Genomic DNA, 70,235 nt, shown 5'->3' on the forward strand with positions numbered 1-70,235 from the left:
CACTGACCTTTATCAGCTCTGACCTTATTGAGGAGGAAAGAGGTTCTTGTCTCCCAGAAAGAAGTTAAGTTCCCTCCCTTTGAGGGGTGAGTTGGAGAGGCAGTGCTTCGTCTTTCAGGCTTCCCTCTCTGGTCCTCTGCACTAGGAGGGCGAGGAGGAAGTGGGAGGTGAGTGCTGCTCAGGTTTCATTAATAAAGGGAGCATGTGTAGGGCAAGGGAGGTGAATGATCCACCTTCCCTGGGTCATCTTTGGGGTGGTGTCCAGGCCTGGCACCCCCCCACGATGGAGAGGGATGCTGAGCGGCCAGAGGAATCCAATAGGAGATGCCTCAGCTCCATGAGGGCAGAAGAGGGACCCAGGGCTGTGTGGCCCCATGGAGAGGAGGAGTGAGATACTGCCCTCCCACTGTGGGGGGCTCCCAGGAGGTAAAGGAGCCTGTGCTGCTCACGGCTGGCCTGGAAGGGTGCAGTGGAGAGACCTCAAAGCTTCCCCGAGGGCCCTGGACTAGCTGCTGGAGAGGGGTGAGCGCCCCAGCCCAGGAGCTGGACCACTCTCAGCTGGGGGGCTGCAGAAAGGGTCCTGCAGGGTGTGGGGCAGTGTGGGGGGTGGCTGCAGGGTCTCCTAGTCCCCTCCCACTGCACGCGGAAAGTCAGAGCCCGGTGAGTCACCGCTGGCTGCGGTGTGCTGACTGATGACGCCGTCCTCCTGCGTGCCTGGCGCAGTGGCTCGCCGGAGGACACAGCTGTTCTTTCTGTTCCCGCCCCAGGCCTGTCGCTGGGCTTATGGGGCCTGAGGAGGGCAGGTCCTCCCAAGTCTGTAAGGGGTGCACGTGTGTTCCCCCCAGGCAGGGCTCCAGGACTCTCTCCTGTGTGACCTTGGGAAGTGTCTCCCCCGCCTCTAGCCTCAGTTTCCCCACAGGAAACTCAGTACTGTGGGGGAGGTGACCTTTAAAATCCATTTCAGGTCTGAAATGCTGTGTCTGTAATTCACTCTTCTTAAGGAGGGTGCTTCAGATACAGAAGTGTGGGCAGAGGGGTAGCAGAGGGCCTGGCCAGTCCCCAAGGATGCGAGAGGGTACTAATAGGGTACCAATGGACTCTGAGCTGGTCTTCCTTTTACCAGTAACAGAGAGTGGCAGGAGCATAGGGATGGAGTGCACAAGCTTTGGAGCCAGGCTGCTTTGGTTCACTTCCCAGCTCTACCGCATGCTTGCTGTGTGTCCTTGGGGAAGTTGCTCAGCCTTTCTGTGCCTCAGTCGCCTCAGCTATAGAATGAGGATAAGGCTTGGAACGACTGCATGGGTTTGGGGCAGGTGACATGAGTTAATGCATATTGATTGTTTGGAAGAGTGCCTGGCATGTACCGAGTGGTTAATAAATGTTAGCCATTAGCAACTAAAAGTGCAGCAGGCCTGATGTTCCTATTTTGAATATGACAGAGGGCTTATGGTGGTGGAGTTGGCAGCAGGAAGGTGAAAAAACCTCAACACAAAGTGGTAAGATCATAATAATAGTTAACACACGTATAGCCCTTATTGGGAGCCAGGCTCTACGCCGCTCTCCATAGTTTACTTATATCAATTGGTTGATGCCTCCCAGCAACATCTATGAAGTAGGTATTACTGTTAGTCCATTTTCACATACAATTGAATTGAGGCACAGAAAAGGTAAGTGGCTTCCCTGAGGTCTTTAAGCTTAAAACCCTAGCAAAATGGTTCACGAGTCTCCACCACACTAAATGCCAGGAGGTAGTTTAATTGTCCTCCGATTAGTTGCAAAAGCCAGTTTATCCCAGCAGAGCCTGGACCCAAGAGAGAGCACCTGGGAATATCAGTGGCCAGGTCATCCAGAGCCACATGCGTGGCTGGGCTGAAAGAGCCCAGCATCCATCCTCAGGGAGGGGAGAGTCCAACCCCAGGCTGCAGTGGCCAGGCCTGGCCCTTAGGAGGGTCACTGGCAGCTTGGAGGAGTCCAGAGGAGAGAGGCAGCTGGGACAGGGCGCAGGGGACAGGGCTGGGAGTGGCTGACCCAGGGGACACATCTCAAGGTGCTTTCCGGGGACAGAGGGGCCAGGCATGTGGACCAGAGGAGGATGAGGTTTGGGACAGGTGGCCTCAGACCGTAAACTCTGAGCAGTGTCCCACAGGGGCTGTGCCCAGTGGCCTCGGGGTGGGGGTCAGGGGAGAAGAGGTGGGGGCTGAGATCACCATCCTGGAGAGGCTGCAGGAGGTCGTCCCTGAGGTTTCCAGCTGAGGTCGGGAGTGGGAAGGTCGAGGCCTGGGAGCTCCCAGCTTCCCTCTTTCCACCTCTTGGCTAGTGAGTGTCTGTGTCCTGTTGGGCAGAGGGTGGACTGTAGTTGGGGAAGGTGAACAAGAGGGGGCAAAAGTGGGAATCAGGAACCCGGGTCTAGTGCCAGAGGAGGCCTCGTGTTGAGAGTATCCCAGCCCCCCCACCCTGCAGCACTGGGCTGGGGGCACGCCGCTCTTCTGGTCACCGCGTTGTCTGAGCAGCCTGGTGACAAAGCAGAGAGCGGGGGGATGGTTAGGCGGGGGCCTCTGCTTGCTCCAGCTTGTTTTTAATCCACTGCAGGGATAAGCATCCCGCAAGTCTGGGCATCGCGCGCGCGCGCGCGTGTGTGTGTGCGCGTGTGCGTGTGCGTGTGTGTGTGTGTGTGTGTGTGTGTGTGTGTGTGTGTGTCCCCGCGCATGCGCATATGTGTGTACCTGCAGCCACATCTGAATCCAACTAAATCTAACTGCCGCTGAATATCTGAATGCCTTTGCAGAACGAGTGTGTGTATGATTATATGCATCAATAATCTGATAAACATATGTGAAGATCTAAATCGCTGTGTGATGCATCTGCACATACCTTTGTGCTGTGCTCTGAGTGTGCCCCTGCATTTCTGTGAAGGTGTGTGGAGTTGTCTCTCCGTCCCTGAAGGAATCTCCACCTTTGTGTATTCCACACGTGGGTGTTTGTATTGATGCCTTCAGGTGCGTGTCCTGGGGATAAATGTCTCCCTCTGTGGAGTTGACGTGTCTTTATGCTCTTCTCTGTAGACCTGTTTCTGTGTGTGTGTGTGTGTGTGTGTGTGTGTGTGTGTGTGTGTGTGTCAGAGAGAGAGAGAGAGAGAGAGACCGCCAGTCCTCAAAACACAAACTCCTACTCTGCTTGCCCGCTGCCACCCGCTTGCCCTCCAGAGCACCCCCAGCTGGGCAAGCCACTAGCTCTCCCAGGCCAGCTCTCTTGGTTCTAATAAGTTAAGGTTAAAATGGAGGCTTTATAATCCTATCTATCCATGAGAATCACCTGAAGAGCTTAAACAACACTGATACCCAGCCCAAGGCATTCCGACTTAGTTGGGCAGGGGTATTTTTTTTTTTTTTTTTTTTTTTTGTGGTACGCGGGCCTCTCACTGTTGTGGCCTCTCCCGTTGCAGAGCACAGGCTCCGGACACGCAGGCCCAGCGGCCATGGCTCACGGGCCCAGCTGCTCCGCGGCATGTGGGATCTTCCCGGACTGGGGCACGAACCCGTGTCCCCTGCATTGGCAGGCGGACTCTCAACCACTGCGCCACCAGGGAAGCCCCATGGGCAGGGATATTTTTAACACACTCCTCAGTGGTTGTGCTGAGCAGCCCATGTTGAGGACTGTGTTAAGAGGTCAGAGCTCGTCTTGCGTCCCGGGTCAGGGCTCAGGGGAGGAGGCCGTGAGTCTCCATTTGTGGGCACCCAGTCCTGAAGGAAGGGGGTAGTGCTGTTGCCATCTCAGGGGGCCCTGAGCACTCTTCCCTCTTCCCAGGCCTCTTCCTCCAGGAAGCTTGCTTTGTGTCCCAGGGCAGAGGTCTCTCCCAAGAGATGTGTTTCTGGTGGCACGTTGCTGGGAGTACAAGGGCGACGGCTTCCAGGAAGGAGCACCGTGTGTCCACTTAGAGACACAGGCCATGCACCCATTTCCCTCCTCTGGCTTTGTCTGGGCCCGGCTGGCTGTGAGGCAGGCCAAGGAGGAAGCTGAGGTGGTGAGTCACCTTCCTCTCGGCTAAAAAGGCTGAGACCCGCAGAAGCAAAGGTCTTGACTGTGGCCAAGTGCTGAGGCCAGAACCCAGGCCCAGGCCACAGGCTGTGGCTGCTTTTGCCCCTGCCAGGAGGGTCGAGGGAGGTGCTGGGGGCACCCAGGATTGTCCTGGGTGGAAGCCTCCCTGACCCCAGACCCCACCAGGCCTTGGCTTGACATTGTCCTATGTGCAGGAGAGTCAATCCAGGTCTCGGAGGCCTTCTGCCTTAGTAGCTTCACTAGGCCCTCAGTCTTTAGCATCTGCTGAGAAGCTGTGGGCCCGGCCTTCCTCTCTTCCAGCCGGGTGGGTAGGGAGCACCAGCTCTCTGCAGACAGGGCCTTGGCCTCCCCAGGGGTAGTGGAGATGACTGAACCCCCGGCGGACCACTGGTGTCACATGATGCCAGAGGCAGCCTGTGGCCACCAGGTGTATGGAGGGTCCTGGGAGTGGGTACAGAGGCTGAAGCCTGTGCTTGGGGTGCCCAGGGGTGCTGAGGCCAGTGCCTCCCCAGCCTGCCCAGTCCTTCCTGACCCCTGGGGGAGAGGCTGGGCCAGCATCCCCGTGGCCCCCCTGGGCTTCTCAGAGCATCCCTTGGGGATACCAAAGCCTCCCTCAGTATTTCCAAGTGGGCGCCAAAAAGGCAGAACAGTGGGTAGATAAAACAGACCCCCTTTTCCTTGAACCTTCCTGCGGCTGGTTTTCTTTCGCCTTTTCGGGTGCTCGTTTGTCACCAGATTGAGCTTGGAGAGGCCAAGGGGAGCTTGCTGAGGCAAGGAGAGAGGGAGGGAGGTGTGGGAGGCAGCCACTGGGGGCACAAAGGGCCCCAGGGTACTGGCTGCTCTGCCCGTTGATGGGGGGTGTGTAAGGACTCATGGTTGGGATGCAGCCCCCATGGGCCTCTTAAACCAGGCACCTGTGGGTTAGTGGTGGCCCTGACATGGGCCTACTCAATCTTTTTAATAGTAATTGTAACAAAATATTTTAATTACTGTATAGTATTTCATTGTATGGCTATGCAGGGGCCTATTAACAGTGCCTGCCTGATGGATGGTTGGCTGCCGCGTTTTTTGCTGTTGATGCTATTTTAAATGATGTTGCAGTGAATATCCTTGCCTATGCTTCTTTCTGTATAAGCACAAATATCTCTCTAGGATAGATACCCAGATGCAGAATTGCTGGCTTGCAGGGAATATGTGTTAATGATCAGTTTTAGAAGCCGACCGGACTCTTCCTCTGGGCGTGTGCTGGGGTGCCCTCAGGCTCCCCACTCGACTGCTTGTGCCCTTTCTGGTCCTTAGTAACGACTCGGGCCTCAGAGCCACAGGAGCTCTGGGGGGAAGGTCCTCGAGGTCCGGGCACCTCCTCCTCAGTAGTTACCCTTTTTGTCTGTTGCATTGGTAAAGGCTTCATCCTGGAGGCCAAGTGGGCTGAGGCAGGGTGAAAGGAGGCTATGTTTGTTGGGCACCGGGCTTGGCTGCTGGAACAAAGCGGCCCTGTATGAGTGAGTGAGCTAGAGAGGAGGGCACGTAGCAGCCTGAAGCTAGGTAGGCCGTCAGGCTGGCAGGGTGGCTCAGCGCCGCGGGTACACTCAGTCATCCCGGCTCCTCTCGGTGTGTCGCTCCCCGCCTCTCGGTGTTGTCCTGGCCGCTCTGTCCAGCAGGGGTCTGGCATCGGGGAGGGGGAAAAAGCGGCAGGGGTGAGCACGTGATGCCTTAGGGACAGGTGGTGCATGGGTGGCACGTGTCACTGTCACCCACCTTCCATAGGTGGGAAATTCATCACATGCCCGCACCTGAGAGCAAGAGGGACCTGGAAATGTCCTCTCCAGGTGGGCACGCATGTGCCAGCTAAAACTCTATTCCTGTGGAGGGAGATTTGGGGACACGGTCACCTGCTGCAGAGGAGAAAGCCGTTCAGACCATTCTTGTAGTCCGACGGCGCCCGAGCCAACGTGTTCCCTGCTGTATCACCAGTGCCTGGTAGTGAGTAGGCACTCGGCAGATGCTTGTGGGATAGAAGAATAAAGAACAGCACAAAGGCATGGAGGGGGGTTACCCGTGGAGGCTTTGCTGTAGGTAGGGGTGGGGGGCTGTCGCCGCCCCTCTTATGCCGCTGGACCTGCAGGATTCATGCCTTTCCTTTCTTTCTAGCCTGTAGATACCTGGGGCTGAACAGCAGCTGCTGTGAGTGAGAGGCGGGCAGCACTGGCCTGAGCCTCCTTCTGGGCTGAGAAGCATCATGGCCAGCGTCATACAGGCCTCCCTGGCTGCCCTCCTTCTGCTGCCTATGGTAAGGGCCCAGGACCCTCCCCTCCCTCACCAGCTGGAGTCCCAGGCTCACCTGAGCTCCCACCCCAGATAACCTGTGTCTTTTGTGTGCTATCAGCCAAGCTCAATTCACATGGCTGGTATCTCTGCCAGCACCCCCCTGGACCATCTGGCACTTTTGTGTGAACTAAAAAGGGTGCCCCTTCCTCAAGACCCTGTACCGATTTGACCAGAAATTGTTACATAATTTACAAATCTATTATGATAGTAACATATGCAGCAGCCTTTAGAGTTGTGCAGTACACAACCTGCTCAACTGTATGCAGGGGCCCTCGTCAAGGCTGCAGAAGGCACTTGTGATCCTGGTCCCCAGCTCACTAGTCTCTGGCAGGTTAGAGCTCAGAAGGCTGCTCTCTGCTCATGTCTCTGAGCAAGAGGGATGGGGCGCAGGGTTCCCAGGCATTGGCCCTTGCCCCTCAACCTGGGAATTCTGACCAGCGTGGATGCAGCTGTCTTCAGAGCCCTGGATGCCAGTCCTGCCTCTGCCCTGCCTTACTGTGTGACCACAGACAAGCTCATCCCTTTCCGTGCACATCTGTGAACAGTCTGAGCTAGACTGGATCCCTGAGCACTGCTCTTGGCAGCTTGGGATGCCTTGTGCCTGCCTCCACACTTGCCAGCGTCCCCGTATGGAACCATCCCTGCCCTGGAGTTCTGAGCTGAAGTGACAACTTTAGGATGCAGCCCTCGTGATAGCATCCGTGGCCTTTGAAGTTACTTGGTCCTACACTTAAATCCAGTATCTGCCACTAACCAGCCGTGTGACCTTGGGCAGGAGTTTCTAAACTTCTCTGAGCCTCGGTTCCCTCCTTTGTCACATGGGGCAGTAGATGAGAGTGGCTACTAAGCCCCACGGAATGCTACCACTGTCCTTCGCCTGCAGCTCCCAGGCCCCCAGAGGAGAGAGAGGATGAGCTCTCTCACCCCCTGCTTGCTCCCCTAAAGTGCACTTGTAGCCTCGTGGTCTCTGGAGCTGGACTGCATGGGTTTGAATCCTGGCTGTACAGTCGACTACACTGTGTGACCCTGAGCAAGTTTCGTAACGTCTCTGTGCTTAAGTTTCACGTCTGTAGCATGGGAAATGGTAAAAATAGTGCCTGCTTTGCAGTACTCTTGATATATATACGCGTGCATATGACAGAGTAACGCACTCAGTTAGTACAGTGCCCTGTGTGTGCTTGCTAATGATATTATAAGACATGGACACTGAGACCCAGGAAGCGGGTGGGATCTGCCCAGGTCCCACACTGAGTTGGTGGAGGGGAAGAGTCCTCATGGCATCTGTGACGAAGTGGAGGCAGGGCCCCCGCTGGCTCTGAAATCTCTCTGTCACTGTCGTCTTCCTGCTTCTGTCGCTCCCCTTCCCCCACTGCCCCGGAGGCTTAGGTAGCAGGGCTTGTCGGTGAACCTCGCTGTCCCTTCTTACCATCTATCCCCTGTGCCTCCTGCAGGCCAGCGCCATGCACTCTGACTGCATCTTCAAGAAGGAGCAAGCCATGTGCCTGGAGAAGATCCAGAGGGCCAACGAGCTGATGGGCTTGAATGACTCCTCCCCAGGTGAGGAGGGTGGCGGGGAGGGCCACCATCCCTGGCACATCCAGGCCGGCCTTAGAAGTGATGTCCCAGCCTCTGGCCAACTTATAGAAAGCAGTGGAGGGTACAGGTCCCTGGGTCCTTCAGAAAACCCTTTGGGGTGATGGAGCCCTGGATCTGCTCTAGGCAGTGACACTGGGGTTGCCCTCCTTGGGGATGGCCTGCCCCGGATGCCTCCCTCTGGAAGGGGCTATTCCGGGTGACTGGACGTGGCCACCTTCACTCCCATGGGAGCTGGGTTAGAGCTGGTGTCTGGGCTGAGCAGTGGCTGTCAGAGAGCTCGTTAGCAGGCCGCCTGGGCCTGGTGGTGGAAGGGACACAGCTGTTGCTGGTGGCCGAGCTAGAGAGCACCTGGTCTCCCCAGAGCGTGAGGTGTGGGATCATTCCCATCTCCTCGGCTCACTCCATCAGAAGGCAGAGAACAAGCCAGCAGGAACCCCAGTCCTGGGCGTGTCTGGTGCTGCTATTCTCCTGGGGCTGCTCCCAGCATGGGGGGCCGGATGCCGCTTCCTTGTGCTGGATGGTACCACGCACTGCAGGACATGTAGTGGCCTTGGCTCTCCCATTAGATACCCCTAACAGCCCCTGATCGCAATGACAGTCCCAAAAGCCTCACTTTTCTAGATGTCCCAAGGGAGTGGCATGGCCCCGGCTGAGAACCAGTGGTCCTGTGTAACCCCTTTCCTCCTAACTCCCCTGCTGTGCAGGTGGGATGCCGAGGCCCATAGAACAAGGGCACCCTCAGCTTCCTGACTCCAGCAGGGTCAGGGAGAGGGTCTGTGTGGGAAGTTGGGGATTTGGGGGTAGGGGGCATCACTGGAGGACTCGCCAGACTCTCTCATGGCTCAGTCACTGGAGAGTGGGGTTCTCCGCCCACCCTAGAGGGATCCACTTTCCCCCCCCGATCCTCCCCATTTACAGGGAGCTCTTCTGAGCACCATCTGTTTAAATGCTTGATTAGTCTGCAGCCCAGTTAAATGTAATGGCCCCGCTGGGCTGGGCTCCCTAGCCAGTCAGCTCAGCAGGCATTAACTGTTCATGGAGTCACTCCCAGCCATGCTGGCCTTTCCCTCCAGGTGAGCTCTTGCTCAGCTCTAACTGAGGCCAAAAGTGGATTTGAGGCCTCACCAGCCAGGGAAACTGAGACAGGGGACCTAGATGGGCGCACAGTTGCAGGAGACTGAAAGAATATCTTGTCCAGGCCTCTTGTCTAGGGGATGGGAATGTGGAGCCTGGAGGGCAGTGACTCTTTAGAACCATGGGAAGGGGGAGTGTCAGGCTCGGGTGGGCCTGGAACCCAGGTGCCCTCCCTCCCAACCCAGGCCCATTGTTCCTGCTTCGCAGGTCTCAGATACACTTGGGATCAAGTAGTAGTAGGAAGCGTCTTTACAGGTGGGTCGAGGTGGGATGTGGGGCTGGGACTGGGTCAGCAGGCATGCAGGTGAATAGCACCCGCGGAGTCCCGGGCAGGGAGAGGACAAGACCCCCCCCCCCCGCCTTCCCCCCATGGGCATCTAGGCAGAGGTGTGAGCATGAGTGAGGCAGATGGAAGGATGGATACCAGCCCAGGAGGGGCAGACCAGTGCTGCCCGGAGGGGCTCTGACCCCCAGGCATGCTCAGGAGAGGACGATGAAAGGAATTCTCTGTGGGGAAGCATTCATGGAGAAGGTGGTGTTTACATCAGGTCCTCGATCCTTAGACCTGGCTGTACGTCGGAGTCACCAGGGAGCTTTGAGGAAAATGTACCCAGGACACAATCCAAAGCAGTTAGACCAGAACCTCACTCCACTGGAGTCACTGTGATTTTTTAGAGGCTCCCCAGGCGATTCTTACGAGAAACTAGGCTAAGAACCCCTGAGTTAGGCCCTAGGGAGGAGTAGGCACTTGATGGCAGGTGAGAACTGAGGGATGGATGACTGGGGAGAACATTCTGGGCTGAGGGAACCACGGCAGCAAGAGGCAGGTGGGGGAGGGGAGTGAGTCCGCCCCTCGGTCTGGAACCCTGAATTGGAGTCGGTGAGGCTGGGCTAGAGGGACGTGTGGCTGAGGGCCCGGGAGCAGGTGTCTGTGTGTTGCACGTCTGCCACCACTGGAGTCGGAGGTCGGAGGGGACGGCAGTGGTGGCTTCCCCTGAGCTGCCATGCCTCCCGCTTTCCCCAGGACCACCCCCCCCGGACCTCCCTCTTCTAGCCCTTCCTCGGGGCCCCTGTGAGTCAGGTCACCCCCAAACCTGAACCTGGTCAAAGGACCCCAAGCCTGTGGAAGAATTTCACTGACTCATCCACCTGCTCATTCATTCGCTCACTTATCCCCTCACGCTCTCGTGCACTCATTCAGCTCACATGACGAGCTGGGATCTTAGGTGTCCAGCCCGGGCAGAGTGAGGGCACAGCCAGGGGTGGGGCCTGCTGAGCTTCTGGGAGAATGTAAAGATGCTGATGGCCACGCCCTCCCCACACCAGCGTGATTGGCATTTGGACAGGGGGACTTGTTGAGAGTACGTGTTAAAAGCCGCCCGACGATTCTAAAGTGTATCCAAGTTTGAGAGCCACTGGGTTGGCCAGAGAATAGCCTCTACCAGGGTGCTTATGTCAACTTGGGCCAGAGAGCAGCCCCCAGCGTCCAGGCAAACCCGGCTGGGAGCCAAGAGTCCAATCTGACTATAAGCAAGAATCAGCATTATGGTATTAATACCTGTGCTTGGGGTGAAATGAGAGAGTCCAGCCCTCCTGCTGTACCCCTTCTCTGCACCTCCCCTGCCCCTTCTGTCCCGAGCACATGCACCATGCACAGAACGCTGGCCAGGGGTCAGCCGATGTCCCGGAAACACACTTGAAAAAGAAAATCTGTCAGCGTGTCCCAGTGACTGTGAGTGTGTATTCACAGCAATGCTTGTATATATATTTTTATGTATGTGTGTGTATATATATATATATATATATATATATATATATATATATATATTACTTGTATGTCCCCATGATCTTTTAAATCCCATAAAGTGAGTGCATTGGAATGAAGACACTGATCTGTTAGAGGGGAGGTGTGTCTGTGGCATGTACATGTGGTTGAGGGGATGGTGAGGGGTTCCCAGGACGGCACCTGCATCCCCTCAAATCCATATCCCTCACTGATCCTGGGACCTCCACCACAAAGAGAACGTGGGACCGTAATGCATATAGGGGCCTTCAGAATGGAAGCCGAGGGACAGAGATATGCTAGGGAGGGGCACCGGGGCTCAGCAGGCAGCTGAAGGGGGTAGAAAATATAGATAAGATAGCGGAGAGTGAAAGCAAGCTTTCTGACTGGGTGGTTTTGTCCACAGCGTCCCTGGCGGGTTTTAAAGATGTTTATTGGGACCGTTGTTGAGGTGATATATTTAGTGGTTTTGTCCCTCGTTCCAAACTCCTGAATGCTAAACAGAACTTGAGACAACACCAAGTCCGGCTGTATCATGGGATGCACGGAGAGGCTGAGGCCAGAGTTGGGCATCGCTGGCCAAGTCACACCGAGGGCCAGAGCCAGCTCTGGGACAGGACCCAGGTCTGCTCTCCCAGCCAGGGAGGGCCCTCTGTGCTGCAGTGCTCTTGTGCCTAGAGAGAAGCAGAAAGGACTCCTGTGCGTGGGAACCAGCGCCTCCTCTCTGGAGCATCCCCAGACCCACACAGGGCACAGGCACTGCCTGCTGGGCTGGCCGCTTTTGTTCTCCCAGCTCAGCCCGGCCAGCCTGCCTGTCCAGGGTGAGTCCTGCCAGCACGTCCTCTTTGTGGGACTGCGGGCTTGCATCAGTCTGGAGGCCTTCCCTGCGTCTAAGTGGGCTGGTCAGGTGTGGTCCTCCTTGGGGGTCCCACACCCCATACTCTGGAGAAGATGGAAGAGGGAGGCCTGAAGCGGCCTTGGCAGGGGCAGGACGGAAGTGGCTTGGAGGAGAGACAAGAAAGCCTGCTCATTGCTATTCTGACCCAGCGTCTGAGGCCTGTCCAGGGTGCAGAGTGTGTACCCTAGCCCCCAGCTCCACCCTCACCAGAAGAGAGGCCTGAAGGAGGGCGGGGGAACCACTGCAAGGCTGGGCCCAGGCTCCCCATCCTCGGAGCAAGATCAGCTTCTTGTCTGTGCCTCCCAGCTGCTCTGAGAACGAACAGGCCCCCAGCGTGGGGAGGGGGCGGGGTCTGTAGGGACCCTTCCTCTGTGGAACTCGCTCCCCAAATCTGACAAAGGGTTCTGTTTCTGTCCAAACCTGTTTTTTTTTTTTTTTTACATCTTTATTGGAGTATAATAGCTTTACAATGGTGTGTTAGTTTCTGCTTTATAACAAAGTGAATCAGTTATACATATACATATGTTACCATATCTCTTCCCTCTTGCATCTCCCTCCCTCCCACCCTCCCTATCCCACCCCTCTAGGTGGTCACAAAGCACGGAGCTGATCTCCCTGTGCTATGCGGCTGCTTCCCACTAGCTAGCTATTTTACGCCAAACCTGTTTTTCTTTGGTCCGTAGTTCTCAGACTTAAGCCTGTATCAGAACCTCCTGGAAGGCTTGTTAAAACCCAGATTACTGGGCCCAGCCCCAGCTTCTGACTCAGTGGATTTGATGGAGCCTGAGTGTCTGTATCTCTGGCAAGCTCCCAGTGGCGCTCCTGCTCTGGGTTCTGCACTTTGAGAACCACTGACTTCCAGAGGGGAGGGCTGCATCTTTAGTCCTTCCTCCACTCCCCCAGCACGGAATTCACAGCTGGTCCTCAGTTTATGGATCAGTAACATTGGCTGTGAAGTAAATTTCAGTAAATTGAATCATTTTTTACCCGTGAATCGCATGCCGAAATGAGGGGCTTGTTCTAACAATACGCAGGCATCCTCAGGCAGCTTCTCAAAGAGAGGACTGCGCCTTTGTTTGAGTCCCCTTGGCGCCCCTGGTCTCACGAGTTTTGAACACTGTGTGGAACTGGGCAGAATCATCACCATGACAACCCGAGATTAGCTCCTTATTTTGTTCCAGTCGGGGCTAATGGCTCTTGCGTTCTCTCTCCATTCAACCTGCCCAAGTGGTCTTTTCCCCTCCTGCTGTCACAAGGCACTGCCTCTCCTTGGCTGCTTCGTGTGTCAGCATTTTAGTGGGAGCAGCCCCGGAAAGTGTGCCCAGCATTCTCCCTCCGAGCGGGAATCCCCTGGTGCCTGAATTCCTCCCATCGAGTCCCATAGAGGCTTTCGGCGGGACAGACTGAGCCAGGAGGGCACAGGCAGGCTTCGTGTAGAATTGGGGCACAAGGCGGGTAGATCGGAAGGCTTGGGGTGTCAGAGTGGAGAGTTCTCCCCGGGAAGAGGACTGGTTCTGATTTCCTCTGCACGGGGAAGAAGAGGACAGGAACTTTCTCGACCCCGCAGCGGTGTCTGATGCACTTGACCACCTCCTCCTTGAAGCAGGCTTTCCTGCTGCTGTGTCACCAACGTCTTCTGGTTTTCCTTGTATTTCTGGCCACCCCTCCTGAGTCGTCTTTGCCGGCTCCTCTTCTGAGTGGTGGCATCTCTTCTGTTGGGGCCAGGCCCTAGTCTCTTCTCTTTTTTAATTCTCAAATCTACGCCTTCTCACTGGACATATCATCTGGGTCCACGGCCCTACAGAGCATCCCTGTGCCGACCGCTTCCCGTTCTCTTCCTCCAGTTCCAACTTCCCCACTGAACGCCAGAGATTTGTCTAACTGCCTATTTGAAATCTGGCTTCACTTGGCTCTTCGCATCATCTCAAACGAAACATACCCCAGATGACGCTCTTTGAGTTCCAGCTTGCCGATTCCCTCCACCACTTGCTTCTCTTCCAGCCCTCCCTGCTGTGGCGAGTGGCTCAGCTAGCCAGCCATCTGGACACTCAAACCCAGGTGCCATCCTTGGCCCCTCTCTCCCGTTTAGTGCATCAGTCACGGTAGCCTAGACCATGCTGCGGTAACAAATGAACCTTAACATCTCAGAGACTTAGCACCATAACATTTCCTGCTTGCACACGTCACCAGCCAGCGTGGTCAGCAGAGGTGGGAGGTGGACTTCGACTCTGCCTGGTCCTTCAGAGATCCAGGCTCCTTTCATCTCGCAACACTGCCACCCTCGATATGCGGCCTCCAGGGGTGCTGCAGAGAGGGGAGAGAGAGAGAAAGGGTATGGAGTCTTTTAGGGATGTTTTTGAGACCTGTTCATCACGTCCCCCCTCTTCCCATGGGTGAGCACTCAGTCACGTGAGATGGATGAGCACCAGTGCTCCCTGGCACACTCACCGGCTTTGTCCAGCCAGCGTGTCACCAAGTCCTGTCAGTCCTGCCTACAGACTCTCCTACGCAGAACTCCTTTCTATCTTGGCTGCCATGGCTCCTAAGCGAGCCCCGCCACCCTCCTCTGGACTGCTGCCTTATCCTGACAGACATGTCTCCATGTTTGCTTTCCTGCTCTTGAAATATATTACCTTCCCACACAGCTGAATCAGATCATGTGATTCTGTGTCTTCAAACCCATCTGTGGGAGGCAGAATAATGCCCCCACCAAAGATGCCCACGTCCATGGGCTTCCCTGGTGGCGCAGTGGTTGAGAGTCTGCCTGCCGATGCAGGGGACACGGGTTCGTGCCCCGGTCCGGGAGGATCCCACATGCCGCGGAGCGGCTGGTCCCGTGAGCCATGGCCGCTGGGCCTGCGCGTCCGGAGCCTGTGCTCCGCAACGGGAGAGGCCACAGCAGTGAGAGGCCCGTGTACCGCGAAAAAAAAAAAGATGCCCACGTCCTAATCCCCAAAGCCTGTCAATGTGTTGCCTTACATGACAAAAGGTATAATTAAGTTAAGATGGAGCACATAGCCTGGATTATTCAGGTGGATCCAGTGTAGTCACAAGCGTCCTTATAGATGACAGGAGACAGCAGGAGGGTCAGAGGAGAGAGCTTTGAGGATGCTCTGCTACTGGCTTGGAAGATGGAGAGAGTGGCCGCAGGTCAAGGGATGTGGGTGGCCTCCTGAATCTGGAAAAGACAAGGAAACATTCTCCTCTAGAGCCTCCAGAAGGAATGCTGACAACTTGACTTTGGCCCAGTGAGACTTCTGACCTCCAGAACTGTAAGATAAGAAATTGTGTCATTTTAAGCCACCAAGTTTGCTTTGTTATAGCAGCAACAGGAAAGTAATACACCATCCAAGGTCTTCTCAGCATTTGGTATTAAATCCAAACTCACTCCCATGACCACAGGCTATAAGCCCCGTGTGGGCACAGACCAGGGGGGTTTATTCACCCCAGTTTTGCTCTCCGGTGTCTGACTTTTAATAGGCACTTAATATTTCTTGAATAAATGAGTGAAAAAGAAGGAAGGGAAGGGGAAAGAGAAGACACAAAAAAGGTAAAAGGAGAAGGGGGGTGGGGGAGAAATGGCATCTTGAAATCTTCTAGCCTCCACAGAACTAAGCTTTGTTGGGACTGGAGTCTGGAACAGATGGGGAAAGAGAAACTGGTTGTGTTTTGTGGGCGTGGAAGGAAAATGAGTTGCTGTCCTTAGTTAGAAAAACCCAAGGCACCCTCCAGGCTTCATACCTGCCCTGGTGCTACAGGAATTGCCCCTAGGATCCTTAGTCTATGGAGGGGACTCAGGCTAGGAACCAGGAGGGCTTCCAGAGTGTGGCAGGCCACAGGGCAGGGTGAGGGGACCTTGGCAGATGCCCCTTTGAGGATGTCTGTCCTGGCAGTGGGGCCGGGGAAGGCAGCCCCAGCCTCCCAGCCATCCTCCTGGGCCCTAGCATATCCTGAGTCAGTCTCTTCCCGCTTTGAGTTCTAATGACTCAGAGTTGGGGGTCCCCTCAGAGACACCCAGCCCTTGCTGTGCACAGAGGGAAACTGAATCAGAACAGAGGGGATGGAGACTTACTAGAGTCATGCAGTAAGCCCTTGGCAGAAGATCTGGGACTTCCCTGGTGGTCCAGTAGTTGGGACTCTGCGCTTCCAATGCAGAGGGCACGGGTTTGATCCCCATGCGTGCCACGTGGCACGGCCAAAAATAAATAAATAAATAAACTTAAAAAAAAAGAAAACAACTCAAGTCTGTGGCTGCCCTGCAGGTGTGGAGGAGACACCCTGCCGTTTCCCTCCCCCTGCCCTCAAATGCAAACTTCTCAAATTTGTTTTTTTTGTCCTCTGTAGCCCTGGGCCTGATGGGTCCTGGCACATTGTAGGTGCTCAGTGAATAGTTGTTAAGAGGATGGATCCCTGCCTTGACTCCACACCTCTGACCTCCAACCTGGGAGCCCCTCCCCATTGTGCCATCCCCACCTGAGCCCTGTGTCCCTCCCTGCCCCTCGGCCCTTGTGACTGTGTTCGCTCGCTCTATAACGAGTCCTAGGCCTTAGGAACGTCGGCTGGCAGAAGCAGCTGGCCGTGCCAGGGCCTAATGTTCCACATTTAGGGAACATCTGTTGACTGGGGCTCCCAGGGCATGGGCCAGACACGGCCACGCTCCATGGCCATTCCACGGTCAACACGGGCCGTGGGGGCCAAAGATGTACTGTTAGGTCTCTTTCAAGGATATGTTGTCATAACCAGCCATGTGCAGGTTGGAGTCCTGCTGTGATGGGTGGACAGGAATCATCAGTAACAGACCTGGGACCCATCTCCCTTCATGTGGCCCCAGCATCCTCATCATCTTGGTTTGTTGTCCTCAGAGCTTTCTATGATGCTTCTGTCTCCCAAACTCAGTCATTCTGGGAGCAGGATACTATAGGCTAATGTGATTGGGTGTGAATTCTAAAGTAACCAGGTCTGAGTTCTGAGAGATTGGGCGACTTCTGGCCCAAACAGGACCTGAAAGTCAGTCGTGGACCCCAGCAGAGAGGCTGTGAGCTCACGAGGCCCGTCCCGGGCCCCCATCCCCGCCCAGTGCCTAACCAGCACCTGCCCGGGCTTCCTCTGTGTCTGTCAGTGGCCCTCCACTGGCCTTTCTTCTCACCTGGTAGGGCTGTGTTTCATCTCTCTTTCTTAGGGGAATGATCCCCAGGGACACCTAATTGAAATAATGAAATTAATGGTAATAACAATGGCGATCGTGCATTGAGTGAGCCCGCCGTTCTTCTGCGAGCTTTACATGTATGAACTCCTTAGTCCTCCTAGCAGTCCTGTCGGGTGGGACAAGCGCTGGCTGTCCCATACGTGGCAGAGAAGCCCTCCAAAGCCCTTATTGTAGACCGCTCAGCAGGATGTGGTCCCTTTTCTGAAAGTCTGTACTCTGCCGTCAGACACGCCACACTGTTGCCTCCCTTCTCTGCCTTTGCGCCCCTGTCATGATTACATCTCTGCCCACCTGGAAAACGTGGGGTTCCATGCTCCTCTCACATCGCGTCCTTTTCCTGGGTGAGCTCTCATCCCAGGGCCTCACCCACGCCCCACGTGCCAGAGTGAGAAGCAGGGGCCAGGCCTTAGGAACCACGTTAAAGCTGAGGTGATAGGACCGCTGGACGGTGCTCACTGGGGGTGGCGGCTGTGTGACCCAGCCAGATCTTCCTTTGGAAGAGCTCACAGTCACAGCTCTGTGCAGTTGAGTGAGGAGACCACTGGGGAGGCTGTCACCATGGTCCCAGTGAAAGGTGGTCAGCCCTTAGCTAGGTGGGAGTGCAAGGATGGAGAGTAGGGCATGGATTCCACAAACATTCAGAGGTCACACCAGCAGGACTTGGTGACCAGTCGGCTGTGGAGCACGAAGGAGAAGGAGACAAAGCAAGAGTGACTCCAGGGCTCTAGCTGGGGCTGAGACAGGAAATCGGAGTCTGTAGGAGATGCTGAGTTGAGTCTTGGACACGCTGTGTGTGGATTGCCTTGGGCCTTTCAAGGTGGGGATATCCAGCAGGCCCCTGGCCATGGAAGGCAGCCCCCATGTTGTGCAGGAGTCAGGGTTGGCAGTTGTCTGTGTAAATTCTATCCTGAAGTCCTTGGGGCTGGTGGTCTCGTTTAAGGGCAGTGGGGCAAGGGGCTGAGGGCAGGGCAGACACAAGCCCCTGCATGCAGTCGGGGTGGGCAGGGTGGGGCCCACTCAGTAAGGGCGGAGAGGTCAGTAAGGGCAAGAGGCCTCTCTGGAGAGGAGGGGCGGAGTCAGACGAGGGGTGGAGTCAGACGAGGGGTGAAGCGTGAGGTGGGGGTGAGGAGGTGACGATGGGAATACAGAGGACTCCACAGAGAGGCTGGCAAGGGCTGGAAGGAGAGCCGGCACAGGGGCCGGAGGGTCCACTGAACCCCCAAATCTGAAAATCTGGTCGTCAAGCTCAACCTCTTCCTCCTCCTCACAAGCTCATAACCAGTGAGTCGCACGTCTCGGCGATTCCTAAATAGCTCTCAGTTCGTCCCTGCTCTTCTCCAGCCCTCGGTGCTCACCTGATCCGGGCGTGCCTCGCCACCACAGTGGCCTCCGAGGTGCTCCCTGCTTCCTGGCTGTTTGTGCTCCAAGCCCTTTCCTAGTTCGGGGCCTTGGCTTTGCAGGCCTCTGCCCTCCTCCCCAGCCCCCATCTGGCCAATTTGTGCTCCTCTTCAGGTCCCAGCTCCGTGTCATCTTCCTGCTGCAGGCCTGCCCTGAAAGGCGGTGGGCGACTGGGGGCGGAGGGCATGGAGCGCCATCCTCGGGCCAGACGGTTCCTGCCCCTCCCCTGAGGGGGAGGGAGGGCCCACCGAGGAGGTCGATCTGAAGTGGGACCCCACCGCGATGTGGAGCCTGGGGACGTGGAAGAGCTCATGCAGGGGGATGTGTGCGTGTGATGTGTGTGTGTGTATGTGGGCGTCTGGATGCCCTCTCACCATGGTTCCCTTCCTCACAGGCTGCCCTGGCATGTGGGACAACATCACATGTTGGAAGCCTGCCCACGTGGGTGAGATGGTCCTCGTCAGTTGCCCCGAGCTCTTCCGAATCTTCAACCCAGACCAAGGTGGGTCCCCCCCCGGGGGCCTCTTCAGGCCACTCTGGGTCCAGCCTGCTCCCCTTATTCGGACCTCAGGCTTTTCTGAGAGACAAGCACCAGAGACATAGGGCACCCTGCAGGCAGATATTTCCCATTCCAGAGCTCATGTGCTGGTGGGGAGAGGAAATCACGGACCCTCGTGCACACAGGGACACAGAAGCACCCCTCAGACGTGGCAGGTCCACGTGGAGGTGCATCGTTGTGGCTGGGCTCTTGAACTTGGACTCTATCACTTAACCCGGCTGGGGACCTTGAGCAGGGCATTCACCCCTCTGTCCCCCATTTCCTAGTCTGTAGTCTGTCAAATGGGAATGTGGCATGGTGACTGTGGGGAACCAGGTGGAAGCTGCAGATGGAAGTCCCTTAGCGAGACTGGGCATGTCTTAATGGTCAGTGGGAAGTGTTAGCTGATGTTATCGCCATCATCACTCGCACAGAGAGGCCCGGGTGACCGCCTCTCCATGGGGAGGGGTCTGAGGGGAAGGGGTTCTGGGGAGTCTGTCCTTTGAATGTGAGTCTGGTGGTCTCTCCAGGCCTGTTCCTGTCTTTGGTGGAGGCTTCGTGGACTCCTAAAGAAGGTTGGTGGCTGATGAGTCCACACGGACCCTGGGAGGGGCCTGGAGCCAGACTGACCCTCTACCCCAACCCTGGGGGTGTCACGGGAAGCAGGGTGGCAGGCTGAGGGGCGCTGAGTTGGGCTGGGCAGGGAGAGATGGCGGGGCTGGGCTCCAGGCCGGTGATGTACTGAGAACCACCCGTGGACCGCTGAGCCCTGGGTTGGGGCCTTGGTTTGAGGAGGAGGGTGGGGCTCCTGAGGAGATTAGAGAGTCTGAGACACGTGTGGGCGGCCATGCTCGGGCCCCTTGAGACCTGGGTCTCAGCTTCGTCCTTCACCTGCCTAAGGCTCCAGCCAGTGTCCTTCCAGAAGCGGAGAGTCTCCAAGCTCCACTTCACTACAGAATCCTGCCTGCCGCTCTCCCTAATGTGTGTGTGAGAGGCAGCGGCCAAGTCTTTCACACCTGGAAGTCCAGCAACCTGGGCTGTGCCTGGAGGGGAAGGAGCTTTTGCAAGAGGCGGCGGAGGGAGGTAGTGGCATTGTATCGGGGTGCCAGGGCCCCATCTCTGCCTCCCCGCCCAGGACCAGAGGAGGCAGGGTCTGGCTGCACTGGCACCCCTGCCTCGCCTCCCCCCAACTTCCCCTCCGGGGCGGGGCCTGTTAGCCACACCTCCCACCTCCAGAATCTCCAGCCAGCCCAGCAGGAGGGTGGCAGTTGAACTCTTCGATCCTGACAGCGTGGGGACTGGGTGTGACCCAGGGCAGGATGGGAAGTGCTGAAAGCAAGAGGCACAGTATGAATGGTGGGACGTCAGGCGAGGTGGCAGCCTGCTGATTCAGCCCAGTTTCTAATTCATTCCTATAGAAACCAACTTAATCACTTCCTCCACTCACATACTCCTTTCATTCAGTCGTTTATTTAAAGTTGACGGAACAGCTACTCTGGGTCAGGTACCATGGCAGGATTACTTCTTTTCAACCACAAAAAAAGGTAAAATGAATCAGCAGTAAAATAAAATTTTCTTAAGATAAACTTTCCTTCAGACTCTATGCCTCTCTCTGGCAATTGCACAATGAATGTGTTATTTACCCCTGCTTCTTAATGGTTCATTAAGGCAGGCCTTTTTAGCATCTCCATTCACAAAGCTGGATTAGTGAGGCTTGCCTTAAATACTTAGAAAGCTGAAGGTGGCGTTTTTTCATTTTATTTCTTGGTTCTCAGGGCTGAATCTCATGCTCATTGTAATAATTGTTGCTCTGCAGGCTATTGGAGAGACAGGAACGTTGATCGCTCTCCTCCTTACACACGCCTCTGATATTTCTCTTTAACTGTGTCCTGTTCTCGAGGGAATCATAGACGTCTCCAGTGTCTGGTCCAGCCCCAGCTTGTAGTTCTCATGCCTCTGGCGCCCCCAGCAGAGCCTCTCTCCAGAGTCTGGGAGTGGGAAAGAGGAGGAAATCATCCTCAGGGCCCAGAGAGAGCAGACCTGACTTTAGCCCCCTTGCTCACCTCTGTGTTCTCTCTCTCTCTCTCTCTGTCTTTCTGTCTGTCTGTCTGTCTCTCTCTGTTTCAGTCTGGGAGACGGAAACCATCGGTAAGAGGAACCTTGGAGAGGACAGACTGCTGATCATCTGTCCATCTGTCCATCCGGCAGGAGCCTGGCTCTGACTGCTGGGAGTGGGTTGGGGGGTGGAATGAGAGGCTCATCAGGGGCTGGGTTCATCCCACCTCCCCCCCACCCCCTCCCTCCTTGGCCATCTGGAGGTGGGGGAGACACAGGAAGATGGAAGATGGAGCTCCCGGTCTCAGGGTGCTCATGAGCTTGTTCGGGAAGTTGACACTCATTCACCTGTGGAGGGGTTAGCAAACAAGGCCACCCGTGTGCATAGGCATGTGCATATGTACACATACAGGCCTGATTGTGTGAGTGAGCCCACATGTGGAGTTGGAATGTATGGCCACTCCAGAGTAGAAGAGACCTAACCAGGTGGCATTCAGGCAGAATGACAATGATGTCAGGGGAGACTTCCTGGAGGAGGTGGCATGTCAGCTGAACCCTGAAAACAGAATTTTGAGAAGTAGAGGGGAAATTGGGGTTCACTGCTAACAGGAGATTCAGCCTAAAGAAAGGGTGGAGGTGGGAATAAAGAGTCAGGAGAGAAAGAGAAAAAATGTCTGAGGAGGAAGTCTTTGGAGTTCTGGGTTCCCCTTGATGGGAGTGGTTTGTGGGCTGAGATCGAGGGTTGAGCACCAAAGAAAAAAATGCAAGCCCAGGACCCATATTGCTATTCTTTGCCCTTTTCTTAAAAAGACCTGGTTAATTAACTTATTTACAAAACAGAAATAGACTCACAGACATAGAAAACAAACTTATGGTTACCAAAGGGGATAGCGGAGGTGGGGGCGGAGATAAATTAAGAGTTTGGCATTAACATATACACACTACTTTATATAAAATAGATAAACAACAAGCGCCTACAAAAAAGAGGAAAGGCCCAGTTACCCTCTTCCAGTCCTCTCCCACTCCAGAGGCCCTCCCATCCTCCCGACAATGTCCCATTTCCACTCCCTGTGGTCCAGTGCGGAGAACTGAGTCATGGGCCACCATTAGCATCATAGAAATACAAAGCAAATGAGATGGCATTGGAAGGTGCAGTGTGTCAGACAGGTGTGTGTGGCTTCTCTGTGTGATGCAGCCTCTTGGCCAAGATCCCACCTTCCCCCAGCCCCCATCCTTCAGGCCAGGGGCAGCCTTGGCCTTCCACGGTGCAGAGTAAGCAGTGGATAGCTCTGGCAAGCTGATGGCCAGGTATCCCGACTCATGCTCACGCCTGTTTTGCAGGAGAGTTTGGTTTTGCTGACAGTAACTCCTTGGATCTCTCAGGTAAGGGATGAGCTGGGGTTTACTGTGGGCTGGCTGGAGGGAGGGCATCTGCTAACCCGTGAACTTGGGGAACCCCTCCTTCCAGGCCAGTCTATGCCTCTCTCTGGCTGTGTGATCTTTGGCAGCTCGCTTTCCTTCTCTGATAAAGCTGTGGATTTTCCCCATGGAAATTTGCATGCAAGTGCTCAGACAGACCACTGTGCATACAATTTCAGGGAAGCACACATCTCAGTAAAGAGCTCCTTGTTTAAGTGGTCTCCGATAGCGTTGAACTCCCATATGTAGAACAGTGGTTCTCATACTTTAAAAGTCACCTAGTGGGCTTGTTAAAGCAGATTCCTGGACCTCACTCCCAGAGTCTGATTTAGCAGGCCTGGGTGGGGCCTGAGAATGTGCATTTCTAGCCAGTCTCCCAGGTGATGCTGATGTCCTGGTCTGGGGAGGGCACCCACTTTGAGAACCCCTGCCCTAAGATTCTGTGCTCCTACAAAGTTGCTGGGGCAAAACAGCCTAGTGAAGTAGGTGCAGCCACTGCAGGGTGTTGACAATCTGGAAAGTACTACATCTTCCGGAGATTTCTATCAGAACAGTAGAGTGGCAGATTCATGGAATAGTTCTGAACAAAAAGGTTTATACTTTTCTGAGCCCACACTGTATTATAAAAAGAGAAAGAAGGAAAATAAAAGAAAGGAAATGGCTTGTATCTCCAGGATACTTTTTTAAAAAAATGTTTTTCAAAGCGACTTCCCTTTCCTCTTCCCACCACCCTGATGTGGGCAAAGCAGAGGGGAGACCCAGGGAAGGGGAGGGCTTGGCCAAGGCCGTAGTCCCCTAGGACGTGTAGACTTTCTGAAAGAAACGTTCAGAGAGACTTGGAAAGAGGTTGCCAGTAGCAGCCTGAAACAGATTTGCTGGAAGAAGGAACAATTTGGCATCAAACTGTGGGACAGAAGTGAGCCCTTCTCTCCCTGGGCCTGCCAGATGTCCTTTTTGTCCTGGGTCATAAGACTCAGAATCTGAGCAGCAATGGAGACCAGTCTCCCCGCTCTGGGCAGAGCTCTCTATGGCAGGAGAGCCCACCCTCCGCTGCTTCCCAGAGTCCCAGGAAGTGCGTTTCTGACTCCTGGCTAAAAATAACTGGCCTTCGATCTTCCAACTCAACCAGCAGGACACGAGGTTGGAAAAGTGTAGGGGTCCCCTTTCTTAGCCTCTAACCTTGCCTCCTTCCTGAGTGCCCCAGAGGTGGCCTTGGCCACAGAGGGGGGATTCTTCCAACAACATGGGTGTTGGAGCCTCTTCTATGCAGATGTCTCTTGTATACGGTTTTCTGGCCCCTGAATCCTGAAAGGAAGAGCCAACCCCAGGTGTCCTAACACACCAGGTAAACTCCCAGGAAGCCAGTCTTGGAAGGGGGGTCAGCCTGGGGCCACACTCAGGGGCTGGGCTGGAGGCAGGGGATGGCTGTTGCCTTCTCCCCTACCCCAGACATCCGTGGTTCACCTTTAGACAATCAGGAGCGGGGAAGGTGAAATGAGCAATCATTAAAGGCCAGAAGGCACCCAGGCGGGGTGAAAACCAGACTGGACTCCACTCTGCAGCCAGCAGATGACTCCTGCCCGCTCTGGTGTCCTGCAAAATTGCCTTTAAAGTTGAGCAAAAGAAAATTAAAGTATATTAGTGACAGGAAACAGACCTCTAAACCTGAAAAGGCAAAGTCTCTTTTTTTCTAAACCTAAATATGTATCTTAATAAGATCTGATGCTAGGTTAATGGAGGTCTGGTCCTTGTTAATTAAGCAAGCCACGTGTCCCCTTGACATGGGATATTGCAGCTGCTGGACGAGAACTCCTGCTGCACCGCCACCTGAGGTGATTTCTGGGCCAGAATCTTTGGGCCTAGAATCTGCATTTGTGATCCCAGGTCATTCTTCTGCTCACTGAAGTTTGGCAAGTGCCAACCCAGGGCCTAGGGCAGGGGCTCAGGCATTTCCCTAGGGGCAAGGAGGCTGGATTCGTTCTGGCTCAGTCCCCTCACCCTTGTTTAGAGATCAGCTTGCACCTTGTCCTCCTAACCCTCCTCATCCTTTGTATAAGGGTAAAAGCAATTACTGCTTTCCCTTGGACAGTGGAGGATCTCACGAACCTTCAGCTGCCACGCTTCTCAGATGGGCATGTGGATTTCCAGGAATTCCCGCTTAAGAAGTAATTTCGATTAAGAATTTTGGAGCCCTTTTAAATCATTTCTGTGGCTCGCTGAGTTTTTGTTCTGCTGCAGACATGAGGGTGGTGAGCCGGAACTGCACAGAGGATGGATGGTCGGAGCCGTTCCCTCATTATTTCGATGCTTGTGGGTTTGATGAGTACGAGTCTGAGACCGGGGACCAGGTGAGTGTCTGCTCCTCCCCTGGAGGTGGAGGGATGAGGCTGAGGAGGTGGGTGGAAGGGTGTGTCTGCCAGAGGCCTTGGCTTCTGATGGACGTACAGAAGCTCCGGTCCCCAGGCAGCATTCATGAGCACCTGCTGCGTATAGCCTTCTGCATGAGAGGGCAGGACTTTCATTTGCTCATTCTGGGCTGAGAAACAACTGGTTTGCTGTTTGAGCTCCTCCGGCCCCCAGCCCGCGTCCTCCACCTCTGTAGCTACTCTTTTAGGATACACAGCCTTTCTGTGGCCCGGCCATTGAAGGGTTAATGTGGGCCCAGCAGGGGGGCCTCCCGGCTCCTCCCCCAGGATGAGGCTGGGCCCGCTTCTGGCTGGTCTGTGCTCCTGCACTCTGCCAGCACTCAGCTTTTGCACAGTGTGGACCCTGCAGAGGGAGGAGGTGGCTGGGGGGGGGGCGGTCCTGGGGGCTGGGGGTGCCGGGGGTGGGTGGAGGAACTGAGGGGGGCGTGGAGGAGAGGTCATCGACAAGAGAAGAGAGGAGGGAGGAGCTGGGCAGCAGGCCCTGGCCTGGGAGATCGGATGCAGTTCCGGGGGCCGGGGGCAGGCCCCATGTGGAGCCCTGCGTGTCCTGTTCTCTGCTCCAGGATTATTACTACCTGTCGGTGAAGGCCCTGTACACAGTTGGCTACAGCACGTCCCTCGTCACCCTCACCACTGCCATGGTCATCCTGTGTCGTTTCCGGTGAGACCCTGGGCAGCATTCGAGCGAGCGCATTCCACCCCAGCTCAGAGCCCTTGCTCCATCCCTCCCACCTCCCACTCCTTCCCTGGATGTCAGCTCTGGAAGTCCCTTGGAAGGCATTTCCCCCACCTCTAGGATAAGAGATGGGAAACTGGATCCCAGAGAGGGCAACTGACTTGTCCAGGGTCACACAGCAAGGAAGACCCTGGACAGGAGGCCTGCGTTCCTCACTTTATCTTCCTGGTCTAGATAAAGAGAGGTCACAGGAGGGAGTAGGTCACGGAGTAGTGGGGCCAGGGGGCAGGGGCCTGGGAGTGAGCGAGGGTTTAGAGTCTAGGTGGGAAGAAGGGGCTGGTCTAGGTGGGGGACCGCCTTGAGACAAAGCCGTGGAGTGGGCCCAAAGCAGACCCCGAGATGGAGGGTGGAAGGCTGTGGAATTCCTTACTTCAAAGCCTTTTGCTTCCCTGGCCGCTGGTGTAGGAAGCTGCACTGCACCCGAAACTTCATCCATATGAACCTCTTTGTGTCGTTCATGCTGAGGGCCATCTCCGTCTTCATCAAAGACTGGATCCTCTACGCTGAGCAGGACGGCAACCACTGCTTCATCTCCACTGTGAGTGCGCGGAGCCCTGCCAGGACTGGCCCTCCCTGCGATGCCCTGCCATCCAGGTGTTTTCCTGCAGGTTAAGGCATCGACCCCAGTGAGCACGGAAACCCAGGAATGACCATGCGGTTACTAGCAGCCAGTGAGACCCCAGCGTGACTTCACTTCCTGTCCCTTGGCCTCTGTGTGTCCTCGGCAGAGCAGTTGAGGAGGGTCGGGTGGAATTGTCAAGTCCCACGAGACTAGGCTCAGAGAGAGGGCTGGCTTGGCCGCGGGTCGCGGGTTGTTTAACCCAAGATGGAGCCAAGGGGCTGATTGGCTGGGGTTCCCTCCAGACCACCTCCCCGGTTCTGATACATTTGGAGATAAGCAGAAAAGATAGGCTTTGTTGGGGCAGGATGGAAAGAACAGCCCAGAGCACAAGACCTTGACCTGAAAGGGCTCACTTGGAGGGGGATCTATGAGATTTCCGGGGGGCCACGGGTGTTCCCCTAACCTATGTGATGCCTGAAACCTTTATTTTACCAAGGAGGCTCCTGCAGGGTCCTCCTTATTCGCCTCTCCTGTGGGGACTGGGGACAGGACGGGAAAGTCAGGGAGAATGAGCCTGGGGAGAAAAGGGGGTTCCATGTTTCCTGACCTGTGCAGAGCTGCCTCCATGGTGACTTCGACTCAGACTCATAGGATGCTGCAGTTTTAAACTCTGAATCCAGGAATGTTGAGTCTTTCAGACCCACGGGGTGTTTAAGCCCGAGCATGCTTCAGCTGAAGGGCCCTCAGGATCCTCTCTGGTCCTGCTGGGCTGGATTTTCAGGGTTCGGTGGGGACTCGTGCCACCCTCCCCCTCCTCACTGTCCCTGCAGGTGGAATGCAAGGCTGTGATGGTTTTCTTCCACTACTGTGTCGTATCCAACTACTTCTGGCTGTTCATTGAGGGCCTGTACCTCTTCACCCTGCTGGTGGAGACCTTCTTCCCCGAGAGGAGATACTTCTACTGGTACATCATCATTGGCTGGGGTAGGTCACTGGCTGTCACCCAGACAGGTTCAGGCCTCATGGCCAGGGATATCCTTGGTCCTGCCATCCGGGAATGTCAGGTCAGAGGAGAGAGGCACTGCCCTGCCTCGCAGCTGACGGCACACTCCCGGTTCTTGGATCCTTTCTTGCTCTTCTCATAGAAAGCCCACTGTCTGATGGAGGGGATATGCTCAAGAGTCCTCCTGAGAGGCGCGGTCGCCCAGGGTTTGGGAGAGACATGGACCCCCAGGAGGCCTGGGTGTGAGGGACAGTTAGGGTCCCCAGGACTCCAGGTCTGAGACGGAGACATGCCCCATGGGTTGGGACCCCACCTCTGAGGGGTTCATTGGCCCCCAGAAGCCCCAAGTCTGAGGGGGACACCGGGCCTATTGGTTTTCCAGTTATCACGGGGCTCCTTTTCTTGCACTCCAGGGACCCCAACTGTGTGTGTGTCCGTGTGGGCTGTGCTGAGGCTCTACTTCGATGACACAGGGTGAGTACATGCCCGAGAGCCAGGGCCGGAGCCCCAAGGGGGCTCTTACAGATGATTGTCAGCGGCTGTCCTGATTTCCCATTAACTGTCTCAGGCAAACCATCCAATGCCGGGCATGGCTTCACCCCCAGCCCTGGGCAGTGACTGCCCTGACCCCACTGCGGGTGGACCCACCCAGCCACATCTCAGCCAGGACTCAGTGAGGGAATGTGCAAGGTTTCAAGAGTCCTGCTCTGCTTCTGGGCCCAACACTGAGTGGCTGGTCTCCTTTTAGGGAGGGGAGGAGGAATATCGAGGGTGAGGTCGCATCCTCCAGAGCCCGAGGTCTGAAGGGGGAACATGGCCCTTGCCCAGGAGCCCATTGGTGCCCTCACTCCTGGGCTCCAGTCCCTGCCGTGACAGGGGAGCAGAGGGAAGGACCAAGGCACTTGAACCAGGGCTGGGCTTGGGTGTACAGCCCGCCTGAGAGCTCTCCTTCCAGCCAGCCCCTCCTCAGAGCTGCAGGAGGGGCTTGGCTGGAAGGAGATGATGATGCCCTTCCATCCCTTCCAGCCAGCCAGGAGAGATGATGCCCCCAAGCATCATCTCTCTTCTTTCTGTCTGTCTTGCAGCTGCTGGGATATGAATGACAACACGGCTCTGTGGTGGGTGATCAAAGCCCCTGTGATTGGCTCCATAATGGTGAGTGTCCTTGGGACCAGAAGCAGGGAAGAAACAGAGGCCTGGGCTGAAAGGCAGGGGAGGAGGAGAAATAAAGAGGTCACCACACAAACCAACCTCCCGTGGCTGTGTTATATTCTGCAAAAAGGACGCACAAGTTATTTAGCTTTTCCGCTAGTGTGGGACATCTATCTTTATCCCATTTTCCCTCATTATGAAAGATGCTACTAGGAACGGTTGTGTGCATAGTTTTGAAAACGTGTGAATATTTCTTTAGAATTAACCCCTAGAAGTAGAATTGCTGGGTCACAAAGGGTATTCCCATATCATTGTCTGCACTTGGAATTTCAGTCATTTAAATTTTTGCACAGCCTTGTGGAAGATAATGGTAACTTATTGTTTTAATGTGCATTTCTCCATATTGCTAGCGCAGTAGAGCATTTTTTCAAACATTTATTGACAATTTGTTTTTATTCTGACAATTTGTTTTTATTCTGGTTATTATCTATTCTTTGCTCATTTTTCTAGTCCAGTTGTTACCCTTCTTACTGTTCGATAGATAGTAATGCTTCATCTGTTATACATGTTGTAAGTATACTGCTAAGATTGCATAATTTTATGTAGTCAAGCCGTCAGGCTTTCTCATCATGAATTCTGAGCCTTATTTCTTGTTTATGGAAGTCTTTCCCAACCTTAAGATATAAAAGTATTCTTAATTGTTTTATAACAGTTTTGTAGATTGCATCATTACAAGTATGTCTTTACTCCATCTGAAATGTTATTTCTCTGTCTGATCTGAAATGATATCTAACCTTATTTTTTTTCCAGTGGGTGGACATCCACCCTCTCAGTTCTTTTTATTGAATAGGTCCTTCTTTCTCCATTATGTAGAAATGCCACTTTATCGTTAACAATCAGTGTACTCTACTTGTATTTAGTTCCAGACTTCCTACTCCATGTTACTAATCTATTGGGCTGTTCCTGTGGCAAGTTACTGGAAACTGGCAGCATGTTTTGATATCTGGTGTGCTCATATCCCCTTCCTTACTTTTTTCCCCTTCCAAATTTTCTCGCACATTTACTTTTTCAGATGGACTTTCAAGTTTGTCAAGTTGCAAAAAAAAGGCTGGTTGAGATTTTTATAGGAACACCATTGAATTTATAAACAAATTTGGAGAAGTGGTTTTCTTAAAATATTGAGTCTTCCTTTCCAAGAATATGGCATGATTCTCCATTTATTCAGTCTTTCTCATAGAGTCATTTTTGATAGTTTTTTTTAGTTGTCTTGTTAGGTTTCCCTTTATGGTGTCTTTCCGTTTGTGCTTGTCTTGTGTCTAGGAATCATTCTTTCGTTATATTTGCTAGTGGGTGTATTGGTGCTGGGACTTAGGGAAGCTATTAGTTTTTGTGTTTTTTTTTCTTTTCTTGGTTACCTTTTGAAGCTCTTTTATTGGTTCTTATCCATTTTCAGTTGGTTCTCATGGAAAATTACTTGATCTATAAATGGAAATACTTTTTACTTTTCATTTCCAACATTTATACTGTTTATTCCTTGGTTTCTTTGAGGATGGTGTTTGCTATAGTTTTGGGCAGTTACCTTCACTGAATTAGGAAAGTTTCTATTCCTGGCTTGTTTTAGTGTTTATTTTTTATTTTATTTATTTATTTTTTTGCGGTATGCGGGCCTCTCACTGTTGTGGCCTCTCCCGTTGCGGAGCACAGGCTGCGGACGCGCAGGCTCAACGGCCATGGCTCACGGGCCCAGCCGCTCCGCGGCATGTGGGATCCTCCCGGACCGGGGCACGAACCCGTGTCCCCTGCATCGGCAGGCGGACTCTCAACCACTGCACCACCAGGGAAGCCCTAGTGTTTATTTTTTAAAAGTCAGGAATAGGTGTTGAATTTTATCACATGTGTTTTGGAGACATTAATTGATCATTCCCTTAGTGATGGACATTTATAATATTCCAGTTTATCTTCATGATGAGCAACGTTGTGGTGGATATATTTGTGCATACTCTTGAGTTATGTGTGAATATGCTTTAGAGTAAATCCCAGGAGTGGAATTTCTGGGACAAAGGATGTATACATTTAACATTTTCATGGATATCAAATTGCCCTCCACAGGCAGAGTACGAAAGTGCTCATTTCTTACGTTTTTGTTGATGTTTCCATTACTGAACTATTCACCAGTCTTATGTGGGATAAAGGTAGTTCGTTGTTTTAATCTGTTAATGTAACAAATATAAATATTAGTAGATCTTTTTTGCATTCCTGACATAAAACCTTTATGGCCGTGATCTGTTTGTTCTTTTAATGCACTGCTAAATTCTGTTTGTTAATATTTTGTTTATAGTTTTTACGTTGTTCTTTGTAAGTTCTCTGGTTTTAGGTGTGTGTGTGCGTGTGCATCTGTGCATGCGCACACACTTTCTATCCTTGTCTAGGTTTTGTACTAGGGTTTTGTTAGCCTCATAGGTAATTTGGGAGGTTTTCTTTTTATTTGCTTTTAAATAATGAAGTAGTATGTAAATTACATCTTCCCTAAAGGTATTATGAAACTGGCCAGTAAAATTATCTGGGCTGGTGCCTTTTAATGCATATGTCTTTGAGTACTTTTAAAATTTCTCCTGAGGTCATTGCTCTGTTCTGATTTTCTACATCTTGATTTGATTTTATTAATTTATATTTTCCCATTTTGTTTGATTATTTTTCCTCGTGATGATTTAAAATATTCTATACATCTGTTGTCCTCTTTCTCATCCCTAAATGTGTTTAATTGCATTTTCTCCTTTTGGACTAACACGTGCAGTTAACAGTATTTACTGTGCTAAATTCTGGGTACTGATTAGACATTGAGCATGCATTAGAAAGCAGGACTGACAGAACCCTGCCCTCTGGAGGATGCTTTACCATTCTACTTGATCTGTGAAAACAAGCAGAGCAAAACCAAAAAATTTTATTTTTATCGATCAAGTCTACGTTTTTTTTTGTATTTCTTTAACGAATTTTTATCTTTAACTTCTTTCTTGTATAACTTAAACTTGTGATACTCTTTCCCTAGATTTTGATTTGAATGGTTAATTATTTTATTTTCAATATTTATTATTTTGTATTAAGTTAGTGTTAGGCTCTACATTTTCTCCTTGAGCGCTGCTTTGCTACAGCCAGATGTTGCTGTGTAGTCGCCTTGTTTCTTTTTATTTGCTCCCCTCCCTCTTCCTTTCTCACCATACACACAGCTTCCCACTTTGTTTAGAGAGCTTTTGTCTGAAGGTAAACACTATTGCTATTCCCAGGCAGTCCTTTAATTAATAGTGCTTATGGTTGTCCGTTCTGGTTTTCCATATTCAGTGACTCTGGACTTGGAGTTTCTCCAGAGGACAGCTCTCACCTCTGCGATAGCCTCTTCTCTGGTTGGCATTGTAGTTTTTCCATCACCCTGGCACTGTTTGCTCTTTCTTTTCCGGAAATTGCTCCCTTTCCTGGCTCACTCATGATAATCTTTGCTATTTTTCAGTACTCTTATGGAATTCTTCTTCATCTCTCTCTTCTGTCATTTCAGTGATATGGAGGGAGGCTGGGGGGTGAATGAGTGTTCTCATGCTGCCATCTTAAGATTATAAGCCTAGATGGGATCTTGACTGGATGGGAGGGAGGGCCCTGTTGGGGGAATAACAGACAGTGCAGAGTCAGGGGTGTGGAAAGTCTTTGCTCAGAATCATTTTCATCTGGTTTTTCTTTGCTTCTCAGGTTAACTTTGTGCTCTTCATCGGCATCATTGTCATCCTCGTGCAGAAACTTCAGTCTCCAGACATGGGAGGCAATGAGTCCAGCATCTACTTGTAAGTACCATTAGGTGAATGCCATGGTCAAGTCCAACAGCTTTATGGGCCCTGCACACAGGATACAGGAGGAGAAGGCCTGGGTGTCGCTGACGGGGTATCCTAGCATGGGCATTGGCAAGAATTCTTTTGGGTTAAAGTACCTTTAAAATATAGTTGCCCACCTCTCCTTCAGCCATCTTCCATCTCACCCTTCTTGCTTTGTGGTCAGGAGCATGACCAGCTGGGTGTGTGTGCTGTGGAGGCACTTCCGGCCCCGGGGAGGCAGCTTGGTCCCCTGTGATCGGCTGGAGGGGCCAGATAGGCACAGGGAATCTGGGGACAGTCTCTGGCGTGGAAGCCGTATGCGTTGCGTCTTCAGTTTAAGAAGAGAGCAGGTTAGAAGGAACTGAAGTGCTCTCATGGCACCAGAGGGGGCTGGTCCAGCCTCCATCAGAGGCTGCAACCTGGGGCTCAGAACCTTGATGGCTGCCCAGTGGACAAGTGGGACAGCAGAGAGACTCCAGCAGAGGGCTCCTCCACACTGCCATTCTCCCGGAGAGAGGGGGAGGCAGGAACTGCTCAGGGGCCAGTGCCAGGTCCTTCCCTCAGGCTCCTTGAGGCTTCCCCAGGTCAGTGGATGTTGCCCTTGGTCTCTGTTCAGCCTGGGTACCTCTCCTGTGATAGCCCTTCCGCTGGGGGCAGGGATTAGCCTAGGGCCTGACTCCATCAGGCTTGTTTCTTCCTGCGTGTAGGATGATTACATTGACCGCCCCTCCCCTCCTTCTTTTGGCTCTCCATTTATTGCCCTTTATTTTTTCATGTTTTGGCAAATGTTTACCAACCTTTGCTTATATGTGTATGTTATGTAGCTGAAAATTGTTCATCCACATAAGTCATAAACTCTTGGAGGCCCTGCCCTGATGGGCTGGTAGGGCCAGCTCTCTGCAAGTAACTGCCCTGGAGAGATCATTCCTGCCTTCGTCTCCAGGAGCCACAAAACAGGGCCCCGCCGCTCCCCTCACCTTTTCTGGTCCAGGGTCAGAAACCACGTCCTTACGTCTGGCCTGCTTATCCTGCTTGAGGGTGGCTTGGTTCCCACGCTAGCAGTCATCTCGGACCTCTGAAGCTGGTGGGCAGCAAAGTCGGCCTTGTCTCTCCTTTGAGCTCTAAGCAACCATGGCTCCCCCAGCTCCCGCCCCACCTTGCTTCCTGGTAGGATCTGTTTCTTCTTCTGAGGTCCCTGGGACCTCTCCTCTGGGGCCTCTCCTAGCTTCCCCTCGCTCTGCCTGTGCAGGGACACACATGGTGGCTCAGCTGCAGCCTGAGTAAGGACACTCTACTGACCCCTGGACATACTTTACCAGCTTGGACATCCCTCCCCAGGCAGCAAGAACCCCAGGGTCTGGAGGGAGGCAAGTGTGGAGCCAGGGTTTTCAAGATAAATTGTAGACTGGGAGCTGTAGAGTCTTGTCAGGCCTTCCTAATGCATATAGATAAGAACCATCTGTAATTAGTACAGGGTTTATACATTTAAGTACAAACGTTTAAAGAACCAGCTGCAGGCATGCCTCGTTTTATCAGGCTTCACTTTACTGTGCTTCGCAGATATTGCTTTTATTACAGATTAAAGGTTTGTGACAACCCTGTGTTGAACAAGTCTGTCAGCCCCATTTTTCCAATAGCATTTGCTCACTTCGTGTCTCTGCATCACATTTTGGTAATTCTCGCAATGTTTCAAACTTTTTCATTATTATAGTTGTGGCGATCTGTGATCAGTGATCTTTGTTACTACTATGACTCACTGAAGGCTCAGATGATTAACATTTTTTAGCAATTAAGTGTTTTCAGATTAAGGTGTGTACATTTTTTTTTAGACATTATGCTATTGCACACTTCACAGACTACAGGATAGTGTAAACATAACCCTTATATGCACTGGGAAACCACAAAATTGATGTGAGTTGCTTTATTGCGATATTCGCTTTATTATGATACTCGCTTTATTGCTGTGGTCTGGAACTGAACCCACGGTATCTCAGGGGTGTGGCTGTAGTTGGTTTATTTTTTATTTTTTTGGTTTACTTTTATCATGTAAAAAATCCCCCTCAAATCTCAGCAAATTTTTTTTTAGAGAAATCTAAACTTGTGCTCGTCTCAAGCTCCAAAGATTAAACCTCAGGTGGATGTGGTCCGCAAGCCAGGTGGGAGGGCTGACACAGGACAAGGGATCAGCTTGATCCCATTAAATGCAGCAACACGTTTGAGTATTTCCAGGGTCAAGGAGACCCTACTGGTGAAAGTGAGGGACATTCAAAGTGGCCGTGCCGCTAAGAACTGCAGAGCGTTTAAAAACACTTGCCATTCAGTACATGCACGTTTAATGCCCACACAGCAAATCTGGATTAAATATAATCCCCATTTTACAGCCAAAGGAACTATTTATCAGTGAAGTTAGATGAATCCAGCAGGAAAGAGTGAAGCCATAGCCACAATGCAGGCAGACCCTTGACTTCAAACTTGACTGCACCATCATTTCTACCCTCAAAGACTTAACAGACAAGAAGATAGTGTTAAACAAGGCTTCCTGGAAGAAGAGTCCCCAGTGGGGTCCAGCCTTGTAAAAAAACTGCCCCACCTGGAGTGCTTTGAGCTGGGAGGTGTCTGCTGCAGGTGGGGAGGGGGTTAGACAATGGGGGGGATTAAAAAAGGGGCATGACATGGTAGGAGAGGGAGATTTCGGGGCTGCGTCCGAGTCCCCTTGGGTCAACAGTTACGTGTTGGGCTGATATCCCTTCATATCTGCCCACAACAGCTTTCCGGTTTTTTCCTTTGTTTCCAGAACAAATTTAAGCCTGGGCATCCCTAAGAAAGCCCGAGAGGACCCCCTGCTTGTGCCCTCAGACCAGCATTCACTCCCCTTCCTGTAGGCTGGTTCCAGCGGCTCAGATGATAAGGGCTTGTCCTCCTCCATAGACCAAGATGGTGCTCCCGACCCAGCTGCAGAGGGACCTGTTGGGGGCTGGGGCTCCTGCAGCGGGACAGTGGCCCTGAGCCACCTCCATTCTCTCACTGGCTGGTAGAAGGAGTGGCTGGGCTCAGGACTTGGGCAGTGGCCAGGCATGGAGTGTGGGCCTGGGTCAGGGCTAAGCCTGCGCTTAGGCTTGACTTGGTTTGGAGCAGAGGGTTTGGGCTCAGCCCCATTCTGGGGTCAGGGTTAGCCTGCCTTGTCTTGGGGACCAGAGTTTACCTCTGTGAGAAGCCAACTGGTTGAGAAAAAGGAGGGTGAAGTTTCAGGGCAGACACTGATTGTGCTGAGAGCATCTCGGGCCTGACCCTGTAGGGAGCTGGCTTTATTCCCAGTGCTCTCCCTGCTGCAAGACGAGCATTGGGAGCTGCCTCTTGGGTCTGGGAGGGAAACCCCATCTGTATTTCCCTCAGACATCTCACAGAGCGGGTCCCCACGGCACCTTGGGGTAAAGGAAGGAGAACAGACACTGTGATGTATTGGGTTGGCCAAAAAGTTTGCTCAGGTTTTTCCGTAAGATGTTACCCGAACGAACCTTTTGGCCAACCCAATAGCATATAGCTCAGCAGGGCTGTGACCTACCCAGCGTCGGAGGGATGACATTCGCCTCTGAAGACACTCTTCCATGTCTAGGCAGAAGTGCAGCCGGGAAGCTCTCAGTCCAGGAACTCAGCCCACAGCCTAAGGCTCCCAGTTCACATGCGGCTCTATCTTCTCCTTCCAAAGCACTCTCTCCCTTGTCTGGAAGCACCCTATCCTGACAGCTCCTGTTAGGGATTGGCAGTAGGGAATGTTTGCCCCCATTTTGCAGATGGAGAAACTGAAGTCCAGAGAAGGAAAGTGGCAACACCTAAAATCAGCAAGTCAGTGGCCAAACAAAGCTTTGAGCTCAGGTGCCCCGACCCCCCAGGTTAGGCAAGGGGCACTGAGGGCTGGCTGGTCCTCAGTGGTGGGGGAGAAGGAGGGTGGGCAGGGAAACTCCAAGATCTGCTGAACTGGGCTGCTGGCTGGAGTACCAGTGTGGTGGGGAGTGCCTCCCTGGGGACTGGGCCGGGGCTCTGGGGGTACACCAGGAGGGACCCTATGGAGAATGTTTAGCTCAGGTCACAACATTCTGTGGGCCTGCCAAGTGTCCAGTGCTATGCCGACCACTAGGATCAGGGTGAAATAGACAGGGGTGCTGCCCACAAAGGGTTCCCCTGCAGGGGTCTCTGTCTAGCATCCTGGGGCTATAGCCCAGGCAGCCTTGCACGCAAAAGACATTGCAGCATTTGTGGAGTTTAGCTTGAGACCAAAGCAGGGTCAGAAGAAACCATGTGCTGCATCCCTGGGTTATAGATGGCAGTGTCGAGGCCTGGAAATGGCTTTGACCTTCCTGCAGACACACAGCAAAGCCTTGGCAGAGTCAGGTCTGGGAGCCAGGGCTCCCTGACTTCCAGATGTGGGTGTGAGCCGTGCATCTGCTGTGGGGTTCTCCAAGCAGCCTCCATCCGCTACCCTTGTCTGAGTTTCTTATCCTCCCTTGGATCCAAATGAGAACTGAGCTGATCAGCCAGCCTAGGTTTATCTCTTCCTCTTGATTGAATTTCTTTTCTATTTTTCACTAACAAGTGACTTTTCAGAGATTCTGACGTCATTCTTTCTCATGCCTGTCTCTGGCTTTTCTGCCATCCATTTTCCTTTTTGTTTCTTTTCATTGGATCCTTTTGAACAGTCATTAGAGGTTTGGGGAAAGGGAGTCTCAGAGGAGAACAGCCGAAGCTTTAGAGTTTGGGGGTGTAGGAAGTGACATTTGAGGTTTGGGCTCTCGGGCTCCTGGACCCTGATTTCTGTGGCCCACCCAGGCCAAGGGTGAGGGGTCAGGCCACTGGCTGTAGGAGAGAGTAGTCAACCTTTCAATCTGGGCAAGGTAGAGAAAAAATTTGAAGACTAGAATGGATGGCTTCCATTCCTGAATGCCCAATTAAGCTCTTCTAATTATTGAAGAAAACATACTTATATGTGTCCATCTGTCTCTTTGTACGTGTACAAAACAGACCTTTGACATTCATTGAGGCACATGAAAAACTTCTCAAATACATGACTTCCTCACAACAGTGTTCCTGGAATTTTGATTTGCAGGTGGAGCACCTAGGGATTTTGTTAAAAATGCAGATTCTAAGGCAGCAGGTCTGAGCCAGCCACTGAAATTCTGCATTTCTGAGAAGCTCTCAGGTGGTACCGATACTGCTGGTCTGGGTAGCAGAGCATCATAGCATCCCTCATCTGTATAATGGTTCACTAGTGCCCATCTCACAGTCTGGTGTGCATTGAAACATGTTGTTAATTAAACGAGAGAACCACAGACGTAACTGAGGCAAGGATGCTGGGTGGACCTCGGCTTGCCCCATCTTTGAAGGGTGTGATTCACATGTTCGCCTCAGCAAAATGACGTGTCACTACATGTCAGGGACCTTCAGACTGACTCTTAAAAGAGTGGGAGTCACAAATTACGAATCCACGAAGGCCAAAGGTCCGGCCTCTTTGTGCGTACCTGTTCTCATTTGCACCCGACCCCCTCAGGTTGATCCGTTCGCCAGCAGCTACTAGGAGCTCGGCCACACGGTGCCTGAGGAGGGGGTGTGAAATGGGCACCTCTTCTGCAGTCTGACGAGGTGACACAGCTCTTACTCCACTTCTTCCATGTGTGTCAGAGATGGAAACAAATGAGTTGTGCCAACCCAAGCACAAGCAGGACCGAGAGGGGCTAGAAGAGGTGGAAACTGAGCCTGGGGCCTCTCTGAGGAGGCGGAGCTCTGTGCCTCGCCCAGTGCCAGGTAGAGCTGGACGGGCACCCTGGGCCCACCTGTGGGCGGCTCCTTAAGGCGGCCCGTTTCTGCAGGCAGCGGGGCAGAGCCCGAAAGGTGCCCTCTCAGCCTTCAGCCCCTGCCCTCCGAACTTTTATCGAGAAGTCTAGCCCGCACTGTGCAGTAGAACTCTCGGCAGTGTTGGAAATGCCCCCGATCTGTGCTGTCCAGCCCAGGAACCACTAGCTACCTGTGGCTGTTGAGCCCTTGTAGTGTGGCTCAGGCAACCCAGGAAGTGGATTTTTCACTTAATTTTAACTTCCATGGTGGATGTGTAGTGTTTCATGGGTCTGCTCCATCCATCCTACCCCTGCTCCCCTTAGGCCCACACTGAGGTACCAGGGGGCTCAGTCAGAGGAAGGTGCAGGAAGTGGGGGGGGCGAAGACCAGTGGATGCTCCAGCTGGTTTTCACAAGCAAGTGCAGAAATGGCCTGATTCCAGGGCTGGGCCATCGTGAGGTCCATGGCGTGAGTTTCCAGCTGCCCATCTTGCTGAGGGATCTCCGTCAAGGCCATGCTCTGTGCCTGGAGCTGACTCTGGAGACAGTTGCTGGTCTCCTGCGTGAGCCCCAGTCAGGCCCCACCTTCCAAACACACGTGTTCCCCCCCTCCCGAACCCCACCACCTGTCGGTTTCCCAGTGTGAGGGCTCGCATGTGCCTGTGTGTCCGGGCACACACGTATATATGTAGAGGCGTGTATTTCTGTGTCCAGAGCTGACCACGTCTCGGCCCTTGGCTTCCTCCTTCTCCTCCACGTGACGCCCAGGCCCTGTCTCTCTCTACACCCTGGGCCTCTCTGCCCACCCTGGGAGCCGTGTCACCCTAAGTCCCACCTCAGTTTCTCGTTGCCCAGTGCCCGCAGCTGACAGAAATGCCCATCTTGTCACACCCAGCAGCTGCGTGCAGAAATGCTACTGCAGGCCACAGCGGGCTCAGCAGCACTCTTGCAAGATGTCAGAACTGTCCACCATTACTCTGTAAGTGTGCGTGGCGTGGCTGTGGCTGGGTGTTCTGGACGGGAGGGGGATGCATGCTGCTGTTGCCACCGCCCAGAGCTTGCATCCGCCCAGGCTGGAGGAGGGCAGGGAGCGAGCCTGCGCCTCCAGCCCCAAGCCCTTGCCCAGCTGTTGCATGTTGACATCTGTGTGTCTGAGTTCTCTGCAACCTCATGGCCTGGGGCAGGAGGGGAGGTTGCGGGCATGGGGCTGTGGCCACTGTGGAGCAGCTGGGGCGCGGCTGGTGCTGAGCAGGAAGCATCTTTGAAGCCTCTGCCGCTGCGGCTGTCGTGATGTGTGGTCTTCCGCAAATCCCCACGTCTCTGGGTTTCGATCTTTGCAACTGCCAAATTATTTCTCAGGGCCTTGAGCTTGAGTTCATGTAGACCATCCTCCTGCAGGGGGCGGGACCCTCACCCCATGCACCTCACTTCCACTGAGCGTGCTGAGTGGCTGACTCCCCACACAAACCTGTTAGGTCGGTACTTGTATTATCCTCATTTTACAGGTGAGGAAACTGAAGCACAGAGAGGTGAAATGACTCGCTCAAGGCCACACAGTTGGCAGGGTGAGGATTTGAACCCAGGGAGTCCTAAGCACTAGTCCCTGGGGCATCTCCTGCTGGAGCCTCAGCTCCAACTTGGACATCCCTTTAAGTGGGGGAGCCCAGTGGAATTTGGGGGGCTCTGACTGTTGGAGCTCTTCTTTGTATTCTTTAGGCCTCTTCTGCCCAGTGATGCCTCCTTGGGGCAGGAAGACAGAGGCTAAGGCCCTGTGCCACGGTCTCTCTGGGTTAATCAGATCATAGCGTTGAGTCTGTGACTCCCCAACGCGGGGTTACAAGGTTCACACCATATGTTCCCATTCCAAGGCCTCCGAAGGACAGAGGTCCTCGGACTCTGAGACCTAGTGACTTCCTCACCTGCCTCCACTGTCCCATCTACCAAGAGGAGTCATGGGGATGCCCTGGGTCCCTGGCAGAGGTCCCTGATTATTCCTGGGCTGCACTGGGGCCACAGGGGAGGGAAGGCGTTGCCCTTGGACTATACTGTGGGATGCCCTGCTGCATTCGCCACATCTGCCTGGGGCTGGGAAGGGCCTGAAAGGTGTTTCTCACATACCAAACCCGTCCCATCCACCACCACCACGAAAGCTGGAGAAGCTTGGCCTTTGGGTTTCCAGGGCACTTTTCAAACTTCAGGGGCAGATCCCTGGAAACAGATCCATTCTGGGGAGGGGAGGCAAGAAGGCAGGGACCGCGGCACATCCCAGGGCTGCCTTCCCTCCTCAGCTTCTTCAGTTAAGCTGCTTTTTTAAAGTAACCCCTTTAGGCAGGGTCACAGAGGCACCTGAAAGATGTCCACATGTCTGCGTTTCCAGGCCACTTTCCTCTTCTTTTTGGACTTTCATTCTCCAACCCACACTTCCTGCTGCCCTCAGGGTGCCTGGAGATGAGCATGAGCAGGACCTGGGCTCCCAGGTCATGCTCAGTGTCAAAGGCTCCAAGGTGTTCATCCCGGGCCCGTGTGGTTATCCCTTCATGGACGCGCGCTTTCCGAGTGTGAGCCCTGTGCATGGCATGTGCTGGCCAGGGCAGATGACAGTTAAGTGAGGTACCATGCCTGCCTTCAAAGAGCCACATCCGAGAGCGGACAGACAGATGAGAGGCTAGACCAATCCCAAACTCAGCTAGGCTCTGAGTGGGAGCCCATCAGATCCTGTTGGTGCCCGCTTTGGTCCAGGCACCCCCAGGTCCTGTAGAATGGGCAGTGTGTGAGCACGGGGAGGATTGGTGGGCACTGGGCACTCGAGGGGCTTTTTCCTTCCGGGACTGAGCCTTGGTCCACCTGAAGGTCTCCCCAGGCTGTTCCTTCCCCTTCCGCTGTGTCCCCTCCCCTGCTTTTCTTTCTTCCCCTTCCCCATCCTTTCCTTCTCAGTAGATGCTGGTAAGCCAAGGGCATCACTCAGACTCCATAGATTCTACTTCTGAAATCCGGAGGCCCCGCATTCAGTAGAACATTCTCTCCCAGAAAGGCTGGGATGGGAAAGAGGAAGGGAGGGGCACATGGTGTGACTGCCCCAAGTCAAACGGCCACCCCCGTACCTGGGCCGAGCTCTGCTAGGAGGGCCCAGGAGGCGGACTGCACCTGTAGGGCGGGGCTGGCTCTTCCAGGAGATCCAAAGGGAGCCAGTCTGCTGGGGTGGGCAGAGACGGGGTCCCCCCTCTTGGAGACCCTCTGGGAGCCGCCCTGCCCCCGGAGCAGGACCCACAAGAGCACATGTTGCCATGCCTACTCTTGATGTTTTCCCGTGGCTTCTGTACCCCACCCTCTCAGACAAGAGCCCCACCCCACTGGGCCTAGGAGCCAGTTGCAGTCAGAGGAACCTCAGAAGAGCTGGCCTCAGGGAGTACTGAGGTCCCTTGGGCCGTTTCTCCCTTGCCCATTCTACTCCCACCTGAGCAGACAGCCTTCACGCCCCCAACTCAGTTTCCCAGGTGGCACGTTCCTCCTGCTAGATGGTGATTGTTTATGCTCGGAGTCAGTAAATCCTTCCTAGGACCCCTCCCAAGTCTCTCCTTCTGTGGTCTACCCAGCGTTCCGCACCCGCCTCCCTGTCATCAGCGCGTCTCCATCACTCTCCACGAGCATGCCTGGCTCACCCCAGACTCAGGAAAGCCGACTGTCTCTGTGGTCCCCTAGGGGCTGCTCTTTCCAGGCACAGGGAGCTTCTTTGCAGAGCAGGAGAATGCTTGTTTTGCTTGAGGACACACGTCATGTTGTCCTTCCAAATCGCACCCCAGGGTTTTGCCCTGACTTCACTTTTCCCAAAGGTTTCGCACCTCCCAAAAAGGGTCTGTGTAAATCACATACTCACATGTGCACGTTTAGTGGTTCTACAGGATACCGGCATGGCCTAGAGGGATGGGTGCCCTGCAGACAGGGGTGTGTCTCCCCAGCACTTCCCAGGGAGTTCTGGAAGCCTGGGCTCTGTTGGCTGCCATCTCCCCCAGGCCCCATGCACCGGGAGAGAATCCTGAGGGAGCCCGTGGATAGGGGCCCCAGCTCCGGGGGAGAGTAGGGGCTGGGCCTGGGCTTCTCTGCCCTCCGTGGCTCTGGCCCCAAGCCCTGGCAGCCCCCGGAGCAGGTGTTTTGCTCTTTCCCCACAGACGGCTCGCCCGGTCCACCCTGCTGCTCATCCCGCTATTTGGAATCCACTACACAGTCTTTGCTTTCTCCCCCGAGGACGTCAGCAAGAGGGAGAGACTTGTGTTTGAGCTGGGGCTGGGCTCCTTCCAGGTAGGCGTGGTATGTGTGGAGGGCAGAACTCATGGGGAGCCAGGGCCCTGGCCTCTACCTTGTTGGTGGTTCTATGTCTTTAACCTATTCTAGGTTCCACCTCTGGAATAATAGTTCTAGATTAGAAGGGAGCTGGGGGAGCCCTTTCTACTGTCCACCCTCTAGGCTCCCACGAGAAGACATGCTGATATTTTCATGTTGCTGCTGCGTCTGGGTGTCCTGAGCCAGGCCTCCCTTGGGCAATCAAAGGCGGCAGCTCCCCGGCCCTCACCATCGGCCCCAGGGGTGGGCAGAGCGGCCTCAAGAGACCTCTCTGTCCACTTCTGGCTTCAGCCTGTAGAACATGCACCCCGTGAGTGCTGGAGCTTTGTCTTACCCAAGTAAGACAGATCCCCAGCACAGGATCCGGTCACAGGGAGCTGAATGAGCTGGACAGGGGGATGAGCAAACAGATATGTAAATAAGTGATCCAGGGAATGAGCGAGCCAGAGACTAGGAAGTCCGTGCATGAAGGAATCAGTAAACGGGGCTGTAAATGAGTGAGTGAAGGGGTGAGTGAGTCAGTGCGAGGATGCATAGTGAGTAAATGAACAGGTGGGAGCATGAGTGGGGCAGTGAAGGCGGTGCGTGGCTCCCTTGAAAGTCCCCAGGATAGAGCGCCTCTCCCTAGCCCAGCTGTTTAGAGGAGTATTTGACCCTCGACGGTCGCAAAGTTATTCTGTGTATCTGACTGGACTCTCTCCCTTGCCCCATTTTAATTCAAAGCCATTTTACCTGTTTGGGTTCTTAGCCTGGGAAGGCTGGGAGGTTTGTTGACAAAGCCCCAGCCTGGGAGTCAGAGCCTGGGGTCCCTGTCTCAGCACAAGAATTCTAAACGCACAGAATATAAGTCAAGAATGTGTGTAGAAGAGCCGAGCACCTACTCTGCCCCAGGCACTTCTGTGCTGTTCTGTGTGTTCTGCGTACAAGGACGTCTGGCCGAGGGAGGGTGGAGTGGGGAGGTGGTGGTGGATACAGACAGGTCTGCTCTGTCCTGTAGGACTGCTGCCCTCGGGGGGCCTGCGGGCTGGCTGGGGAGCCCAGAGGACACTCTGGGGCGTGCAGGGAAGGCCTCCTCTAGAACGTGGGTCAGAGCTGGCCCTTGGGAATGGGAAGGATTTGACCAAGGGAACGTGAGATCCAAAGCCAGGGTTGTCGGTGGGAGGGAATGCCCCCACCAGCCACCTGGCTTCATGGGTGTGGCCATCTTGGTGGAACAGAACTTTTCCCATCTTACCGCAGATTCCCAGGCAGGTGCCTGCATTCAGATCATCTTATTTTTCTGCTTCCTGGTGTCCCTCCCTGCTCCTGCGGCCTCCCACACACCCCGGGTGGAGGGCTCCTTGCTGGCATTCTCAGGTTTTGTTTGTCTTCTCTCCCTAGGGCTTTGTGGTGGCTGTTCTCTACTGTTTTCTGAATGGGGAGGTAAGATCCTGGCCTTCTTAGCAGTGGAGGTACAGCTTGCTGGGGAGCAGACAGGGCTGTGGCCTGCTGGGCGCACAGGGCTGATCCTCCCGACCTGGACTCTGCCACACTCCCAGCACCTACAGGAGGGGGACGGCAGCCGTGCTGGCGTCTCCCGACGGCCTCCACCCTGTACCAGATTCTCTCCCTCTTTGCCTGCTGTGCAGCTGAGGCCCAGCCTCCGGAGCCGAGCTCCCTCCATAAAGGCACCAACTGTTGAGTGCAGACCCACCTGGGAGGGCTCTCACCGTAAGACACACCTTAGTCAGGGTGAACTGAAAGTGAGGAAGGACAAGGCACAGGAAATGGTACATACAGTTTCTGAGGCTGTTGATGGGCAGGGGTGCTGAGTGGGGAACTATCCAAAGTTCAGCCCTGCCCCCAGCAGGCCAGCCTGCCTGCCCAAACCCATCCCCTGTAAGAGTGGGACTTGAGGGACCCTGGGGAGCGGCTTGGAACCTTCTAGTAATGCTCCATTTCCAGGCCTGTTAGGGTGAGGCTTTTGAGCAGAGTGCAGAACAGAGATGCTGAGATGGGGATGGGCACTGAATGGGTGGATGGCTTTGGAGAGCGGGCAGAAGTCATTGCACCAAGTGCTTGGGCCTTGGCTGGGCGACCATGGCAGGCTTCCTCCTCTTTTTGCATCTGAGAAATAAGAAGATTAGCTCAGACCACCTACAGAAGGGTCAGATAAGGGTAGATATGGAGAGGCAGATAGGGCCCTGCAGGGAGTGGCTGGGAGACACAAGAAGTCGGAGTACAAATAGCTTGTCAGGACCGATGGTGGAAGTGGGAGCTGGAACTGGAGGTGGAGGGTACCTGCACCGCACAAAAGTGCTGGCGAAGGGGGTGGGTATGTGGACGCTGAAACTGGGCATGCCCTGTGCGCACCATGCTAAGAGCAACACGGGGGGGGGGTCTTTGCCCAGAAGGGTGCTTTATTTAGTGATCCTCAACCCTAATGGCGTATTGGAATCCCCTGGGAAGCTTGAAAACATATGGGTGCCCTACCCCAGAGATTTGGATGTCATTGTTCCGGGGTACGGTCTGGGCATCTGGGTTGTTAAAGCTCTCCAGGCAATCCTCATCTGCAGCCACTGTTAATGGGAGTGCCTGCCTGGGAGGGGCCCCAGGGCCGGCAGGCGGGCAGGTGAGGTGTGAGAAGGTGTCCGGCCAGAAGTGACCACCCGAGTTGCCCCCCGCAGGTGCAGGCGGAGATCAAGCGGAAGTGGAGGAGCTGGAAGGTGAACCGCTACTTCACCATGGACTTCAAGCACCGGCACCCGTCCCTGGCCAGCAGCGGGGTGAACGGGGGCACCCAGCTCTCCATCCTGAGCAAGAGCAGCTCCCAGATCCGCATGTCTGGCCTCCCAGCTGACAACCTGGCCACCTGAGCCCACCCCGCCCCTCCTCTCCTCGGAACAGCGGCTGGGGCTTGGGTGGGTGGGCGCCGGCCCACGCGTGCTGTGCCTCTTCTCTCCCTTCGGGCCGGCCCTGGGCTGGGAGCCCAGCTCCCCGAGGTGGGAGGAGGATGCAGGGCGCAGACGGGTATTTCCCCTCCGCGTTTTGGCGCTGGCCCTGCCCACCGTGGGCCCCTGGGCGTTGACCCCAGACATGTAAATACTCAATTTTGGGAAAGTCGGCCCATCGCTCCCCCTCTACCTTGTGTCCCTGCTCACCTCAGGCAGGTCCCCAGCTCCACCCGACCCCGTCCCACCAGCCTCAGTGATCGCCTGACCCTGTGTGGGAGGCCTTGTGAGCTGAGGCTGGGGACCTTACTTTGGCGGATTCGGGGTGGGCCCTGCCTGACAGCCCCCCCCTGCAGTGTCTGACTCTCGGTATGGACTCTTTGAGGCTACTCGCCACCCCGTGGCCCTTTTCAGGCCTGGCCCAGTCCCCGAGGCTGCCAGAGGTCCAGCTTGGAGTGCTTTTTGGTGCAGGCGAGACCCATGCTCACCCAACATCTTGGTATCCAGGTGCCCAGTTCCTGGGTATCAGACAGTGGGAAAGCTCCAGGGCCCTTCCAGTCAGAGACTTCCGTTTGGATGTGGGGCTAAGGCCAGAGAAAGTTCTGGTGCTTTTCATTTGGCCCAAGAAAAATTGCCAGGAGCCAGAAAAGTGGATGTGATTGGAATGGAGATGGAAGGAGTTTGGAGGGACCCATGGAAGACCTTCACCACCTCCATTATTTTACCCCTGACTCAAGGTAGGCGGGGTTCATCTGGTAGCCTCCCTTCTGTCCCTGCTGTCCCCAGGCATCAGTTGCAGAACATTCAGAGATGGATGCCTCAGAGAAACTCTCTCCCAGCTACACTCACCCTATCGAGCCCCTAATCCTTCCCCGTTCCTAGTTCCCCTTGAAGTCAAAGCCATGACTGGGATGAACCAGCCACCTTCCTGTGATATCAGTGAATTGCGAAGCACCTTACACCTCCATGTGCCCGGGGCCCAGGGCTCCCCTTCATCCCCCCACCCCCGGACCACAAGGGGCCCCAGTCACCAGCTTTCTCTGGCTTGGGCTCAGCTACTGAAATCGGAGACCTCTGCAAAGACTTCCCTCTGTGCTTTAGACATTGAGTCAGCACGGATGCCAGGGTGTCCTAGGGTTTGGGAGGGGAAGCCGCCACACCTGCCATGCTTGTTAGCAGGGGCTGCTGATGAGAGGAGCGGCTGCACCCAAACTCTTGTCCTGGCTGCCCAGCCACAAGTTACCAGACCACACCCTAAGAATTTAAACTGGGGCAGAACCAGGTTCAGGGCATGTGGAGGAAAGTGCTAGAATGCCGTGGCCCATGTGTGGGGCCCACCTCATTTGTGTCAGCTTGTGGTGTTTCTGTCCACATGTGTTTGTGGGCTTGTTTCACGGGCACGTTCTGGAACACTTGGGAGAGTTTGGGAGGATGGGGAATGTTGCTTTGCTTGGTTTTATAAAGAGGAAGAGGCCCAGGGGACTTAGGGACGTGTTCCCGGAGAGGCCTTCGAAGTGGCTGGAGGAGGGCCTAGTGCTTGGTTTAGAGATAAGTCCCATGTCCATTGAAGCACTGTGGACCCTGGGTCTTGGCTAAGCCGGAGGAAGACAGGGCCTGCTTTCCCTGCTCCAGGCACACACGGCAACTCAGGCTGGCCATGGAGTGTGTGGCGGCCTTCCCACCCTACACCTACCTGCCTCATGATCTCCTTCCCTCTGTCTGGGAGCCACGTGTCACCTGAGGGGGTGTCCACCCCCTCAGGTAACACACGTGGCTTGCATTTGAGGTCCTTGCACTTGAGGTCCTGTTGGGAGACCTGAGTTGCTTGGAAGGGCTCACAGGCTTGGATTCAGAGGCACACAGTCTGCCCCAGTGGGGCTCACAGTGCTGAGATAGTGGACACAGTACTCCTTGTTCTGGGCCTCAGTTTCCCCATTTGTGACATGAGGCAACTTCTAGTGCTTCTCCAGGCTCTGCTTCAGTAATTCTCCAGTTCAAAGCCAAGGCGGCTAAAAGGGCATGCATCACTGTTACGTGTATCATCTACGGTTCTGAAATGTCTGTGTTTGTGTATGAGTGGAGGGAGGTTGGATGCTGTGTATTCTCCCTTTCTTAGAAATGGGACATCTGTCTCTTCCATTTGGACACCACAGTGAGAGGGAAGGCTCAGGCCAGGGACAGTTGGACAGGGCATGATGTGCAGACCCAGCTGTGTCCTGGCTGGGGCAGGGTGCCACGTCTGGGTGGGCAATGGCTACCCCCAGATCCTAGGAGCGGTACCCTGCGTTTGGACCCTGTTTCTTCATCCTCGCCCCCACCAGCAGTTCTGCTTCACTGTGGAAGAAGAGGGTTTGACCTTATACATATATCATCACAAAATAGCAAAAGCAAAATCGACCCCCAATCCCCATGCCACGCTGCCCCCTGAGCTGTGGGCCTGCATCCTCGTAGAGGTTCCAGGTTCCTGTTGGTTGCTTTTTGTCTCTGAACAAATTATTGCCAGCCTTGTGAGCAGATGCACCCTATGTATTTTGAATGCTCCAGGAGGTTAGGCAGCTGTCCTTCAGGGTCACAGGCAGTTGGGGGACAGTATAAGGTCTGGGTACCACCCTTCCCTCTCTGACCTGTTTTTTCAAATCTGTAAAATGGGCAATAAGACTAGCTAGCTTTTATAGCCCACTGTATCTCTGAGATTCTCGTCTAAACGTCAGCCATCTACTGGGAATGGGCTCCAGGCAAGGATTGCAGTATTCACCCGGACCAGGACCAGGGAGGAAATCTTGCTGAGTAAGGAGGGGCCGAAGGGCCTTGGGAACGGTTGGGCTGGAGAGGAGTAGCGTTATCCGACTCCATGTCTCTAGAAAGGGGTTGTTTTTGTTCTGTGCAACCCTAAGGGACAGAACTCACCCAGGGGAGGCCGAGTGTTGCTTGGGACGGAGAAATCTCTCATCCTCTGTCATGACTGTCCTGTCAAGCAGTATCAAGAGAGAGACTCTAGCCCTGGGGGAAATGGGACTCCAAGTCAAAGATGCTGAGCCTGTCAGGGAAACTGTGAGGGGTCAGAGTGTGGGAATTGGGGTTCAGGGGCTCTCTGGCAGTCCCCAGCACAACAGACTTCATGACTTCCCGCCATGCCTGAGGCCAGGCCACATTCTCTGTCTCAGTGGGCAGCTCCGTGACCCTCCTTGACATATCCAGGGGCCTGCAGTGATTCCTTCTCTAACCCACACCCCTCCCTGAACCAGCTTCTCTAGGGCACAGGGCCAGAGAGCTGGAGCTGGGGCCCAAGCCTTGAAGTACCCTCAAGTCCATTCTCACCCACCTCCTTCATCTGACCCTCTCCCTTCCCGGAAGGAAAGCTACAAGAGGCTTCTTTGTAATTCTGTGAGTACCCTTGATCCACTCAAGGCCACTTCAGAGTGAAAGCAGGGAGTGCTTTGTCATCATAAGTTCCTACTTGGGCCCAGTGACCATGGATGCCTCTGGAAGAGCCCTGAGCAGGCATCAGGGGACCTGGGCATCTTCCAGCTTTGCCACTGATCTGTTGTTTGGCCTGGACTCCTTCATGTATCTTTGGGGAAACTCACAAAGTACTAGAGCTGGGAGGAAACTTGGAGATCTGCAGGTCAAACCTCCCCATAGGGCTGATGAGAAAACACAGACAGGTGGGCTTAGCACAGTGCCTGCACCATCTGGGGACCCAGTATGCTTTACAAACCTGAATGGGGAAATGGGCCTGCCAATATGTGCTCCCCTGCACGTGAGCCAGAACAAGACACCCAGTAAAGCTTCCGACCAGAAAACATTCAGCCTTGCGCAGGAGAAGGGCTCTGGTTACGGAGGTTGTCAGGACTCCAGACTGCAGGAGGAACAGTGGAGTCGGTGCGGTGAGGGGAGACCTGCGTTCTAGCCTGACTTGACCACCTGCTCTGTGCTCCAAGCACAGAACCTCTCTGGGCCTCTGCTTCCTAATCTGAGAAATGGGTGGACGTGATTTTCAGTCTGCCCCACAGGTCAGGGGCAAGGTTGAGGTGAGATACCCTTGCATGTGGAAGGGCTTTGGAAACTACACAGGTGTGAGCTGTTTACTGGGGTGAAGACCTCTGAATGGAGGACCCCATGCTGTTTGTCAACTGCTTTGAGCCCTCCTGGGTTAACCTTTGCCCCATTTGTAAAACCACCAGCACTGGGGGGGTGGGGGTGGAGGGGGAGGCCAGTGGGCTCTGATGGACACACAATTCCAGGTTTATTCCCATTAGTTGGGCGTTCGTTCTTGGGATAGAATGAGGAGTCTTGCGTGTGGGTGATGTTAGTGTTTCCATGCCACCCCCATGGGAATCCTTCAAGAATCTGGGACATCCCTCAAGTGGGCTGTGTGCCCATCTTTCTCCTTTTCCTGAACTCAATGTCCTGGGATGTGTCTGTGCTTGGCCATGTGTGTCTTGTCCTACGTCTGTCTTCTGTAGCTTTGTCCCTGTGAGGGCTGGAGTGGGGACGCCCCTGGCATCCCAGACGTGATCCAGGCTCGCTGTGGGAGCCAGGCCCACCTGGGTCTCATCTCCCACAATAAAGATTAAGCCCCACAGACCTCACTGCTACCGCTGTGCTCACAACCTTGTCTGGGATTTTAAGAATGTCAAACTGCTATAGATGATTCAATAAATGTCTTATCATTTTTTCCTGGTGGCTGTAACTTGGCAGAAGTGGAGGGCAGGGAGGAGAGGAGGTGGAAGGGGAGGAAATCTGATCCCCCAGAGTAATCCAGTCTATAAGGTCCTGTAGCCTTTTCGAGTCCAAGGGAAAGGTATGAGAATGGGCCTGAGTGACCTTAGAATGGACTTGGAAGAGTAAAGTCCTGCCCTCAAAAGGACCTGCAAGGATCATGCAACCTGAGTGGAATCGAGGTCACTTGGATGTTTTGGGTTCCTAGAAATGGAAGCAGCTCACCTCATAGTCTTTGTTGCTTCATGGCCTTTATATTGTTTTATGAGAGTGGCCACCGGCTATGCCCAAAGCTTGCCTGCAGTGAGCATTTCATTCCACAGGTAACCACAGGCTGCCAGAGTCCCATCCCCTAATTCTTCTGGACATTCCAAGTCATCAGCCCCCGCCAGACCAGATAACCAATTCCAGGTAACCCCCATTTCCTTGAGGTTCTATCGATTTTTCACAACTTCAAATGCCCATATTTATATTAGAATTTTTAGTTGCTAGCTACAGAAGAACATTTTGGCTGATGAATCAGAAAATAAGTTTAGAAAAGAGAATATTGGGCAGCTCGTAGAATTTTTTTGAGGCTGGAGAAACCAGAAGAGGTGTCTCAAGCCTTATCACGTCATGGAACCGATGCAAAGCTGTTGACTGCTGCTGCTGCCAGTCCAGGGATGTCTCCTCTGTGCCAGGGACCCAACCTCACAATTACCACTTTTGAAAGCCAATAGCTTTGCTGTCTTTGTCACCAGCAAGCCCAATTCCACATGCAGCCCCTTTCTTCCACTTGCTCACTTCTGAATCAAAGTCTCAGATGAGTCCATCAGATTGACTGTGTTCTAGCTGCAATGAGGCTGGAAATGTAACTTTTCTGGAAATTTAACCTTGGGGAGGTCAGGCTCATACATCTGGAGAATTTCTGGATTTAACATGAGTGTTAAAAAGTCCTGAAATAAATGCCTACCACCGCAGGCCTGAGGTCTACAGCAGTTGCAGAGCCAGCTCCCTTGGGTGTTCAGGTGGGCCACTCTGAGGATTTCAAGTCAATGGAAAGATGAATCCCAGCCCAACTGCATGTGATTCCTACAAGTAGCTAGACCACTCGCCAAAAGCTCCTAGGTATCCGGCGCGGGTGTCCCCCAGCTGGGAGGCTGCCTGAGATCACCCCTGCTCTTCCCTCTCCAGGTCCACCTCTTCCACTCCTAAGGGAAATTATCAGGCTATGTCCTATGACTTATCTGGCAGATATCTTGAGCTGCTTCCAAAATGGAACCTACCCTTGAAGGGTGAAAATGAGTCTCCTTGTGTGTCAGACTATGCTGACCGCTCACAAAGATGATTTCCCTAGTGCTTAGAAAAATATTCTTACTGGTGTGACCATGATATATTGAGGTTCTATATGTTTCATTCGCAGAGAGAGGTCACACTCAACAAGCAAAGATAAAGAACCAAAAGTAAGTGGAAAGCCTTGAATTCCATCTCAGTCTTGAATTTCTTGGCAACTGTGAAGATCAACCAAAGACTTAGTCCAGATGAGCACTTTTAAAATCCTGTTTCCTCTTTCCATTCCTCCCAATTAATCAACTCTTCCAGGTCTCTTTTGTCCCAAACCCCATAAAAGAATGCCTTCAACCCTGGTTATTTCTGATGATGCTCTTTTCTCTGGGTGGTGTGAGCAATTCCTCTTGGGTACCCAGTGGTTCTCAGGCTTTAGCATGCATCAGAATCATCCGAGGGCTGGATAAAATACAGATTGCTGGGCCCACCCCCAGAACTTCTGATGCAAGTCTGAGGTAGGGCATGATAATTTGCAATTCTAAGAAGTTTCTAGGTGCTGCTGCTCCTGACCTGCAGACAATACTTTAGGAACCATTGTTCTAGACGTTCTACCCAAGGACACTGGCTGGGCATCACAGTCCCTTTTTGGGAACCTTGAGGCTTGGCAGTGATTAACTTCCCAGCATAGGGAGGACAAGCACGGACATCAGCAACATGAACTTTAATTGACTTTTCTTCCCAGGCCACTGTTTAGGGACAGGAAGCAGAAAGTTCCAAGAGAAAATCAGCCCATGGATGTCATTTATTTTCGATCAAAGTAGGTGTAAGACCATCTCTGAATCAACTAGGATCAAGTTCAGTGGGTTATAAAAGGAAAACCCCAATGAAAAGTGACTTAAAGAAGACAGAAGTTAATTTTTCTCACATTGAAGAAGTCCAGAGGTAGGCACTCCAGAATTGGGATGGTGGCTGTATGGTCTCTCTAAGGACTCAAGCTTCTCTGTTTCTGCTCCTCCATCCTTAGCATGTGACTTCCTCTCTCAGGGTCACCTCATGGTCCAAGAATGGCTCCCAGAGGTCTAGATGTCACCAGACTCAGGGGAAAGTGAGAGAAGGCAAAAGCTCCCTCCTAGTTTTTTAATTTTCTTTTTAGAAGAAGCCTCAGATCTGCTTACATCTCACTGGCCAACAGTTAATCACGAGGCTACACTTCAAGGCAGGTGATGTTATGCATCCCTAGTAAAAATAGGAGAGAATGGATACTGGCTGGCAAACCGTAGTTGGGGTCATAGTCTCAAAACCCCAAATCTTTCAGGGTTTAGCTGATGGTCACTGAGCTCATCCACACTTGTGAAAACCCAGAGGCTAACTGATCCTACTGATGTCCCACTCTACAACTGGAAACAAACTGAGGGATGCAGTCTCCAACCTGGACCAAAGAATAACTCGAGATGGCCCCCAGTCAGAATTGAGGGAGCTGCTTATGTCCACCCACAGGAACCTACTCTGGTGTGAGGTATGAGGTGTTGAGGGCGTGTTTGCCTCACTTCCGGTTTCCTACATCTTTCTTGCTCTCTCATGACTGCATTTCCTGAGTGGATTCTGCTCCCTCGCAGCTGCTACATTATTTAATCTCTTTTTAATTTGGGGGATCATCAGAGTGGTGATGTAGTTCACTTTTTTTTTTTTTTTTGGTCTTTCAATTTTTGTCAGTTGTCCTCAAGTGAACCCAACTTAGATGCTTCTGAGCCTCCCAACTATCTTAGGCTGCCCCCTGGTGGATGCCTGTCACAGCCATTCTTCTGATCTGATCTTAGAGATGGTTTTTTTTCCCTGTCCTGGATGCAAGATTAAGGATTCCACGTGTGAAACTCAGCCACCAGGAACTCTTCTAACTTTTAAGATGTGGTATTGTATATGTTCATATGGAGATAGTTTTTCTTGGTCTCTTGAAATGGTCATTTCCTCGATTTCTATAAAGGACAGGCTTGGGCTATAAATCCTTTTAGAAGGAGGATGGTGGCGATAGGGTTTGTACCTTTCATTTATTTATTCAAATACTTGTTGAGCATCTGACTCTTCATTTCATAATTATTTCTTGAGTGCCTACTATGTGCCAGAAACTGTACTGTCACTGGTGAGCACTGGTGATAAGGGCCCTGCTCTCAGGAGCTTATATTCCAAGTACAGAAGAAAAGAAATGAGCTGGTTTCAGATAGAGGAAAATGTTATGAAGAAAATAAAGCAGTTAGGACCCAGCCGAATCCAGTATGACCTCCTGTTAGCTTATTACATCTTCAAAACCCCTATTTCCAAATAAGGTCACATTGATAGGTACCTAGAGTTAGGACTTCAGTGTGTCTTTTTGGGGGTGGGGGCACAATTCAATGCACAACAAAGGGAAGGAAAGTCTGAAGCTTCACTGGCTGAGCTGGCACACTGCTTTGACTTAGATAATTTGGAAGAGATGGGGGTCGATGGATATGTGGGGCAAGAGAGGGTGACAGCCTGCTCTCACCCACGGTCACCTCCTGGCACCACCAATGTGTTTTGGTAAAAAAGCAAACACACCTCACCCTGGCCCTGGTTTGGTCCTTTTTTGAGCATTTCTCACAGAAATTAACTGGCTCCTAATATTCCATTGCCTGCTAGATCATAAGCTGCACAGCAGAATCCAAATCCTTAGAGGGCTCAGTCTTAGCCAGTGAAGCTGGATGAAATTCATTCAAGCAGGCTGAACACTGACTTCCTCTCACTCTGCAAACAACCCCAACTTTCAAAGAAACTGCCCATTTCAAAGCAGAAACAAAAGCAAACCCAAACCATCTTCCGATAGCCATCTACACCCGTGAATGCCAGAAGACTTGCATAAAACCATCATTTACATCTATTCCAATTCACATAGACTCTCATGGGGTCTGGGAGTGAAGCCTCAGCTTTAGTTGGCTTATCCCCAGCCAGCTCAATGGGAAAAGCATCTTTGTTCTGGCGCTCAGGGCTTTCTCCCAGGCCACCCTGCTCAGTCACTCTCCTCTCTCTTTGCCTTCCAGATAGCCCCTAGCCCAGTCAATTATATTTTCACTGCCTTTCCTCCCTCACCCCAGGTCCCTCCTCTCTTCCCTTGATCTAGACTTGGGCATGGCTTGGCAGTCAGTGTTTTCCTTGAGTTGATATTCTTTTGGAGCTCACATCTTTTGAATTTCTCTGATACTTGGGAATTGTCTGTGGCTTTCTCCTCAGCCCCCTTTTCTTTAGACACTCCTTCCATGAGCAGAAGCATCTATTCCTATGCATTAAACATGATCTCAGTTGGTAATCCTGACTCTTCATCTCCAGGGACAATCTCCTGGCACAGGCAGGGGCCGGTGCAGTAAGTACCATGAAGAGAGCTGAGTGAACTTGGCTCCAGCACCACAGACAGTTCCAAGACACTGTAGCTATTTGAGAGCAGATTGTGGCCAATTTATCTGATGTGAACAAAGGCAGATCTAGGTTTTATGGGACCTGAAACATATAATTTTGGGGGAGGTCCTCTTTAATAAAAAATGAAAAATTTAAAATTCAAAATTAGGTGTAAAAATGAATTTTTTTAGAATGAAAAAAGTTGATAACTATCAAATATTACAGAATCCAGAAAAAATAACATAACTTTTGTATTACGATAGTTTTAACCTACTTTTTGACGGTTTTTTTTTTTTTCTTTTTTTCCTGCGGTACTCAGGCCTCTCACTGCTGTGGCCTCTCCCGTTGCAGAGCACAGGCTCTGGATGCACAGGCTCAGCAGCCATGGCTCACGGGCCCAGCCGCTCCGCGGCATGTGGGATCCTCCCGGACCGGGGCACGAACCCGTGTTCCCTGCATCGGCAGGCAGGCTCTCAACCACTGTGCCACCACTGAAGCCTGGCAGTATATTTTTTGATTCTATATTTATTGGGCAACAATTTCTATATCATTTTCTAGACAGATAATGGAAATGGAACTCAGTCACATGATCAAAATATGTGTTTTATTATTGATAGTTTGGACTCAGCACCAATGAGAACAGAATCCTCCACTTAATATTTTACATATTTGATGACTGGAAGATTTTTCTCACAGCTTACTGCCTGGTTCCATACATGCCAAACTTTGTTTCTCCATCATTACTCACAGTGCCGGACACTGTAGGACATTTCATGTATGATATGATCTCTGGCCCTCTGCCTTTGTATGTCATGCTGAGTAGAATATAGGGTAGTGATAATCTAACTATATACTGAAGCAATAGTACACTACCTAATCATAACCCAAACTAAATGTATCTCCAACATAACTTCCTCTTAGCTGGATCTCCAAAATGCTCATGGTCTGTTTAACAGTACCACGCAGGTGAGATGGTGTTCAGTTTTCAGTCTCTTGTAGCATATTGTGTCTTGACTGTTAGAGCTGTCTGCTCTAGCTGGGGGAGAGGTTTGGCAAGTAAACTTTTCCATGAGAATTTGCTCTTAAGCTTGAGTATGAATGAGGGGAAAAAAAAAAACAAGAAGAGAGAAAAGAAAAAAAACAAACATTAGAAGCAGAGAAATTATAGTGAAGACTTTTTCACTTTCTTCTGAAAAGCTTTCCAAGAGCCCAAATCTGATTAAATGCCTCTTAGATGTTGTCTCATAGAATTCTGTACTGAAGGTACACTGAGTTTTAAGCATTTATACAAGAAATATTAATGGCACCTCTGTTAGGTTTTATGTTCTTTAGATAACCTGGCAGTAGAACTATGAGTTAAGGATAAGATTTTTTTTTTCTTACAGGGAATACATTCTAATCAAGAAAGCAGAAAATACATAGGCAAACACATATGTCCCTAAACTGTTCCTGACTTATGCAGTTTAGGACAGAAACCAGCGGCTGACTGGGAGGAGTGGTGTCTGTTAAGGGGCACCCCTCACCCCAGGCTCCACAGGGCAGGCAGCAGTGCTTGAAGGGACCACAGTGGCCTCCCCACAGGAGAGCCCAGGGCTCATCCAGACCTCCCAGGGGTTTGAGACCTAAAAGTCACCTGGTGGTGGCAGGATGGACAGCTGGTGCGAAAGGGGGTTTGTCACTTTTGCAGTCCTTACTAACCCTGGTTGTTAGGGGCAGGTCCTAGCACCTTTAGGAGCCACGAGCCTCTCTCACCAAAATCCAGGCCTCGTTCCAGCCTGCCCCAGGGTTCCAGAGCTGAGTCCAGGCCGCAAAAAGGGCTGGGTGGGAAGAACTGGCAGCTGGCTCAGGGGCTCAGCTGGGAGTCTTTTCTCCCTCCAGGATGGGTTGGGTCAGGCCCAGTGTTGGTAGAAACCATGGAGAGTTCTCTCATGAGAGTCCAGTCTGCATCCCTGCCTCTTGAAGGAAGGAGAGGGCCCTGCCAGGTGTGAGAACCAGGCCCTGGAAACAGTGGGGATGGTGGTGGAAAGGCCCTGCTGGAAAAGGAACCCATCCTTTTTCAGTCCTTATTTACCCCCAGGAAGGAACTTTGCCGGAAAGCAGTCCTTTCGCTGGAGTGAAAGGGATGCAGGGGAAGGGATGAGTTGAAGATGGAATGGGTTTTATCTTTAGGCACATTTAAGGGAATGCTGCCTAATTTGGCCCACTCAAGCAATCAAAATGTCAGCCCCAGCCCTGGCCCCAGAATGTCTGCATGCATTGCTTTGACTGGAACCCCAGGACTGGCCAAAGCCGCATCCCTGAATGGAACCACACACTGAGGTTTGAGGAGAGGTCTAACTGGTCTGTGGACCTGCGTGATGTCCAGGCTGCACCAAGCGTCCCAGTGACCCAAGGCCTGAGGCTGGGCCCTGGCCTGCAGGGCAGACACCAGGAAAGCGCACAGAGGGCAGAAGACAGGCATCGTGGGCTCTGCACATGGCCTGCTGAGTGGTCCTGCCTCGTTATTCATTTGCATCACCAGCGGAGAAAAACTGGAAACAGGTCCTGACACAACCAGTCACTTAACCTGAAGCAGGTGAGGCAGCAGCAGGTGTAAAAAGCCTGGGAACCAAGAGCCAATTCTTCCCTCCAACCAACATGTCTGTGGGCGACGTCTCCCATCCTGATGTGTCTCGGCCAAAAAATCGGTGCCTGGGTCTGCACTGCCCTCTGTCGGTCACTTGGTTATCAACACCGGCAGCCTGGCACTAACCTGGAAATCGCAGGAGCTCTCCTTAGAATGGAGTGTTCTGCTAACCGGGCTTGTTTCCATACAGTGACCCATAAAGGAGATAATGAGGGATAAGAGCAAGTTAAAATATTTAATATAATTAACATCGGGTGGAAAAACTTATATCTTAAATCCCCTGTGGAAAGAATGTGGCCTAGAGAAGATTTCGCCGTGGGTTTAATCCTCCGCATTTCCTGTTGATGAAGCATGCGCTTACACTGTTTTCCTGATCATACAGAAAATTTATTTCTGAAGGTCACATAAATATAAGAAACATATGGGGCTTCCCTGGTGGCGCAGTGGTTGAGAGTCCGCCTGCCGATGCAGGGGAAGCGGGTTCGTGCCCCGGTCCGGGAAATCCCACATGCCGTGGAGCAGCTGGTCCCGTGAGCCATGGCCGCTGAGCCTGTGCGTCCGGAGCCTGTGCTCCACAACGGGAGAGGCCACAACAGTGAGAGGCCCGTGTAACGCAAAAAAAAAAAAAAAAAAAAAAAAAGAAACATATGTTTGGTGTCATTTAGGAAGTGAATATGTGTCTAAGAATATTGACACTTAATTGTAAACATGAGTGTTCGTATTTATCCGTTTATTCCTTCCTCAGTTTTTCAATGAGATGTTTGCCATGTCGTCTCTCCCATGCTTTGGGGGACACGAAGGTGAAAGAGATAAGGATGCTGGTCTCAAGGAGCCTGTTTTTTGTAGGGAAGTTGATCAATATGCTGAAAGAAGGCAAACAGAGAGATGTGCCCAGATGCTGCTGGTGGCCGCCCAGGGCTCCCTCGCCAGTCCAGTTGCTGCAGGTGTGGGATGCTAACAACATACACCCGCCCCTTCTCCAGACGCCTGCTGAGGGATGCCTGAGGGGTAACACTACCCCCTCTCCACACTTCCCACCCGGGGTTGCCTGTGGCCGGAGACTGACTGATGTGGGCCCCGCCCCCTGCCCTCCGGGTGGGACCACCTCTGTGGTGCCCTGTACACTCCAGAGCCCCCTGCAGGGTCGGGAGGAGGCTGATTCTGCTGAAACGACATTTTTGCCTACTCCTTCCCCTGCCCCTCCCTGCTTTCCTCCCACCTCTACAGTTTCTTCCAAAGGCAGCCCCTCCATAAGTTCCTTGCTCAGGAATCTCCATTTCAGGCTCTACTTCTTGGGACTCCAGACAAAAACATGTGCTATCCAAGAGGCCCAGAAAAGATGATGTCTAGTTTCAGGATCAGGGAAAATATGCCTTGAAGGTTAGTTTAGATTTGAGCACATTAGAAAATATTCATTCATTCTACAGACACCTATTGACAAGTGCCTTCTATGATCCTGGCACTCTTCCGGGCCTCAGGGACACAGCGGCAAATATGACAGTCTTGTTTTCACGGGCACTTACATTCTGGTGGAGAAGGAAAGAAATAAGAAAACAAATAATGGACGATTAGATGAATTCAGATAAGTTCTATTGTGAAAATAAAGCATGGTAACTGGTTAATGTCACCAGTTCTCTTTCCTACCATTCTACAAACACCCACCCATGGGAACCGGTAGTTCAGTCCAACCTTTCTCCCAATGGTTATAATTCTTTACGTCCAATGGTTCAGATTTCAGTCAGTGTCAATTCCCACTGAGTTCCTGTTGTGGATGGTTATTTTAAAACAGAGCATTGACCCCAAACATGTTTCAAACACTTCCAAAGCCTGAATTTGGGATCTTGGAACATTCTTTGGGCTTTCCACAGTTCAAGCATTGAAGAGTTTCATTTAGTCTGGATTCAGAGCAGAGTCCCTCTAGAGGACTGGGAATGCTGTAAACTGGTAGAATGCAAGTCCCTGCCATTGCTGGCAATGAGTACTTGTGGCTGCCTGACAGATGGTTCTGGGGACAAGGAGAAGTTGGCTTTCCTGGGAGTTCAGGCTTGACTTGTCCTGCACAGCTATAAGTCCCGTTCTCCATGCCGGTATCCCGGAACCACACTGTCCTTTGATCCAATGTGCCTTCCCAAGGTAACCCCTCTTCTTTCTGGTCTGTGAGGTCTCCCAGGCAGAGAGTGTTTTATTCATCTTCCTGTACCCCAAGGGCACAAACAAATCGTGTTGCATGAGAATTAACCAGTGACATTTGTGTTAATAAGTGAATTCCACGTCCCTTTTTAATCCCTACTTAACCTGCCTTAGTCCTCATGGTCCCCAGTGACCAGGCCATAGTCCTCTCTCCATTCGACAAGCCTGATGCCGTTTCCAGCCACTGTGCCTTTGCTCAGCCTGCTCTCCTGCTCAGTGGCTGCCTGGGTAATTGAAATAAACCCCTTGGCTTTTGGGGTAGCCAAGCCTGCACTGGAATCCCAAAGTGTGTGACTTAGGGCAAATGGCTTCTGCATAGAAACTTTGTACACAGTGTCCACTCTTGCCTGTACATAGTAGGCACTCAATGTATGTCATTCTCCAGTTCTCCCATCTTCCCGGTCTGCTTTTGAAATGTCCTCAGTTTTCAGAACCAAACAGCATCTACCTTTCAAATCTCACCTCCTCCACAAAGGCTCCCATGATCACTGTGATGCAGACTGACCTTAGAACCAGTTATTGTTCTCCGGTTTGTATGGGATAGGATCTTCCTAACGCAGCAGCAAACAATCCTATGAAATTCTACCTTCCTTTTACATAACACTTTGGATTGTCGTTAGGGCTTTGCTGAATATTCTGACCCTTTTCTTTCTTGGGATGGCATTCACCCAAGGTCCTTGAAGTCAGGCATAGGCATGTGACACACACTGGCCAACGAATTGTGGCAGAAGTGAGCTGGACCACTTTGCCATTGAAGCATTAAAGAGCCATTTAAGATTTGTCATGTTCTTGTTGCCTCTGCTGGAGCGAAGAACAGTATGGATCTGCAAAGTACATTGGAAATAAACTTTGGCTGTTTTGAAGTCACAGGGATTAACCCAGGGTTGTTCATTTCTGCCACAGAATGTAGCTCATTATGACTGAAGCACCCATTTTAGTCTCCTAAAATGAAATTCATAGTATACGTGTGTGTGTTTGTGTCTGTGTCTGTATGTATATACCTATATATATATATACACATATATATAATATGCATATATATTTACTTAATTTTAAAAAGTGATATAATGGCCTAACTGCAATGTGAAGGAGAAAGAAAGGGGCATTAAATTGTAATGATATATATTCAGTAGCTGACAACACTGGCAGACCTAAAGAGGGAGATGCTTGTCCCTATACTTCTTAGCACTAGGAATACAGCAGCTGCAAATGCAGGCTCTTAGAGCTGTGCCAGTGACTCAAACATCTGACATGGTTATCTAAAAATAGGAACAAATCTCAGTAAAGTTTTTCATGAAAATTTAATCCTCCCTTGATTAACAAAGCAGTTGGCTTCCTGGGAAAATGCAATGTATTTTGAAACTACGCTCCAAATACTTTGTGTTTAGGTATAAACAGGAGTTGTGTTCCTGGTCCAGGTTTAAATGTAACCTACAGTTGGCCCAGGTTTTAAGTAAAAACCTACATGTTTTTTTGCCTACATAACAGAAGGCAAAAGGTCTGTTAGGATGTTGGAAAGTCGTGCAGAGTGTGGGACAGTTCTTTGTAGTGTGCACCTGCCCTGTGTATTGTAGGGTGTCTACTGTCCCTGGCCCCTGCCCAGTAAATGCCAGTTGCACCCCGACTCCAATTGCTGTAATGATCAAACCCCCTCCCCCACCAGCTAAAATTTCCTAAGTGGCCCACAGAGGCTGGTTTTACCCTCCTTAAGAAGCACCAAGTGTTTCTGAAGAAGGATGCTTCTTCATACTTCTTCAGAACCCCTAACACCACCCAACACTGACTTGGTTAAAAGTAGCTTTCTTTTAAAAATCTGTTGAGCTGATTTTTTAAAGTTGATTCTGTTAAGCTGATTTGTTCTTATTAGCACATGTTGGATGGTTGCTCCTATGGCCTGACTCTCCAGGATTCTATCTCTGATGTTGGCACTAGGACCTGTGACTTAGAGCAGCACAGTGGCGCCGAAAGAGCTGGATATGCAGATATCCTCCAGGCCAGCACCTTCAAATGCCATGGATGTTTTCTGAGCATCCCTAACTTTTGCTCATTTGGTTGTTAGAGCTCATCACACAACTTCTTTCCCATGATGATCTCTGGGGTTTCCACCCCATCTCAGCCTTCTCATTAGTCCCAGTTTCAGATGGCCAGACTTGGTTCAGGAGATGGTGGTCTTTGGGCTGGGCTGGCTCAGCTGAGACTAGCTGTCCGTGGGGAACAGGAGCACATTGCAGGCAGCTCATGTTCTTAGCTGCTTCTGGAAAGGATGGTGCTCCCAGATCCTTGTGGCCCTCTGTGCCCTCTTTCTCCCCCAGCCCATCATTCACCATACCTGGCCGAGCTCAAGCTTCACATTGAAGGGATTTCCTTTATACCTTGTTTTCCACGGCTACACTTGAAAGCAAGATTCAGGAGGATTTCCCTCTACCAGGTACTGCTATGCTTCAGCAGCTCATTTACTGTTGGCATTGTTTTGAGAAACGGGATGCTCTTGGGGATAAATATTCCCTGACCCCCATTTGCTAGTTTGGGGATTCTCTAAAATGTTGACTGAAAACCCGATTCTTGGAAAATCTGTGTTCTGCTCTCCAGCTTCACAAATCATGCTGTATTGTGGCCTTTACATCAGCATCCTAACCTTACAGTTCCTGTCTCTCAGCAACAGGCTCTTGCTCTATCCTAGGCGTCAGCTAGGTGGTGACTTTCTTGACCTCTGCTTCTGAAGGTTAGACTTGTTCTAGTACGAGTTCTACCCTCCACCGAAGTATAACTGAAGTATAGTTGATGTACAATATTATATGTTATGGGTATACAATACAGTGATTCACAAATTTTAAAAGTTTTGCTCCATTTAGAGTTATTATAAGATATTGACTATATTCTCTGTGTTGTACAATAGATCCTTGTAACTTTATACATGATAGTTTGTACCTCTTAATCCCCTACCCTTCCTCTTTCCCCCTGGTAACCACTAATTTGTTTTCTATATCTGTGTCTGTTTCTTTTTTGGTTATATTCACTAGTCTGTTGTATTTTTTAGATGCCACATATAAGTGATATCATACAGTATTTGTCTTTCTCTGTCTGATTTATTTCACCAAGCATAATACCCTCCAAGTTTGTCCATCCGCATTGTTGCAAATGACAAAATTTTATTTTTTTATGGCTGAGTAGTATTCCATTTTGTGTGTGTGTGTGTGTGTGTGTGTGTGTGTATCACATCTTCTTTATCCATTCATCTGTTGATGGACTCTTAGGTTGCTTCCATATCTTGGCAATTGTAAATAATGCTACTATGGACATTGGGGTGCATGTATCTTTTCATGTATTAGTTTTATTTTTGTCATTCTAGTGTGTGTAGTGATATCCACTTTGTTTTAATCTGCATTTCCCTAATGAACTATTCTGATGAACAGCTTTTCCTGTATTTATTTGCCACTCATATCTTTCCTTTGGTTAAACGTCTGTTTATATCCTTTTTTCTAGAAATTGGGTCGTTTGTTTTCTTACTATTGATTTGTGAGAGTTTTAAAATATATATATTCTTTATACAAGTCCTTCATCAGATAAGTGATTTACAAATATTTTTCTTAATAGTATCATTTTTTAAAATTAAAAATTTTTCTATTGGGGTATAGTTGTTTTACAATATTGTGTTAGTTTCTACTGTACAATAAAGTGGAGTTACCTGTGCTATACAGCAGGTTCTTATTAGTTATCTGTTTTTTTTTTTTTTTTTTTTTTTTTTTTTTTTTTTTTTTTTTGCGGTACGTGGGCCTCCCACTGCTGTGGCCTCTCCCGTTGCGGAGCACAGGCTCCGGATGCACAGGCTCAGCGGCCATGGCTCACGGGCCCAGCCGCTCCGCGGCATATGGGATCCTCCCAGACCGGGGCACGAACCCGTATCCCCTGCATCGGCAGGCGGACTCCCAACCACTGCGCCACCAGGGAGGCCCTAGTTATCTGTTTTATACATATTAGTGTGTATGTGTCAATCCCAATCTCCCAATACATCCCACCCCCACCCCCACCCCCCCGCTTTCCCCCTTTGGTGTCCATACGTTTGTTCTCTACATCTGTGTCTCTACTTCTGCCTTGCAAACCGGTTCATCTGTACCATTTTTCTAGATACCACATATCTGCATTAATATATGATATTTGTTTTTCTCTTTCTGACTTACTTCACTCTGTATGACAGTCTCTGGGTCCATCCACGTCTCTATAAATGATCCAATTTCGTTCCTTTTTATGGCGGAGTAATATTCCATTGTATACATGTACCACATCTTCTTCATCCATTTCTCTGTTGATAGACATTTAGGTTGCTTCCATTGTAAATACTGCTGCAATGAACCTTGGGGTGCATGTGTCTTTTTGAATTATGGTTTTCTCTGGGTATATGCCCAGTAGTGGGATTGCTGGGTCATCTGGTAATTCTATTTTTAGTTTTTTAAGGAACCTCCATGCCATTCTCCATAGTGGCTGTATCAATTTACATTTCCACCAATAGTGCAAGAGGGTTCCCTTTTCTCCACACCCTCTCCAGCATTTATTGTTTGTGGATTTTCTGATGATGCCCATTCTAACTGGTATGAGGTGATACCTCATTGTAGTTTTGATTTGCATTTCTCTAATAATTAGTGATGTTGAGCAGCTTTTCATGTGCCTCTTGGCCATCTGTATGTCTTCTTTGGAGAAATGTCTATTTAGGTTTTTTACTCATTTTTTGATTGGGTTATTTGTTTTTTTAATATTGAGCGGCATGAGCTGTTTACATATTTTGGAGATGAATCCTTTGTCCATTGATTGGTTTGCAAATATTTTCTCCCATTCTGAGGGTTGTCTTTTTGTCTTGTTTATAGTTTCCTTTGCTGTGCAAAAGCTTTTAAGCTTCATTAGGTCCCATTTGTTTATTTTTGTTTTCATTTCCATTACTCTAGAAGGTGGGTCAAAAAAGATCTTGCTGTGATTTATGTCAAAGAGTGTTTTTCCTATGTTTTCCTCTAAGAGTTTTATAGTGTCCAGTCTTACATTTAGGTCTTGAATCCATTCTGAGTTTATTTTTGTGTATGGTGTAAGAGAGTGTTCTAATTTCATTCTTTTACATGTAGCTGTCCAGTTTTCCCAGCACCACTTATTGAAGAGACTGTCTTTTCTCCATTGTATATCCTTGCCTCCTTTGTCATAGATGAGTCAACCATAGGTGTGTGGGTTTATTTCTGGGCTTTCTATCCAGTTCCATTGATCTATATTTCTGTTTTTGTGCCAGTACCAAATTGTCTTGATTACTGTAGCTGTGTAGTATAGTCTGAAGTCAGGGAGTCTGATTCCTCCAGCTCTGTTCTTTTTTCTCAAGATTGCTTTGGCTCTTCAGGTTCTTTTGTGTCTCCATACAAATTTTAAGATTTTTTATTCTAGTTCTGTAAAAAAAATGCCACTGGTAATTTGGTAGGGATTGCATTGAATCTGTAGATTGCTTTGGGTCTTAATAGTATCTTTAAAAGAACAATCACTTTAAATTTTTATAAAGTCCAGTTTATCAATTTTTAAATTTATTTCACTAATTTTGTTTTCAGGGGCATTTTTATGTAGTAGGAAGTAGGCAGTTTTTGAAGAATTTTGAGCAGGGGAGCAATAACTTGAAAGAGACATGAAAACAGAAATTGGTCTGATTGTAGACAATGATATAAATTGAAGTAGAAATAAATCTACAGTAAGGAAGATCAACTATTATATTAAATTAGGTATAAAATAAATAACAATTTAGGTAAGTGTGGGGAACAACAGGAATTATAGTTTATTAAAATTTTGCCTCTCTCTGCTTAACTAGAATGTACTAATGATTACATAGGGTTACTTACAGCAAGGGTTGGATTACTCCAGAGGGAAATCAGGGGTCCTCAGACAGGCAACATGAGAAGGCCCAACTTCCTTCCTACCATCTGACCTATTCCTCAAATGTCTTCTTTTTGGCATCATGATTTCTTGTTCAGTCAGGAAATACAAATTTTCTAAGATGCAATTTAGCCATAATGCTTATAAGAGTTAACTATTACTATATCACAAATCACCCCAAAGGAGTTTTAAAACAATCACCATTTATTTAGCCCATGATTCTGAAGACTGGTGATTTGGACTGGGATCAGCTGGGTGGTTTTCTGTTTTTTACTGGGCCCTCCCAGGTATCTGTGAATGGCTTTGCTCATCTTGGCTGGGCCCTCCCATGTGTCACCATGTCTTGCTGGGATGGTTGTCTCTACTCTGTGTGTTCTTGCAAGCTCCACCAGGCTGCCTGGAGTTGTTTGCTTGGCAGCTGGTAGGGTTCCAAGAGATTGAGCTGAAGCACACAGAGCCTTGTGAGGCCCAGACTCAGAATTGGCAAGTGTCTTCCACGATGTTTTGGGGGGGATAAAACAAATCAAAGCCAGCCCAGACTCAAGGAATAAATATAGGGAGGGGAATAATTGTGACAATTTTTGCAAACAATCTATTTCAGTGTCTATCTGATGACCTAATATAAGGTCATTTTTGTGACATTCCTTGGGATGAAAAGCATCTTAGAGATCCTTTTTCTGGGAGTTGATGGTGAAAGGATTATTTCTAAGATAAACTTTTATTATGCTCATTATTGCAGGACCTGGGGCCCTTAAAAATGAACCAGAGGGCTTCCCTGGTGGCGCAGTGGTTGAGAGTCCACCTGCTGATGCAGGGGACACGGGTTCGTGCCCCGGTCCGGGAAGATCCCACATGCCGCGGAGCAGCTAGGCCTGTGAGCCATGGCCGCTGAGCCTGCGCGTCCGGAGCCTGTGCTCCGCAACGGGAGAGGCCACAGCAGTGAGAGGCCTGCGTACCGCAAAAAAAAAAAAAAAAAAAAAAAAAGAACCAGAGTTACGATCTAAAGTGGAAATCCCAACTCTTGTTATTTGCCTGCCACAAGGATAAGAAACAGCCACATTATTAAGTGCTGTACTTTGCTACAAATATTAACTGACAACAATTGACCCTCTCTGGGATTTTCCATTTAGTTATTTGCTGGAAGCTGTTCCCGTAATTTTCAACAATACTGTTATCTATGAGATTATCTTTCTTTTAGCTGTGCTGGGTTTTCAGTTGCATTAATACAGCTTAATATCTCTTCCTGTTGCTTCTCTAATTAAAAGCTTGTTGGATATCCAAACAAGAAATACCATATCCAAGCACTAGTAATAAAGACTGCTAATAATCAGGAAGAAAACATCAGAAAGGGACAACATCAACCAGACATGAGAAATCTTCTGATCAGGCAAAGAAAAGGGACCAGGGGTCCGGGGCGGATTATAAGGCAATGATGTGGCTCTGACAAGCCAGCCTCCCAGGAGTTGATGGAAGACTGCAGATGGAAGACCGCCAATGGGCAGCCTGAATGTAGTTCAGGAACCCTGTTCCAAGCTGGGTGTATGAATCCTGGGTCCCAGAAGAACATCTCATGTCTGCCTTTCCAATCACTACCGCTTTCCTCTCCTGATTCCCTAACTCCCCCATTCCTCCCCTCTGGCTGCCTTTGACGGTCCTCAAAGCAGGTATCAGTTCCACTTCCACCACAGTAGTTATAAGAATCAGCCACTAGGTAGCACCAGCTGTTCAGACTAAAGTGCTTTATTGAGCCAGCTCTGTAGGTCCTTCCTCCCAGAGCGAAGACAGGGTCTGAAGATAGCTTCCCCTCTCTGCCACTGTCATTCTCATTCTCCCACTTTTCTCTCCATCTTCTCACCCCATCCCAACCCCATTTAAAAATTAGGTCTTTTTCCAGAAGCAGTTTTTGTGTGATTTTGAAGGCAGAGGAGACAAGTTTGTGTGTGTGTGTGTGTGTGTGTGTGTGTGTGTGTGTGTGTGTGTGTGTGTGATGGCATGGGGTGGGAGGGAGGGAGAGGGAATTTGTGAGTTCTACACACTTTTGGATGGCCCCTCTAAGGGCACAGATTTAACTCTGGGCAAGAAAGAAAGTACTGCAACTGCTCACTACTCTCATACTTGAGCCCTCACCTCTCTTGAGCATCCCCACCGAGCTTTTCCACAGGCACCTCTATTGTTTCAAAAACCAAACTCATTATTTCCTTCTTTTTATCCTCTCCCACCCAATCCTCTCTTTCTAGTTCCCTCCTGATATATTACGCTCTCATAACCCTATCATTTCAGGAACTTCAGAGCCATCCTGTTCCCTTACAGAGCTCTCACCCTCCTGTGCAACCTGCTACCAGTCAGTGATGCTTCACTTCACGTCTACTTCCTCGGTCCTCCCATTCCTCTGCATTTGCATTGAGTGATGCTGCTGTTTGTCTGATCACCTATGTGTTTGAATATAGCAGTGGTGTTGACACTGGGGATTCCACGGTAACATCTAACCTGAAATCTTAAAGATGAGTTGAAGTTACCCAGGCAAGTGGGGGTAAAAGCATTCACAATAGAACAGTGGTTCCCAGCTGGAAGCTAGGGGTGATTTTGCCCCATAGGAAACTTTTGGTAATGTCTGTAGACATTTTTGGTTGTTACATCCTGGAAGGAGGAGGAAGTGGTACTGGCATCTAGTGGGTAGAGGCTAGGGGTGCTGCTAAACATCCTACAATGAAGAGGACAGTCCCCATAACAAAGAATCATCCACTGGACCGCCCCCCCCCAAAAATGTCAATAGTGCTGAGGTTGAGAAACCCTGTGACAGAGGAAGCAGCAGAGGGGTGAGAGAACATGGCTTTTCTGAGGCACTTGAAGGGTTTTATTATGGTAAGAAGGAGTGGTGGGGAGATGTAGCCAGAGACCCGAGTTTGCAAAGTTGCACTCAGGAGTTTAGACTCTCCCCAAGGCCAATGGAGAGTCCTTGAAGCCATTGGTGCCACTGCAGACTTTATTCTCAGGGTCACTGAAAGCTGCTGATGGGAGCTTTGGAGGCTTGGAAATATTTAGTGAATGAATAGGCACAATTTCAGTCACTGGTTTGAACCAGGCCTTCTTGTCCAGGTCTCATGTAGAAAAAATATTGGTATGCTATGATCCTTCCGAAATAAACTAGAAGTAATCATATTCATTCATTTCGTTAAATAAATAAACAGATAGGGCTTCCCTGGTGGCGCAGTGGTTGAGAGTCTGCCTGCCGATGCAGGGGACATGGGTTCGTGCCCCCCTCCGGGAAGATCCCACATGCCGCAGAGCGGCTGGGCCCGTGAGCCATGGCCGCTGAGCCTGCGCTCCCCAACGGGAGAGGCCACAACAGTGAGAGGCCCGTGTACCACAAAAAAAACCAAACAAACCCCCCCCCAAAAAAACAGATAAACTAAACTTACATACCAAAGGACTGTTCTAAGCTTTTCATAAAGATTTTTACCTTTCATCTACCCAACAACCCCTATGTAATAAGAATCTTTGTTTTTTTCAGATGAGGACACAGAAATTGAAAGAGTCATCCCCCAAATATCAGACAGCAGGGACATAGTAAGGTATGTACATGTTAAATTTTAGGAGATACTGACAAATACTTTTCCAAAGTGGCTGGCTGTACAACATAACAGTCCCACCAGCAGTATATGGAATTTAAAATTGCTCACCAGCACTTAGTATGTCGATCTTTTAAATTTTAGTTATTCTCATGGGTAGGAAACAGTATATTTCATTATAGTTTTAATATTCATTCCTCTGTTGAATAATGACATTAAGCATATTTTTATGTGTTTAGTTGTACAATTGGATATTATATTTTTTCAAGTGCCTGCTCAAATCTCCTGTCTATTTTTCTACTGAGTTGACAGTCTTTCTGTTTTTATTTGGAGGGGTTTTCAAAATATTTTCTGGGGGCCTCCCTGGTGGCGCAGTGGTTGAGAGTCCGCCTGCCGATGCAGGGGATACGGGTTCGTGCCCCGGTCCGGGAGGATCCCATATGCCGCGGAGCTGGGCCCGTGAGCCATGGCCGCTGAGCCTGCGCATCCGGAGCCTGTGCTCCGCAACGGGAGAGGCCACAACAGTGAGAGGCCCGCATACCGCAAAAAAAAAAAAAAAAAAAAAATTTTCTGGATACAAATCTCTTGAGAGTTACATGTAGTTGATCATATCTTCTCCCACTATATGACTTCCAATTTTACTCTCTTAATGTAATCTTTTTTGTGCGTGTGGTACGCGGGCCTCTCACTGTTGCGGCCTCTCCCGTTGCGGAGCACAGGCTCTGGACGTGCAGGCTCAGCGGCCATGGCTCACGGGCCCAGCCACTCCGCAGCACGTGGGATCCTCCTGGACCGGGGCACGAACCCGTGTCCCCTGCATCGGCAGGCGGATTCTCAACCACTGCGCCACCAGGGAAGCCCCCCTTAATATAATCTTTTGATGAATAAACCTTAATGTCAATGTAGGCCAACTTACCAATCTTCTCTGTGTACATTCTCTTATTTACTCTTGGGGTTCTATTTAAGAAGTCTTAGTCTATCTCATTTTCATGAATGTGTTCCCTATGTTATCTTTTTTATGTTCCTTTAAAAATCATTTACATTTAAGTTTCTGATTCATCTCAAGTTTATGCTTGTGTATAATGTGAAGTCAAAGCCAATGTTCACTGCACTGTTTTTCCATATGGCTATTCAGTTGACCCAGCACCATTTACTGACAAGGCCAGACTTCCTTTCCCCAATGTTCCACAGTGTCAGTGTATTAGTTTCCTGTGGCTACTATAATACATTTCCACAAACTTGGTGACTTAAGACAACGAGAGAAATTTATTCTCTCACAGTTCTGGAAGCCAGAAATACAAAATCAGTATCACTGGGCTGAAATCAAGGTG

The 70,235-nt window shown here is 51.2% G+C and overlaps 1 protein-coding gene across 4 annotated transcripts; it reads left to right on the forward strand.

Annotated features, from left to right (window-relative positions):
- Positions 1-6,220: 6,220 nt before the first annotated feature.
- On the forward strand, positions 6,221-46,352 carry ADCYAP1R1 (ADCYAP receptor type I). Of its 4 annotated transcripts, none has more exons than XM_081243960.1 (16): positions 6,221-6,346; positions 7,836-7,941; positions 18,794-18,901; positions 21,065-21,085; positions 22,334-22,375; positions 24,650-24,759; positions 25,401-25,498; positions 25,979-26,111; positions 26,966-27,119; positions 27,552-27,612; positions 28,224-28,293; positions 32,026-32,117; positions 38,865-38,948; positions 42,136-42,265; positions 43,688-43,729; positions 44,974-46,352. In XM_081243960.1, exons 1-16 carry the CDS (start codon positions 6,296-6,298, stop codon positions 45,160-45,162), a joined length of 1,491 nt encoding a protein of 496 aa, XP_081100086.1. In that variant the 5' UTR covers positions 6,221-6,295; the 3' UTR covers positions 45,163-46,352. The 4 variants fall into 4 exon arrangements, with proteins under 4 accessions (XP_081100086.1, XP_081100087.1, XP_081100088.1 ...); XM_081243961.1 differs by having other exon boundaries at positions 38,868-38,948; XM_081243962.1 differs by lacking the exon at positions 38,865-38,948.
- Positions 46,353-70,235: the final 23,883 nt, after the last annotated feature.

The sequence above is a fragment of the Mesoplodon bidens genome, assembly GCF_964165515.1.
Source record: "Mesoplodon bidens genome assembly, chromosome: 9".
Lineage (NCBI taxonomy): Eukaryota > Metazoa > Chordata > Mammalia > Artiodactyla > Ziphiidae > Mesoplodon > Mesoplodon bidens.

What these genes read in the sequence shown, in the direction of transcription:
- ADCYAP1R1 (XM_081243960.1), top strand. Translation starts at nt 6,296, where the DNA reads ATGGCCAGCGTCATACAGGCCTCCCTGGCTGCCCTCCTTCTGCTGCCT. An exon ending in TAACTCCTTGGATCTCTCAG is followed by an intron (nt 22,376 to 24,649) that starts GTAAGGGATGAG and finishes GTTCTGCTGCAG; the next exon opens with ACATGAGGGTGGTGAGCCGG. An exon ending in TGGGGCTGGGCTCCTTCCAG is followed by an intron (nt 42,266 to 43,687) that starts GTAGGCGTGGTA and finishes TTCTCTCCCTAG; the next exon opens with GGCTTTGTGGTGGCTGTTCT.